At 37.8% G+C, this 72089-nt stretch overlaps 4 protein-coding genes across 4 annotated transcripts; 1 reads left to right on the top strand and 3 right to left on the bottom strand.

The window, feature by feature from the left end:
* The first annotated feature begins 1212 nt into the window (after positions 1 to 1212).
* On the top strand, positions 1213 to 1782 carry LOC141602305 (uncharacterized). The gene has a single exon (XM_074422608.1). It carries the CDS (start codon positions 1213 to 1215, stop codon positions 1780 to 1782), a length of 570 nt encoding a protein of 189 aa, XP_074278709.1.
* Positions 1783 to 30497: 28715 nt separating this feature from the next.
* On the bottom strand, positions 30498 to 36886 carry LOC141600476 (aspartic proteinase PCS1-like). Its single transcript, XM_074420712.1, has 2 exons — positions 35983 to 36886; positions 30498 to 31160 (listed from the first exon to the last, which is right to left on the bottom strand). Exons 1-2 carry the CDS (start codon positions 36781 to 36783, stop codon positions 30639 to 30641), a joined length of 1323 nt encoding a protein of 440 aa, XP_074276813.1. The 5' UTR covers positions 36784 to 36886; the 3' UTR covers positions 30498 to 30638.
* A 1707-nt stretch (positions 36887 to 38593) lies between these two features.
* On the bottom strand, positions 38594 to 39597 carry LOC141598537 (thaumatin-like protein). The gene is made up of 2 exons (XM_074418205.1): positions 39451 to 39597; positions 38594 to 39346 (listed from the first exon to the last, which is right to left on the bottom strand). Exons 1-2 carry the CDS (start codon positions 39509 to 39511, stop codon positions 38673 to 38675), a joined length of 735 nt encoding a protein of 244 aa, XP_074274306.1. The 5' UTR covers positions 39512 to 39597; the 3' UTR covers positions 38594 to 38672.
* Positions 39598 to 48512: 8915 nt separating this feature from the next.
* On the bottom strand, positions 48513 to 50988 carry LOC141600474 (L-type lectin-domain containing receptor kinase S.4-like). The gene has a single exon (XM_074420711.1). The coding sequence runs from the start codon at positions 50891 to 50893 to the stop codon at positions 48830 to 48832; it is 2064 nt and encodes a 687-aa protein (XP_074276812.1). The 5' UTR covers positions 50894 to 50988; the 3' UTR covers positions 48513 to 48829.
* Between the last annotated feature and the right edge of the window lie 21101 nt (positions 50989 to 72089).

Genomic DNA, 72089 nt, shown 5'->3' with positions numbered 1-72089 from the left:
TTATTGTGCGACCATTAAGTCCTGATGTTGAGTTAGTTAAAGAGGAAGTTAAAGAGGTGCCAGTATGGGTTAGGATTGAACATTTACCACTAAAATTTTGGGGTAAGTGTCTTCCTCAGATTGTTGGTTTGTTAGGAAAGTTTATTCAATGTGATGCTGCTACAAAGGACAAGACTAGACTTGGGTTTGCTCGGGTCATGGTGGAAGTTCCTTTTGGTAGACCTATCCCTGAAAAGGTTAAGTTTTTGGATGAAGATGGTCTTGTGGTCTCTGTCAAGGTTGAGTTTGAATGGAAACCTGTGCTTTGTAAGCATTGTCATGGAATTGGTCATGAATCTTCAAAGTGTAGGAAAACTAAGAATCCACAAGGTCAGAAGGAGATGGGGTCCAAGGAAGGGAAAAAACAGTGGAGACCAAAAGCTCAGCAAGGGAAGAAGGGTCCTGCTGCTCCTGTAGTGGTACCAATCCCTAAGCCTGTGTCTCCAACTGCTGATATTGTTACCCCTGTAGAAAAGCCTAACTAGTTCCAAGTGTCTTGGACAAGGAATAGAAAATATCATGTTGTGAACACACCTTCCAGGAAGATTATAAGATTTAGCAGGCAGGAGTTGCTGGATAAAGGACAAAGCTCAAATAAGTTTGGTAATACCACTTTCCTTGAGTCCCTTAATACCGCAACTCCCACTGTTGGCATTGGTGTAATTGGTAGTGTATTACCTCTTCCTGGGGGTAATGCATAACTTCGGATTCTGGAATATCAGGGGATTGAACAGCCAGACTAAGCAAAATAACATTAAGTGGTTTCTTCATCATCATCAAGTTGGGCTGTTTGGTCTCCTTGAGACAAAGGTAAAACCTTTGTCTCTAAATAGTGTAATAAATAACCTTTGTTCTAATTGGTGCTTATCTACTAATACTAGTTATCACAAGGGTGGTAGAATTTGGGTTTTGTGGCAACCTTCTATGTTTAGTGTTCAGTTTTTGGATTATTGTTCTCAAGCTATTTATTTGGAGGTTAAAGACTTAAGCACTGCGTATAAATTTTATGTTACCATGGTCTATGCCTTCAATGGTGTTGTTGAAAGGAAGGACTTATGGGCAAAACTGTGTGCGTATAATAACAATATTAAGGGGCCCTAGGTGGTTTATGGGGATTTCAATACTGTTTTGGCTCCCTCTGAAAGGTTAGGTGGTAATACTACTTTTGAGAAAATGGATGATTTTCAACAATGTGTTTCTGAATGTGGGCTCACTGATTGTGTTGCAATTGGGTCTTCGTATACTTGGAATAACAAGCAGGAGCCTTCCTCAAGGGTATTCAGTAGGCTTGATAGAATGTTGGTTAATGCTGAGTGGTTGAAAGATAATAGTACTGCCTATGCTCACTTCTATACTGAAGGTGTGTTTGATCATACACCTTGTGTAGTTCAGGAACATAGCAATCTAACTAAACCAAGAAGGTGTTTTAAGTACTACAACATGTGGAGCCATGCTGAGGAGTTTACTGAGTGTGTGAGGCAGGTCTGGAGTAAGAAGTGGTCTGGCACACTTATGTTTAACCTTGTTAAGAGACTTAAGTCCTTAAAATGGCCCCTGAAACATTTAAATAAGGAGAACTTCAATGATATTGTGAATAATATTGCTAGAGCTAAGATGAACCTTGAATTCATTCAAGATAAGCTTAGGGAGGATCCTCTTAACCCTGAGCTCATCAATCAGGAAATTGAAGCTGCTAGTAGTGTTAGATTTTTAGAGACTGCTTGCTCTGAGTTCCTCCTGTAGAAATCTAAAGCTACCTGGGTGGATAAGGGGGATGATAACACTAGATATTTTCATTCCATTATTAAAGGTAGACAAATGAGTAACAAAGTGATAAGAATAGAGGATACCAATGGGCATTTGTGTGATGAGCCTACTCTTATTCAGGGTGCTTTCCTAGATTTCTATACTCAACTTTTTGGTACCTCTGAAGATGTTAATCCTGTTAGTCAATCTATTGTTAGGCTGGGGAAGAGGTGTACCAATGAGCATAAAATCATTCTCTTGGCCCCAACGACTGATGCTGAGATTAAAAAGGCCTTATTCTCCATTCCTAGTCATAAGGCTGCTGGGCCTGATGGCTATTCTATTGCCTTTTTTAAGGATGCTTGGGATATAGTGGGAGAGTCTGTTTGTAGTGCCATCAAGGATTTCTTTATTTCTGGTAAGCTTTTGAAGCAGGTTAATCACACTCTCATTACTTTGATCCCTAAGTGTGCAATGCCTCAGAATGTGACCCAATTTAGGCCTATTTCTTGTTGTAACATTATCTATAAGGTCATTTCTAGGCTGCTTTGTAATAGAATGTCTGAAGTATTGCCTGATGTCATAAGTGATCATCAAGGGGGTTTTGTTAAGAAAAGGAGCATTGTTGAGAACATTCTGGTATGCCAGGATATTGTTAGATTGTATAATAGGAAGTCTGTGTCTCCTAGGTTTCTACTTAAGGTTGACTTGAAGAAGGCCTATGACTCTGTTAGTTGGAGTTTCCTGGAGCAGATGTTGACTGCCTTAGATTTTCCTGCATCTTTTATTGCCCTACTAATGGAGTGTGTAACAACTGCCAGTTACTCCCTAGTCTTGAATGGGGATATGTTTGGGTTTTTTAAGGGGAAGAAAGGTCTCAGACAAGGGGACCCACTCTCTCCTTTGCTCTTCACTATTGCTATGGAGTACTTGAGTAGAGTGCTGGCTTATGTTACTGATAATCTCAGGTTCAAATATCACCCCATGTGTGGTAAGGTTAAATTAACCTATCTAATGTTTGCTGACGATTTATTATTGTTTAGTAAAGGGGATGTGGGGTCAATAATAGTGTTGCTGAGAGCTTTTGCTACCTTTTCTAGAGCTTCTGGACTTCATATGAGCCCATCCAAGACCAGTGCTTATTTTAATGGAGTTCCTGGGTGGGTTAAAGAGGATATTTTGTTAGTCTCAGGGTTTCAGGAGGGTCAGCTTCCCTTCAAGTATCTAGGTGTGCCTATTACTGCTGGGAGGCTATCTAAGCAACACTGCCAAATTCTTGTGGAGAAATTAATTGGTAAGATTACTGGTTTTGGAAATAGACATTTGTCCTACTCTGGGAGGTTAGTGCTTGTCAATGCTGTGCTAACTTCATTATATTCTTATTGGATGAATATTTTTGTTATCCCTAAAGGAGTTCTGAATAGGTTGAATAACATTTGTAGAAATTTCCTATGGGATGGAAAGGTGGAGCACATGAGGGTTCCTCTAGTTAGTTGGGATAAATTGTGCTCACCTAAAGATGAAGGTGGTTTGGGTATTAAGAATAGTCTGGTGTGGAATACTGCTGCAGTGGGGAAGCTTGTTTGGTGGAGTTTCTTTAATCCTGATAAACTTTGGGTTAAGTGGGTCAATCAGATTTATTTAAAGGGCCAAACTTGGACTGATTATGTTCCCAGTGGTGATGTTAGCTGGGGATGGAAGAACATCTGCAAGGTTAGAGATCAGCTGAGTTCAGGTTATGGTCATGGGCAGTGGCTACTGGATCCTAACGGTTATACTGTTAGGAGTGGATATGAGTTGCTAAGACCTAAATTTCAGCAGGTTGTTTGGCACAAGTTCATTTGGTGTTCTTGGTCTGTGCCCAAGCACAGGTTTATAGGATGGTTATTGTTTAGAGAAGCTTTACAGGTGAAAGCTAAACTGTTTAATTTAGGCATTTGTCCTGATGATCTGTCTTCTGTGTGGCAAAGAAGCAGAAACACATGCTCACCTGTTCCAGGCTTGTGATTACAGTAGATACATTCTGGGAGGGATGGCGTCTATCCTTAAAGTTACTTTACCTAATGCAAACATACTGCAATGGGCGTGGAGTCAGAATTGGTCCAAGGTAAAGAAAAGTATCTTCACTTGTGCTCTCTTGGCTTGTTTCTATCAAATATGGATGCAGAGGAATAGAGTTCGAGTGGAACATAGTTTGATGATGCCTGATTTGGTTCTTCATCAGATCAGGCAGGTGGTCAAGATGCGCATTTGTGCTTCCCGTGCCAGGATTAGCAATAGTAAGGATATACAGTGGCTAGGTAGCATTGATATTTGTAAGTAGAACTTTTGTTCTACAAATTTGGTTGTATTAAAACTGAGTAGGCTGTAATAGTCTTGTTTCGAGCTTAATGAAAATCTTACATTTCACCCAAAAAAAAAAACATAGAGAGAATTAGCTACTTATACTATTAGTGAATTAACAACAACGATATATGAATAAGCAAGAGACATAATATGACAAAGATGAAATAACATAAACTAATAAGAACAATAACAATAAGACAGAAATTAAGAGCAAAGATTAAGAGAAGGCAAAGAGGAATTAAATTAAGAGTAAGAGTAAAGAGAGATTACAAGCTTGAGATTCGGAATTAAGAGCAAAGTAACGTGAAAGGAGAAGATAAATAGTTTCATTAGTAATTAAAGCCTAAAAACAGAATGATTAAGAGTAATCGAGTTCGTTTAAAACCTAATTACGTCTTCCCTTATATAGGGAAGATATTTATTAAATAAACTAAAATACTAATTAAGATAATCACGGAATAGAAATACCGTGTTAAGTAGCAATTCACTCGATCAAGGGATTTGAGACTCCTTGATCGAGCACTATCCCAGCAATTCCTCTCGATCGAATGAACAAGTATGGCCTTCGATCGAGTAAACTCCAAAAGCATCATTTTGATCGAGCACTGCAGGGGCTCGATCAAGCTTCCTTGACCACCAGAACCTCTTGATCGAACAGAAAACCATTCGATCGAGGACTTAGCCACTGAACCAGCATGATTTCTTCGTTTGGTTAGCTTCCGAATACTCCTTCATGCTTCCCGAGGCACGATATTTCTACTCAAAACCTTCGATCTTCATAAATGCATGCTAAGAGAACCCGAAAAAGGTACGATTCCACTACTTTCAGGTTTATTCCTGCAATTAGGACAAACTAAACCAAAGTAGCCTATTCGAGGCATTTTGCAATATAAAACTATGAGAATGACATGGGAATGTGTGCAATAAGAGGCCAAAAGGACTATATAAATTGCACGTATCATGTCTCATATGCCATTGCAAGCCAATTTTATTCTTTCATAAAGGGAGTAAAGAGACCACTCTTACAAAGTGTAAGCAAAGAACCTCCTAATGAATTCAATCGTTTAGACATCCTATAATCTCATCTTCATAAGATGAATGAGTTACATGTAATAACCTTACACTTACTAATATTGAACTCGTTTTGTAATATAATCCACATCATGCTCAACATCATTAAAATTCTAATGTTCCGTTCTTCCCATATTCTAGAAACCAACGCATTAAGGCAGCTTGAGACCCATAGAGCCTTCCACTGACCGTGACATTCATTTTTATGTACTGCCTTCACATGTATTGAATACCATCCTTATGTTATTTGGTTATCTTGTATATGCTTTAATATCTTTTTGCTTATGCGTGTCTTGATTTAATATGGTTGGAAGAACCCTGATTTACTCCCCACTGACTGTGATATTCATTTTTAACGAATGAGCAAGTTGCAGCCTGGTGCTTATATGAGGTTTTGACGAGTGAGCTAGCGAGCGTTGTACTTACAACCATTGAACTTATTCGTTGTACTTTAGTTTAGTAGTTAATATATAACTAGTTTTTATTCCCGTGAAAATCACGGGTACGTTTAAGATTGATTATATAAGTTCATGTATAAACGTGACCTCATGACACTATGTTTTAAACTCTTTCCATGTATACAACTCATTTAAATTGGAGAATATATTGGAAAAGAAAAGATAACATTTATACATAACACAAAAATAAGAGTGATGTAATATGGTTTTTATTTGTCCTATAACTTATTGTAACAATAAAACCTACAATTTAAAAAAAAATTATATTTTCTAATAATATACTCCGTAGTATATAAAAGATTAGATTTGAGAGAAAGAGTATGAGAGGAACACAAGGAGTAGAACTCGATCTAGAGGTGGACTTGACAATTATTAGTAGTAGAAAATTAGCAAAACTAACAACACGATATTCGGAATGACAAAATGAATAGAGATTTAAGCATATATGATTCAAACATACTTCGTAAGATCTAAGCATAGATTTTTCCTCTCCATTAATCCAACATTACATTCAAAACAATACTATTATACTTTGTAAGAATTAATAGCTTTCCTAATTCATGAGAAAATAATTATATATACAATTCATTAAAATAACGTTTCTCGAAGAAATATTGTGAGTATTAGAAGAAACTATTTGATGGAAAACAAAAAATGATTTAAAGGCTTGAAAGCATTTAAAGTTGGAACAACGAATTGGAGAATGAGCATCGGGTTCTAACCAATAACCATGCAAAATAGTTACTCTGCATATGACAATATTGAATGGTCAAGTTGACTTCCTTGCTGCCTACTTCAACATTTCGACTAAAACATTTGATTTATAACCTTTTCTTGACAAAATACAAATAGAAGAAACCTGTTACACGGGAAATTAAAGTGCATGAAAGAGTGAAAGACAATCTAGTACAATTTACAAAAATTTACCAATCAATATTCCAAGGGTTATTAGTATATATAAAATGTAACATCTCACCATTTATTAGAGATTCATACTACCATTTGGTATTCCACACACCATAATAATAATAAAAAAAAACCCGATAAAATTGAAATAGTATTCAAGCCAAAAGAAGATCCACAACCATTATTTTACAATTCCATGCAATGTTATTGATGATGACATGATGTGAGTTTGTCATTCTCCTACAATGTAAACACAAACACAAAAATAATAACTAAATAAAAGTGTAACTATTAATTCAAAACACAATAAAGATAAAAAAGTGAAATAATTAATTTAGTTCTCTATGTATACTTTACCTACCAACTTTTTGAATAAAAATGAAAATCAGGATTATTATAATATTTATATAAGAACATTTTTTAATTAATTTTCGCATTAATTTCAATAATTTATTCTAGGAAAGAAGGATTTTGTTAATGAAGAGGAAGATAAAAAAATTATGGTAACATAAATAGAAAATATAATAATAATGTTAGAGGGAAAACAAAAAGTCATCCCATTAAATAAAAGAAATAAAGGTTAAATAAATAAGGCAGATTGATAACCAAAATTATGAGAAAAATTAAAAGTTTGTATTAATTTAGTTTTTTTGTGTTTGCAACTAATATTTTTTTTTTAAAAAAATATGTACTTATTTGTATAAATTTTAAATAAATAAATGAATGTGTAATTTTTAAGTAGTACAATATTTGAAAAATTAAGTTTAACAATTACCAAAGGAAAAATATATAAATTTTTCAACCAACATTTTATCATGTGAAATCGGTTTAAAAAAATTAGTATGAAAAACCTTAATCGGTTCATTAACATGTTCGATTAAGAAAACTTTAATTAAAATGTCAATTTGAATTATAAAATATGAAACTTAGATGTGATTTTCATAGTTTACACCCCTTTTGGAATGTTTGAATCATGAAATATCTATAAATAATATAAAAAAGGCAAACTTAAACATGTGACATGGCATCTCTAAAGCAATATTAAATCCTATGTGGCATCTCTTAACCAAATTTCACTTACTTCACCAAATTTATCTAACTTCGCTACCATGGGTCGCATGCACTAACTCAAAATAAATTGTGAAATGAAGAAAATTGAATGTTGACCTTAAAAACATTGAATAGAAACGTTTCATCTTACTCTCAAAACTCAACTCTCTTTAATCTTCCCACCCTTATATGAGAGTGGCATTAAATGAAACCGAAAGGGAAAAAACGGAAAAGAGAAAAGAGGTGATTACTAAATTGATTCATTGAATGCAAATATTCCCTCTTACTCTCATAATATAATATGGAAAAGCATACGGTAACCTTTCTAAAACCAGTTCCAACTTTAACTTGCCCAAAAAAATGGTAGCAAGGAACCATTATACATAGTATAGACAAGTAACACCACGCGATTAATTGTTTTCAATATCTTTTCACTATTACAAGTGTAATTATCTTTTAAATAAACCCAAAAAAACAATTGTCTTTTAAGTTATTCTTACTTAGGCATAATTTGTGTGTGTTTGTATTGAATATGCAGGATGAAGATACGTAGATTACTAACGTTGTGAGGAATCAAAAAATAACTAGCATGAAGTATGTAATTAGTAACTCAGTGTTTTCTTTATTTTGTCTGTTTTTATATATTTTTTCCACGCCGTTACTGGATCTCCCTTTTATTTGCATAGCATGGAAGATGTACCAATTCAAATGGGAACTGTGGGGATTTTTGGTATGAGTCATTCACACAATAATAAAGATAATATGAATCGGAAAAATAACAAAGACACAATATTTACGAAGTTCACCAACTTGGCTACGTCCTCACTATAGTCGTACTAGGAATTTTATTGATCACTCAAATAAATATACAATGAGGATATGAGGATAAAAATTACATAGTTTTCTCCTTTTATAGTTAAATATCAAGCTATAACTTCCATGTAACTTTACTATATTCATTGCCTTGATCAATGCAGAAGTAATTTTTAGTGAGTTAGGAACTCCTCCTCATTATCTCTCAATTAGAAACATCTAACTTCATAATCGAGAGACTTAATTTTAACAATCTCCCACCTCCCGACAATTATGGAGGTAACGCCAACTTTACTCTTCATCTAATACGACCATGTCTTTGCTCATGTTAAATGCAAGAGCCCAGCCAAGGTACTACCCATCCTTGACCATTTACCATTCAACTTTGTTCCCAAAGGCAACCATACTTGTCGGGCTTCACTCATCGTTTTCCAGGACGTGCACTCCCACCTAAACGAAACACCCTTTCTTGCCTTATTAGAACTTCTTGAATTTTCACACACATTTAAACGTGCTAGTTTCACCTTGTGCGTTCTCGGACCACCTTCTGCCTTCAAGCCACCGACTTTACTCCCACGGTGCTTAATGTAAGGCCCACTATGCATAGTTATCGGATCCCACAACAAGTCTCGTGAAACAACTTCATTCTTCATCCCTCCCGCAGTTACACTACACATGTCACTACACCCTGCAGTGGTGTACAAAATTCCTCTCTTAGTCCCACGAGCTACCACTATAGCTTCCTTGACTATTTTCTAGGAACTTTGCTCAAAGAGAACCTTGTAGCCTGCTTCATCGAGCTTTCCAACATATATTAATTTCTTTTTCAAGTTCGAGATGAACATGACACCGAAAAATTGGCCTTGGGTAGCATGCCCAATGCCTTTTATTGTTGCTCTTCACAAGAGACTAGCATGCAACCCTAGTTTTAGGTTTGTTCTTCTCAAGATGTTTAGCCTTGCATGCCTACACCCTAGGGTTATGATTGTGTTTTTAGAATAAAATAATTCAAACAAAACAACCCTAAAACCCCTCCAATTTCGGTCACCCATATAACATGGTGGTCCATTTTATTTTTGTCATTTGTCAATTGTGACATAGTGACATGTTACTTGACATGTTACATTATAATGTATTTTTAACATATTAAAAATCATCATATAATTTAAATATGTCACATACAAAAATAATTAGTAATTCATAATTACTTGTACCAAAATGGGTCATGTAATTATAAACTACAATAACTTGTATTTATAATAAATTATTCATTCTATTTTTAATTGTTTCATAAACAATAAATTAATCTAAGTAATAAAACAATTCGATTACTTAGACCGAATCTTATTTAATCAAATTACAATAAGACACGTAATTTTACTCACAAAATCACTTGTCAATTTTAAGAAATTTAATTAACCCGTATCGGCATACGATTAATTAAATAATCAATTAAGAGTATTTCCCTATAGGTATGACCTAAGGGGATCAACTGATCACCACCGACGTACGACAGTAATGTCAAACTCTAGTCAGCCAATCATTACCGATATGTGTGGACCAGTTGACTGTAAAATATTACATCCCACATGTATTCTTAAAATGAGATTTAAACATGTGATCATTATGATCGACAGTTGTGATCGCATTATTGCCGGAGGACACTTATTCCAACAATCTCCCACTTGTCCTCGACAAGTGTGCGTCACCAATTCTCTTGTCCTATTACTATCTCCCACTCAATGCAAGGTGTCTTTCAAGTCGTACTTACAAGTGATCATATCGAGAGTGGTTTCCTCGATCTGGAGAATAACTGATTGACCAGAATTATCTACCATAGATACCTTTCGAGCGTGGCCACGCATTTCCAGTTCATTACTCCTCGAGTGGCCCTGAGATATTGTTTTAACCCTGACAAGGAGTGGACAATTCCTATCGCACTATTCCCTTTGATTAGCCACAGCCATCATAACCCAAAATATGCCCATTTGACCCCATTTACGAAGGTCGTAGTAACATAAATCAAAGTTAATCTGAAACTGTGCCACCTTAGGCGAACAGTCTTTAGTCAAAGAATTGACTCATTAGAATACTATAGTAGCTCTCGCTACGACCAGGCTATATAAATTTGCCAGAACTCTATAAGCGGTCATAAGGCCCGATAAAGTGTTCCTAACAGTCTGCCTATGTGATCGACTAGTCATCTCACATGACTCTATGGCACTTGAACTTGCCATCAATCGCATCACACTCTAGTCACTTCGAGACGTCACCTCATACAAGTTACTATGGGCAAATACCATGTTAATCCGAGTTCACTTTAACGGGGTTCAATATTGTCTCTACAACCCGTTTGGATGTAACAAAGTATAAAAGGAGTTTTTAGATTTAAAAACTCGAACGACAAATGTGATTATCACATATGAATAGTCAATACCTGATTACTACTTCATATTTTAATAATCCATTTTCATCTGTAGTTGTTCATCTCAATGCAATTGAAATGACATATGACATGACTCATCATGTTAAGCCTATGAGAAGGCTTTGGTTAGTAGGTTTTATCAACTTCTTGTACCTTACTCAACCTTACTACATACTCGTTTTTCTTTGTAATGTATACATTTGCATCACAAAACTTTCTGAGTACGTGTCTAGATCCAATCTAGACATAAGCTCTCTAGCCTTAGAATAGCTCCCACTGTTTTCACAGTGTGCGGGATCCATCCTCTTGCACATCTCATGATTGCAAGTGTACTCAATTTCCGTTGTAAGCATTTCTCATTGTTCTTTATTGCCTAGAACGATTCTAGCAAATCTATTTTATAATAACATAGCCACAATGGTTCCTTAACCATCTTCATGTGTTTTGAATATGGTTTTGTCTGAAACCTTTCGCAATCTCAACTGTCATTTGTGTAACACCCTTACACAAATTAGTTAATTGCATCAAAAACACTTAACTTTCCATCCTTAATGCTTCCTCAAGCACTTAAGAATAATCTATATGGCTACTTGGTAACTATTACTTAAATTCGATTTTGAAACAATTCAACATACTCAAAGTATATGAAGTGTTATACATCATTACTTATTTAATTGATCCGGCAGCGGAAGCAAATGGAATCAATCAAATATGTTCAAGTCAATTGAATTAGTCATGAATCTTATCAACATAAGACTTCTTATTTGACGCTAATATCATGTGGATTGATCTCCATAAATCCGGATATTGAAGATGTATTATAATACTCCAAAAGTCTTAAATCATTCTCAATGATCAATATGTCATCCACATATAAGACTAATTAAAATTTCCGTAACTCCCACTAAACTTCATGTATAAACACGACTTCTCGACCTTATCGAGAAAAGTTTTATAACATGATCAAAACATTGATTCCAACTCATTGATGTCCTACTTAAGACCCTCTCTTAAGTTTCACATTATCTTAGGATTGCAAGAATCTACAAAACACATCACATGTATCGAATACATTCCTTCTTTAATTGAAGAAATGAGTTTTAGATTCACTCGCTATATATATATCATCATAATGAAACACAATCCCTAAGAAGATCCAAATAGACTTAAGCATTTCAACTAGTGCAAAACCCTTTGCTACCAATCAAGCTTTGATATCTAATAATTCACTTGGAATTTATTTCGGATTTTCATGGCTCTAAGCCTTGTATTGAGTTGTGACTTAACCACTCTCATGTAAGTCATATGTTCGTTACTTTCCAGAAGTAACTTGAATCAAACAATTTCTTTGTAAGTTGTTAGCTCTTTACTTTCTTAAAAGTAACATAAATTCATCATCTTCAACAAGTGATGAATTTATCCTCCTAGGTTTCGAAGAAACAACGTCATGTAGCCAAGAAAATATAGTTTCTTGCGACATACAATTTCATACAATTTTTGACACAATTCTTTTGTGGCTCTTGAATATTTTCTCCCACTCTGTCTTCTAGAAATAAACTTGTATTCTAGAAAGACAGCTTCACGAGCCACAAACCCGTTGTACTCGTGATTGTTGTAAGAAAAATGAGCATTTGTTTCTTGTGAAAACTTACAAGCATGGTACCTTACTTTTTCATATCTCATATGAATTGATTTAGATTTAGTGGAAAAATAATTTAGACAAAATGATAAAATTCCCAAAAGGATCAAGTAACTCAAAGTAACTTGATTAAAGTCCAAACCATATCGAATAGCGTTTGATTTCTTTATCCAACCACACATTATCCCATAATGCGTGCTAAGAGAGATTAATTTGTGATACTATATCACATTTCCTTTGGCTTATATCAAAGTCTTTACTTTGATAATCCCATCACGACTAAATCATGATTCTTTGAACTCTTTGAACTTCTTCAAAGATTTCTCTTTTTACCTTATGAAGTGAACACATTAGTGTCAACTTAAATCGTTGGTAAAAGAAAATGATCAACCTATTCTGGATCAATGGTTTACATCCTCGATCTCCTTTTCAACCAAAAAGCACGAGACATCTTGCTTTGAATACAAGATAAGCATATACCATAAGATTAACAATTTAATGGTTCTAAGAGTACTCAATAACTCTTTACGTTCATCATTCCAGAATTTAAAGTTTAATCTTGCGTTACCAATTTGAGTCTTGCATCATCTACATGATATATCATTCTAGTTTGGTTTAGAATATAATCACCTTGATAATGGGATAGCCATACATCAAATCGTTGTGTATAGGGTCACAAAAGTGAAACCTCCTTTGTATCTTAACAAGTTTATATTCTTGTTTAGAGTTTATGCACTTCATAGTCACAATTAAGTACAACTTTAAACCCAAAAACTAGATTGAGTACACAATGACTCTATCTCTCAACATCATTGTTACTAGTCGTCATATTCTAATCATCCTATGTATCAAATACAATGATGAAAACCACCACCGGTTTCTAATATTGACGAAGTAGTATTAGCAAAATTTATGTCAATCAAATAAACATTTAAAGAAGAAGGTCTCATTAGATGTCCCACAACTAATTTGTTGATTCTTCAATAATTTGGGGTAGTTTCCTTTCTAGCGTCCAACAATTAAGACAATGGAAACTTTATCGGTCGGGATTGATAGGTTTAGTATCGTTATTCTCAATAACTTAACTTTTACCATTACCTTGTATCAATTCCATTCTAATTTTACTTCTTTAAACCTTATCCTTTTCTTAACAGTTTAAGAGAATGCTCCCACTCATTTCAATGAGTTTTTGCTAAGAGAAGCAAAATTGAAATTCATGAAGACTACTCTTCATTCGTTTGTTTAATCTTAAAACTTTCATTGAAGTGGTTGCGGTATTTTGGTCAATTACGATTTCTAACAAATCTAGTAACCAAAAAGATTTAACGTTTCAAAGTACTTAACTCAATTAAGCATATGAGAAACTATTTATTGTAAGTAGATATGTTAGTCAAGAATCAAAAACCCTTTTGATCACGAATAACTTTTATCTATACTCTTCACAAGAGATCCTTTCAATGGATAATACGAGGTTTTTAGAAGAAAATTCAAATTTTGTCTTTCGTTACGATGTTTTAATGGAGATTTGAACTAAAATCGAAATGATATCGTATAATTTGAGGTAAAGAAATAGAACAATACGATAACGGAATAATGAAAACAAAAACATTTATCGTTATAATAATACTTGTAAATATAATAACAAGTAAAGCATTTACATAGTGACCTCTACCCAACTATGATAAATGATTCCAAGATCCAAATTCATATTAACTTGGGCACGGTGTAGCCGATTCATCCCTTATTAATATAACTCGGTGGATTAACTCTTTAATCGATTCTACTTTTAGAACTCTTGGTCGATAAAATTACATTAATATTTATCTTTAGCCCAAAACACATCCGGCTATGGTCGAGAATACTTTTGTTGAGTTCAACCCAAATTTCGAATAAATGTTCCATGATCCAAATTCACATTAACTTGGGCACGGTGTAGCCGATTCATCCCTTATCAACATGAATTCGGTGGATAGACATTTATCACCCACTTCCCCTACGTAACAACGTTTGTACCCCGGTGTGGCCGAGCGCACTCCCTCACGAAATAGGTTTTCATGGTTTCTACTTTTTGGTAAGGCTAATTCTCAATTGTTTATTTTAGCGAGAGGTCATGTCAATTTATTATCTATCACGTTTTAAGTGAACTAAAGCGGTGAACTACGATAATTGTAATTGACACGGACGATAAACTCGATTTAAAATGCATGTTTAGTTATGGCGATTTAGCGATGCATGCAACATATAAATAAAATGCAAAGCATAAAAATAAAATCCTAGTATGGCCTTCCTAAAATAGTAAATCTAATAAACTATTACAAATTCGGAAACCAATTCCTTTGGTCCCTTGAACTTCGGTCTTGGCACGCACTTCAAGGCAACACTTTATTTGATGGACCGTCTTCTCGAATGGCACCGTCTTCAAGGAACTCCAGAATTATTAAATTACAAAATGAATTACATAACTTCCTATTATTCATTTGTAATTAAAATAAAAATAAATCTATTAAATTACAAAACGGTGATACGAGATCACAATAATTACAACCGAATCGATATTCCCATACATTTCGGGTAATACCAATTAAAACTAAGGCCATACTAAGTAAAATTACATAATTCAAAAATTACATAAAATTAAAATATGACAATCATAAATAAAATGCAGCATTATAATATTTATGAACATACTAGATTTTATGCTAAATCGCCTTTTTAAGAGCCAATATCATATAGTAATCGGTTTTTACGGATTTGCGTGATTTAACTTATTAAAATCACAATAATTACATAAATTCATATTTATGTACAAGTTAATTACCCTAACCATCTTAGGACTCAAAAATTAGTCTCCACTAATATTTTGACGATAATTAAACTTGATTTCTTAATATTGTTCATAAATGAACCCAAAAATACAAAATTATACTATAAACTTCAAATTAAATTATAAAAATTTCAAATAATTTCAAAATTTGAAATTTAAACTCATAAACATTCTGGAAAAATACCATGACACTCATAATGTTCAAAACTTAGGTTAAAAATTTCGAAAATTTATCGAGAAAAATAATGTTGCGGTTTATCGGTTTTAACAAATATGACCATAAAAACATGAGAAAAATTATTTTCATCAACTTTTCACTTTTAGATCTGAAATATATGATAAAATGCAACATGAGACGTTTTTTCTTTAGTCATGAAGTATGTTTTAGCATTATTACTAATTATAGTCACTATTTATGTGATTTTTCATCAAAAATTCATAAATCATACAAAAAGACTTCATTATAGCCAAATATTTTACACACATCTTGTAAAATTGCATGTGACAACATAATAAATTTCCATGACTAGATTCGAAATATAACTCATATTAACCTATTTACCCATTTAAATACGATTTTAATTTATAAAACTCATATTTCGAGCAAAACAACTTATTTTAACATGAAACTTTACAGGCCATCAGTAGATAATATATGTGAAAACATATACAAAAACCACTGAAAAATTCGAAGTTTAGCTATTTTTCGTCCAAAAATGACATTTTTATCATAAAAATCACATTTTAATGCCAATAATATATAAAATGAACAATAAAATCCATAAATAAACCAAAATGTACTAAAAATCACTTAGGACCAGAAACTTTTAACATTCAAAGTTATTTTTAGGTTTATCTTCATAAATCCAAATTAATTAGTTTTGTATGTTAATCTTATAACTCGGAAAAACCATAAACCGATTTGCATGCAAACAACCTAAGGCTCATGATACCGCTTGTTAGATTCATTAATCTCATAAGTTTATATATTCATATATGAATTGATTTATTTGGTCATAAAATAAATACATGATCTTATGCATGCAAACTTAATAAAAGGAGATGGAAAAATCGATTTCTCACCATCTTATTTTCGGCCATTTGGGCACCAACAAGATCTCCTTCTTGTTAGATCTTGAGCTTTCCAACAATGGATGAATAAGGTTCAAATTAGAACCTCTCCCAAAAGCATATACCAAGGAATACCCTTAATAGATTTTATTAACATAAGACTAGTATTAATAAAATCCTTCCTTAAAATGACACAAACAAATTGTTATTTTGCTCTTGAAATTTCGGTTCAAGAGGGAGTAATGTGTGAGTTTTATTTTGCTCTTAAGCTTCTTCTCAAAAACTAGAGAGAATAATAAAAATAGACTAGAATGAATAATAAAAATTAAAAAGAAAACTCTTTCTTTTTTTCTCTCATGGATGGCCGGAAAATTGGCCTTGGGTAGCATGCCCAATGCCTTTTATTTTTGCTCTTCACAAGAGACTAGCATGCAACCCTAGTTTTAGGTTTGTTCTTTTCAAGATGTTTAGCCTTGCATGCCTACACCCTAGGGTTATGATTGTGTTTGTAGAATAAAATAATTCAAACAAAACAACCCTAAAACCCCTCCAATTTCGGTCACCCATATAACATGGTGGTCCATTTTATTTTTGTCATTTGTCAATTGTGACATAGTGACATGTTACTTGACATGTTACATTATAATGTATTTTTAACATATTAAAAATTATCATATAATTTAAATATGTCACATACAAAAATAATTAGTAATTCATAATTACTTGTACCAAATGGGTCATATAATTATAAACTACAACAACTTGTATTTATAATAAATTATTCATTCTATTTTTAATTGTTTCATAAACAATAAATTAATCTAAGTAATAAAACAATTCGATTACTTAGACCGGATCTTATTTAATCAAATTACAAAAGACACGTAATTTTACTCACAAAATCACTCGTCAATTTTAAGGAATTTAATTAACCCGTATCGGCATACGATTAATTAAATAATCAATTAAGAGTATTTCCCTATAGGTATGACCTAAGGGGATCGACTGATCATCACCGTCGCACGACAGTAATGTCAAACTCTAGTCAGCCAATTATTACCGATATGTGTGGACCAGTTGACTGTAAAATATTACATCCCACATGTATTCTTAAAATGAGATTTAAACATGTGATCATTATGATCGACAGTTGTGATCGCATTATTGTCGGAGGACACTTATTCCAACACATTCATATAACCCATACTTAGTCTTGAAAGCCGTTTTCCACTCATCTCCCTCCTTGATTCTCACTTGATGGTACCCTTGCCTCAAATCTATTTTTGGGAACACTTGAGCTCCACTTAGTTCATCTAGAATGTCATCAAGTCTAGGTATAGGAAACCTATATTTAATAGTGATGTTGTTAATGGCCCTACTATCGGTACACATTCTCCAAGACCCATCTTTTTTTTTTGGCACAAGCGAGGCCGGGACGGAACAAGGACTAAGACTGTCTCTCACAAAACCCTTGCTCATAAGTTCCCCAATTTGTTGTTGTAACTCTTGAGAAGCTTTTGGATCACTCTCATATGCGGCTTTGTTGGGAAGTGTAGCACCCGGAATTAAATCAATTTGACATTCAATGTCCCTAAGGAGAGACAAGCCACTTGGGAGCTCACTAGGAAACACATCTTCATAGCCATCAAGGAGCTCTCGTATTTCTAATGTGAGGGTCATTTTGTTTCCTCTAAACATGTCCTTGGCCACTAAGACATAGATATCATCTTCCCCTCTCAACTCTTGTAACATCTCGGCCTCATTGACTAGCAAGACCTCTCTTGACGGTTCAACCATGAAAGGTGGTGTTGTTGGTTTGATAGGTGGTGGTAATGGTGAAAGGATAATCTTTTTTGAGCCAAATTTGAAGGTGTAAGTGTTATCCCTCCCATGATGTACCGAATCTCTATCAAACTCCCAAGGTCTACCAAGTAAGAGATGACAAGCATCCATAGGTAAAACATCACAAAGAGCCTCATCTACATAGTTTTTACCAATGGAAAAGGGTACTAAACATTGCTTATCAACCCTCACCTCGACCCCTTTTTTGAGCCATCTCAATTTATAAGGACATGGGTGGTCTTGTGTGGGTAAGTAAAGCTTTTCAACAAGGGTACTAGATGCTACATTGGTACAACTCCCTCCATCAATGATTAAATTACAAAGCTTCCCCTTTATGGTGCACCTAGACCGAAATATTTGTTGTCTTTGGTCCTTTTCTAAGGGTTGGGGTTGTGTATGCATCATCCTCCATGTTACTAAGTTAAGACCCACATCCGGATTTAAGCTATCATGAAGGTTAGGACTTTGTACCTTTAAGTTTTTGTTGAGGACTCTTGAATCCGAGTATGGCTCTTGCATTCCATGAGCTTGCTCTCTTTCTATGCGGCTATGGCTTCTTTCCCTACCACGGAGTGGTCTTCCTTCCTTTGTTGTTGTTGGAATGTTGGTCATGATATATTGAGAGTATCCAACACATGGTCACATTTCTCCGAGAGTTTGGTCACTTACTCACTTGGTTCCCAATACCGAGTAGTCTTTCCTCACTCATGGTTGTTTGTGTGTTTTTGGATGTAGTTAGGGTAGTATGAACTCACTAGAAAGGCTTCTTCCCAAGACTAACACAACAATGGAATTGTGTTAAACCTTGCTCTGATAACCAATTTGAAGTGAAACACTCAAGACTCGAATTTTGGACAATTAAGACTCAATTTGTACAGTGAAACAGAATGTTTAATTGTGCTAAAAAGGACTAAAATTTGGACAGAAACTTTGGGACTCGTTTTGAACACTCGGGTGAACTGTTTGAAACCACGAATTAACACGATGGAATTGAGATTGCAAGTAATTATTAGAATTGAGTGACTTGGGATGTGACTTAATCTAAGCACTAAGCCACTAGATTAAGCCTAAGAGGAATCCAAGCACTAAGCAATGGAATCACTCAACTCTAAGCACTAAGCAATATAGGGTTTTCTAGCACTAAGCAAAGAAGATTAGTAGAAAGCAAAGCTTCTAACTTGTGTTTAACATTCATAAAATCTGAATTTTACATGAGGAAAAGCCTTGCTTTTATAGACCAAGCTAAGCAATCCTCACCATTCACCCATCCTAGCATCTAACGGTCCAAAAGACCCTAGAAAAACCGGTACAAAAGTGGCCCCAAGGCCTTACATAAATTCTTACACAAGTTGAAATTCAAATAGAAAAAACAAGAAGGTAAACTAATGGGACAATGCTTATTAATCAAGCTTGGAAGCTTCACATGGGCTGGCCAAAAGAGTGTAAAAGAGCTAGAGCATGTAAGGAGGAGGCAAGAAGTTGTCTTGGACAAATTAGGAAGCTTGAAAGCGACCCTTGTACTTGACATTGCAAACCGTGTAGCCTTGGCCCACCCGGTTTTACTTCCCTTGTTTGAACATGATTCAAATACTTTCAAGACAAAAGATCATAGGCAAAAGTGCTCCAAACTCTTCATAGGAGGATCCTAGGCCAAAAAGTACCACATGTTCTTAGACGATTTTTGTTTTGGACCTCAAATTGTTTGAAGGTCCAAAACCGGGCTCAATGGGATTATATGTGGTTTGTTTTGCTTTAAGAGCGGGGAAGAACTCTGGAATTTCTTGGACTACATGAGTAGTGGGAGTGCCAATTCAATATATGGCGCATCCAAGAGGAGCTCAAAGTGGTTCAGGCGGCTCGTTTACAACAACTACTTCAAAAGAAAGCGAGACGACGTGAGCCTATTATCTCTCCTTTTTTCCCTTCCCCTTCCCAATTTGAGTCTATTGCCCTTTAACAATACATCATCTTTGAATGTCCTTACAAGAAATGGTATGTTACTATGAATACTATTGCATTCAATGGCGGAGCCAGGATTTGAACTTGGTGGGGGTGGGGGCTAAAAATTTTAGGGGGGCGAACGACTAATTTCATAAGATATACTCGAAAACATTTCGAGAAATTTAACTAAAAACTTCGAAAATTTCATCCCCAGGGGGGCACCACTAGTTGCATCTTACTATAACTACTATTATTTGAGTAAGCATCTTCACCATTGGAACTATTATCTGACTAAGCAATACCTGTCACGGTTGTTAGGGTAACAAAAAGATTGAATATAAGAACAGTTGTGACACCCCCATACTCAAAGTGCCTTACCAGGACCACTCAGGTATAGAAATATCACCATCTCGGTTTCCCGAGGCAATGATAATCAAATGACAATAACGAAACATAATTTAAATAGTAATAAGTTTAAAGCGATTACAATCCAAATCCAAACTGATAAAAGTATAATACATGTCCTCAAAACCAAATGTCTAAAACTACTCAAGTACGATAAAAAGACTCTAATCAGCTCGTGGTGACACATCCCAGCTAGCCCATATGCCTCTAATCATACCTGCTTAACAACTGCTCACCATCCCCGAATGGATCACCACAGTTTTACAAAACAACGACGGGGTAAGTACTAATCACACAATTATATAATCACAATAAGACAGAAACCAACACAGCTCAATCGTCACATCAACCCGAACTCCATCACCAACTCCTGAAAACTGACTACACACTACAGTGTGTAGCCCTGCCAGAGTACCCATCGCAACAGGTTACTCCTCGCCGCCAGTGGGGGACCGCAGCCGTTCCCATCTAAGCCCCGCTCATCTCCGTCGAGCGATAAACCCAAATCCATTAATGTGCACATCCCTTCTGTGGCGGGTTCCACAGAAGGCGAATAATGGGCATGAAACCACTCCCGCAAGTGACTCCACTCAGCCAGGGACGCACCCCGAAGAACACAGACAGATACAATCACAACAATCAACAATAACCAAATCCAACAACCGTCACAATATGAATATGATACTTTAAAACAATCACAATCAACAACAAACCACATTATGTGACTAATACTGAGTAGGGAAACCCTACCTGGAATGCAAACACAAGTAGACGATCTCAACAGCTATATCAAAACCTCTCCTCTATGAATCCTCCTCCTATCACATGATCACATAATTACTACTAGCACAACTAACCATAAAAACCCTCAATCCCCCAAATTAGGGTTTAAACAAAGTTAATTAAATGCTATAAAATTGGTATGTAGATCTTACCCTTGACGCAAGGATCACAAGGACACAAAGAACGATGAAATCCGACCTCTCAAGCTCCGGGATTTGCCAATAACACGGATGACGCGAACAACGTAGTTTCAATCTCCTTTTTAAGATTATTAGGTTTGTAAAAGTGTTTAGGGAAGAAGACGATATGAATTATATACTAATCTGTGTTATTAACAAAACCCGTCAAAATAATACCCGTTAACCGACCTACTCGATCGAGTAACTAACGTACTCGATCGAGTGCCACTTACTCGATCGAGTGCCCAGGCTACTCGATCGAGTACCCTACAAGCAAAATACTTTTTTCTAAAATCAAAACACCCTTACTCGACAGAGTAAGGCCCACTCGATAGAGTACCCGGAGACTCATAAAACCGTAGTATTACAGTCTTCCCTCCTTAAAAAGAACTTCGTCCCCAAATTTCAAACCACAACCAAATAAAACATACTACCACACTCCCGACACAACAAACAACACAAAACGCGACACAAAACTCCAACACATACTACCAACCAAACTCAACCCGACTCAAACCACTACTAACTATACCAAAAACAACATAAAAAGATGCAAAAACTCTTCGCGATCATCTCCTACCCCCCTAAAAGAAATAAGGTTACGTCCCCGTAACCATACATACCTGATCAAAAAGGAACCGATAGCGCTCTCTCATGGACTCCTCTGCCTCCCATGTAGCTTCCTCAACCTCATGATTAGACAAAAGAATCTTAAGCAAGACTGCCTCACCATTTCTAGTCTTCCTAACCTTCTGGTCAAGGATCTGCTTAGGCACCTCAAGGTAAGACAAGGACTCATCTAGCTCTATGTTCTCTGCCTCTAACACATGTGACGGATCACTCACATACTTCCGCAGCTGAGATACATGAAACACATTGTGCACTCTCTCCAAAGCAGACGGTAAGGCCAAACGGTAAGCAACCTCTCCAACCCGGTCTAAGATCTCATACGGTCCTATGAACTTCTGACTCAGCTTGCCTTTCTTCCCAAATCTCATGACCCCACGCATAGGAGACAACTTCAGAAGAACCTTGTCCCCAACCTGAAACTCTATATCCCGGCGATGTAGATCTACATAACTCTTTTGCCTATCCTGAGCCGCTCTCATCCTTTCCCTGATCATCTTAATCTGCTCAACCATCTCATGTACCATCTCTGGTCCTAAAACCACTGTCTCAGCACTGTCGTCCCAACAAATCGGACTCCTATATCTCCTCTCATATAAGGCCTCAAATGGCGCCATGCGAATACTAGTGTGATAGCTATTGTTGTAGGAAAACTCAATCAAATCTAACCTATGTTCCCAGCTACCACCAAAATCCATCACACAAGCTCGCAACATATCCTCAAGAGTCTTGATTGTTCTCTCTGTCTGACCGTCTGTAGCAGGATGAAATGTTGTACTCATCTTCAATGTCGTTCCCAAAGACTCCTGCAACTCTTTCCAAAATCTTGAGATAAACCTCGAATCTCTGTCAGATACTATATCTTTAGGCACCCCATGTAACCTTAGCACATTCTTCCGATAAGCCATAGCTAATTGTGCTTTAGTCGATGTATCTTTCATTTGCTCAAAATGAGTTGACTTGGTCAGTCGATCCACTATAACCCATACCATGTTGTTACCCTACTGACTCTTTGGCAAACCCACGATAAAATCCATGGAGATGGACTCCCACTTCCACTCAGGTACCTCTAAAGACTGAATCTTACCTTGTGGTCGTCGATGTTCCCCTTTAACTCTCTGACATGTCAAACAATGGGCCACAAACTCAGCTGTTTCTTTCTTCATCCCAGGCCATCAGAAAGTCTTCTTTAAATCCTTGTACAGCTTGTCACCACCTGGATATACCGAATATGGTGTACAATGTGCCTCTGTCATGATTGTCTTTTGTAGCTCCTCATCATTAGGGACACACCACCTCCCATCTAACCTTAAACTACCGTCTGTATGAGTAGAGAATCTAGACACTGTCCCTTTCTCTACTCCAGCTCTCCACTCCACCGTCTTAGGATCCAACACCTGTTTTCCTCGAATATCATCGTATAGATCAGGCTGCACTGTCAAATCCCCCATGGCATCCCATTTCTGCATCATATGTATCCTAAACTTCCCAACCTCATCCCTAAACCTCATCAAGGATATAGTTGTGCACAAAGAATGTACACTCTTCCTGCTCAAAGCATCGGCGACTACATTGGCTTTCCCTTCATGGTAGATAATATCCATGTCATAATCGCCAATCAACTCCATCCACCTCCTCTGTCTCATGTTCAACTCCTTTTGAGTGAAGATGTACTTGAGACACTTGTGATCTAAAAATACCTTAAAGGTCGCCCCATAAAGGTAATGTCTCCAAATCTTGAGAGCAAACACAACTGCACCCAACTCCAGATCGTATGTAGGATAATTATCCTCGTAAGGTTTCAATTGCCTAGAAGCACAGGCAATCACTTTACCGTTCTGCATCAACACACATCCCAACTCATTCTTTGAGGCATCTGCATAAACCTCAAAATTCTCACTCCCTTCAGGCAATGCTAAGATTGGAGCTGTGGTCAAACGCTCCTTTAGTGTTTGGAACGCCGTCTCACAACTCTCATCCCAACGAAACCTGTTCTCTTTCCTCATCAAAGTTGTCATAGGTCTAGCAATCTTAGAGAAATCTTTCACGAACCGTCTGTAATATCCAGCTAAACCCAAGAAACTTCTGATCTCAGCTACATTCTTTGGTGCTTCCCACTTGGTAACTGCCTCAATCTTTGTCGGGTCCACAGCTACCCCATCCTTCGAAATCACATGCCCCAGAAAAGCAACTTTCTCCAACCAGAACTCACACTTGGACAACTTTGCATACAACTCATGCTCCCTCAAGGTCTGCAACACAATCCTCAGATGCTCCTCATGTTCCTCCTTAGTCTTGGAATAGAATAAGATGTCATCAATGAAAAATACCATAAACGTGTCCAAAAACTGACTGAAGACTCTGTTCATCAAATCCATAAACACAGTCGGCGCATTAGATAACCCAAAAGGCATCACCACATACTCATAATGGCCATACCTCGACGTGAAAGTTGTCTTTGTTATGTCCTCCTCTCTAATCTTCACCTGATGGTACCCCGGCCTCAAATCAATCTTGGAAAAGACTGATGCACCACTCAACTAATCAAACAGGTCATCTATCCTTGGCAAAGGATACTTGTTCTTCACCGTCACTCGGTTCAGCTCCCTGTAATCTATGCACAACCTCAAGCTCCCATCTTTCTTTTTCACAAACAGAATAGGTGCTCCCCACGGTGATACACTAGGTCTAATGTATCCCCTCTCTATCAGATCATCTAGCTGCTTCCTGAGCTCCTCCAACTCCTTAGGACCCATCCGGTACGGTGCCTTAGAGATTGGCCCTGTCCCCGGTTTCAACTCAACACTGAAATCTATCTCCCTCTTCGGTGGCAACCCCTAATCTCCTCCGGAAAGACATCTCAAAACTCCCCACAACTGGTATCTAATCAATCGTCGGACTCTCCATCCTGTCATATCTCACATGGCACAAGATCATCGGGCACCCCTTCCTCGGATAGGACTTCAAGGTCACAACAAATCAACTTAACTTTGGGTTTGACAACAAACCCACGATAAGACACACTAATGCCCTTATGACCTCTTAGAGACACTTTCTTTTGATGACAGTCTATCTTAGCTTTGTACTTTCCTAACCAATCCATCCCGACTATCATCTCAAAACCGTCTAAAGGAAACTCTAGCAAGTCTACAGGTAGATCAACTTACCCAACTATCATAGATACATCCCTATACAACCTCCCACATGATACAGACTCACCCGAAGGTATAAAGACTTTCTCACTTACAGACTCATATTCCCTCAGACCCAACTGTTAAACATGACTCGAAGATACAAACGAATGTGACGCCCCCGAATCAAACAAAACAAAGGTATGAACACCATTAACAAGAAAAGTACCAGTGATAACATGTGCGTCGTCCTCAGCTGCTTTCTTCTCCATCATAAACAGCTTTTCACTGGTCTTATGCCCACCTCCCTGGACAGTACTGGTAGAGGTAGTCGGCTTAGCACCCGACCCTTGATTGTTGTTGGTGTTCGTAGCTGGCTTCTGATAAGATTTACCGCCATTGCGGTTACCTCCACCGTTGTTGCTCTGACCTCCCCGGTTGTTCCATGACCCAGCCAGTTTGTTGCTCGCATAACTCTGTGTCGGCCCCTGAGAAAAACTTCCTTGTCCCAGCCTCTAGTAACCCCCGCTCACCGCACTGGTGCACTTATGTCTCTTGTGGCCTACACCGCCACAGTTAAAACAGGTCATTCCCCAGCTACTGCTACTATTCCCATGGCCACGCCCATAGGAGGCCCTAGCACTAAACCCCGAACCAGATAAATACGCTCTAGCCTGAGTGTGGTTGCCCTTCTTGTAATTGGATTGGCCACCACCCTCGCTCTCAGCCTTTCTTTTCTCAGCTCCTCTCTCTCGGGTCATCTCTGCCAGCCTCTCAGCCCTCTCATAAGCTTCCTTAACATCTGTAAGGATTCCCACGGGTAGCTTCTCCATTATCTTGGGGGTCAACCCCTTCTCAAACCTCAGAGCTAGGTTCTCATCACTCAATCCCATATCCTCAGCATACCTAGCTTTCTCATTAAACTGTCGGTAGTACTCAGCTACCGTCATATCAGATGTCATCTTAAACCCATCAAACTCCTCTCTTAGCTTACTCCTCACATGCTCCGGTACGAACTCTCTCTTCATAGCCTTTCTAAACTCTTCCCAAGGAATAGCAGGCAGCCCCTGCTTCGCATACATATCCCTAGCATTCACCTTTACCTTGTCCCACCACTCACCTGCCGCTTCTCTCAAGTAGAACGCAGCTTGTTCTACCTTCAACTCATCAGGACAATGTACCAAATCTAGAATCTTCTCCATCTCCCTGTGCCAATTATCTAGAAGAATTGGCTCCCCGGTCCCCTTGTACTCTTTCGGGTTAAACCTCACTATGTAGAGACTGATCTTTGAGTGATCAACCTCCTTATCTTTCCCCACTCTCTTTAAAGCTTCCGTAAGGGCATCTTGATGCTCCAGCATCTTAACTATGTCATCGGTGGTCATGCTCTCAGCTCTAGCGTATAGGGCGTTTCTCTTAGGCGACATCTTGAAACTATATAAGAAAAGGTAGATATAAACATACATACTATAACCCAAAACACGTATGTAGCCTGCACAGACCCCACTCGATCGAGTGCCAGAACCCACTCGATCGAGTTGAGGCCACTCAATCGAGTGCCTCGACTCCAGAACCTAATCAGACCTCCTGATCATAAACTTACTCGACCGAGCTGACATGCCACTCGATCGAGTGACCCCTACTCGATCGAGTGCCCCTATATACTCGATTGAGTACTCAAAAACACGGTTCTGACCATAAAAACATCAATCTATCCACTCTATCGAGTCAGACCCACTTGATCGAGAACCTCACCTACTCGATCGAGTGCCCCTCACTCGATCGAGTCATGCTGACTCTTATACACTACCCGCATGTTATCTCACTCTCCCATCTTATATACATTACTATTCTTTCAAAAAAATATAATAAATACTCATGCATTTCTAGTAACTCTTTATGCAATCAACAAACAATTTATTCATGTTATCAAAATGCCACATTATAAACACCCAACATACTTTTCACTCAATTCAACATATGAAACACATTTCTTCAACTTTTTAACCATACTTTCAATTCTCCACATCCAACTTCCAACAATTCACAACATATGCCGTTATGCACACATACAAACCAAAAGACAACACACACGACCCTGACACATACCCCCCATGTGACCGGTTCAAAATTGCAGGGCTAGTCCGCGACTTTAGGACGTCTCCCAAGCCTTTGCATTAGCTCCTACAACTTTTACCCCGGGTTCATTTTTATTGACTCCCTATGTTCATTAGATTCATTAGTTACAGGTTTCAAGATCGTCCCTCTGATACCACTTTGTGACACCTCCATACTCCAAGTGCCTTACCAGGACCACTCAGGCGTAGAAATGTCACCATCTCGGTTTCTCGAGGCAATGATAATCAAATGACAATAACGAAACATAATTTAAATAGTAATAAGTTTAAAGTGATTACAATCCAAATCCAAACTGATAAAAGTATAATACATGTCCTCAAAACCAAGTGTCTAAAACTACTCAATTACGACAGCGGAAGACTCTAATCAGCTCGTGGTGACACATCCCAGCTAGCCTATATGCCTCTAATCATACCTGCTCAACAACTGCTCACCATCCCCGAATGGATCACCACGCTTTTACAAAACAAAGACGGTCGATTAATCACACAATTATATAATCACAATAAGACAGAAACTAACACAGCTCAATTGTCACATCAACCCGAACTCCATCACCAACTCCTCAAAACTGACTACACACTAAAGTGCGTAGCCCTGCCAGAGTACCCATCGCAACAGGTTACTCCTCGCCGCCAGTGGGGGACCGTAGCCGTTCCCACCTAAGCCCCGCTCATCTCCGTCGAGCGATAAACCCAAATCCATTAATGTGCACATCCCTTCTGTGGCGGGTTCCACAGAAGGCGAATAATGGGCGTGAAGCCACTCCCGCAAGTGACTCCACTCAGCTAGGGACGCAGCCCGAAGAACACAGACAGATACAATCACAACAATCAACAACAACCAAATCCAACAACCGTCACAATATGAATATGATACTTTACAACAATCACAATCAACAACAAACCACATTATGTGACTAATACTAAGTAGGGAAACCCTACCTGGAATGAGAACACAAGCAGACGATCTCAACAGCTGTATCAAAACCTCTCCTCTACGAATCCTCCTCCTATCACATGATCACATAATTACTACTAGCACAACTAACCATAAAAACCCCAAATCCCCCAAATTAGGGTTTAAACAAAGTTAATTAAATGCTATAAAATTGGTATGAAGATCTTACCCTTGACGCAAGGATCACAAGGACACAAAGAACGATGAAATCTGACCTCTCAAGCTCCGGAATTTGCCAATAACACGGATGACGCGAACAACGTAGTTTCAATCTCCTTTTTAAGATTATTAGGTTTGTAAAAGTGTTTAGGGAAGAAGACGATATGAATTATATACTAATCCGTGTTAATTAACAAAACACGTCAAAATAATACCCGTTAACCGACCTACTCGATCGAGTAACTAACGTACTCGATCGAGTGCCACTTACTCGATCGAGTGCCCAGGCTACTCGATCGAGTACCCTACAAGCAAAATACTTTTTCTAAAATCAAAACACCCTTACTCGACAGAGTAAGGCCCACTCGATAGAGTACCCGAAGACTCATAAAACCGTAGTATTACAACAGTAACATGATATATGGTTACATATTAACAAGTTACAAACAACATCTTTTGTCAAATTTCAATATGTCACCATTTTTGCTTTATAGTTTACCATTCATTCAAGCACAAGAGTAATGTCCCTATTTTATTTTAACATAGTAGTTTAATATGTATTCACTTCAATCTAATCTGTTCACGTCTTACTACTATATGTTACCACATAAATACATTTTTGTCAAAAAAAAAACATATATAATACCATTCAGTTTAATTATTTTAGCATTGTAGTAAAATATGTGATCACATCAGTGTATCATGTTACCACCTGAGTACAATATTGTAGAAATCAACATGTTTTATACTTTTTAACATCTAAACCACTTCGATTCACTATGTCATCATTTTAGTATATGATGACGCCATTCTAATCGTATATATTACTAAATATCATTTTTCAATTACTAATCATCAACCTAAAATAATGTAATAAATATGTACCCATTCAGTCAAAACACTGTTGACATTCAAAAAACAAATAAAAAATCAGATTTGTTGCAATGAAGACCACCACAAAAACGGATCTTTTTCTACTTTCAACAAGAGTAATATTTGTATGACCACAAATCCTAAATAAACAAAACAAAAAACCAGAACAATAATTCAAAAAAAAAAAAACAGAACAATCAAATAAAAAAAATAAGAACCAAAAACTGGGATGTGTCGTTCTTGCGTCTTCTTAGGTGATATAATTTCCTTACCATATATATAAATTATAATAAAAGCGATATAGTTTCAGGTTTTTCTAAAGTTGTAAGGGAGAAGATGAAGACATAGTGTAAAAATGGGGTTTGACTAGAAAGTGTTTTTTTTTTTGTTCTTGGTTTTTCGCAATATCTTTTGTTAATTGGGATTTTAATGTGGGTTTGTTTTGTATCAGTGTAAAAAAGATGGTAGGAGGAGGAAGATGAAGAGAGATAATAATAAAAAAAAAATAAAGAAATGAAATGAAATGAAAATGGGAAAGGAGGAAGTGATGAGTACGGGAGTAGCTTTTGTCAGAATGATGTGAATCCTTTTATTATAAAAAAAATATAGAGGTGGATCAGAGCATTAATTGCAGCAATCTCAGAGAGCCTCACAAACCCACATGTGCATCATCCGCTCCATTTCACTAAATTTGGTACATATCTGACCCGTTATAAGCTTACGATGGATACTGACCGTCACAAGGGAGAATTTGTGTTCGTTTGGAGGCTATAGTTATGGACTGGGATAGTTAATATCCCTCACCGTGACTCCACATGCCAACACCAACCTTTTTTTTTTTATAATCCATACTGCCATACATAACCTTACCCACCTACCTCACATGTTCTAGCAAACAAATCATGTTATAAAAAGATAGGCACCAGTGACCAGTGATACTAGTACTACCCTCGTATAACTGTTTTCACCCAATTTCTTTAATATATGTGAAATATATTTTATTGAAATGGAGTGAAAACAATTGTATGAAGGGAATATATTATGATCAGTAGAAAAGAGATTTAAATATGTGCATGATGATGGTACTAAAATTTACTATCACCCCATTGCCGTTGTCTTATTTTCCTCCTACCAAAAGATATATACCTTTACAAAATTACATAAAATCTTCAAAAACATGTGGTCCGGTCGCCCACAAAATCGTGTCAGTTTTAATATACCAAGCCCAATTTTTGGACAGCCAAATCACAGTTCAATGGAGCAAGGCCCATCCTTGATTTCTCAAGATCAAATTCCATCCACACATTTTGTTGATGATGGTGTCCAATTATGTAGGCTTCAACCCCAAGTAAATCCGAGTTACCAAATGTAAAACAATAAACTGCGTCATTGTCCCTTGTTTCCCCGGGTACTCGATAAACTAACCGGTCGGTGCCCGATACCTGCATATCGGCGCCTTCAAAGAGTAATGTCACGGTCGGCAGGTCGGGTAGAACTGTCTGGTTACATGGAACTCGGTAACAAAGGTCCATTACCCCGGCAAATGTGTAATCGGGTTCTCCCAAATCACCAAGGATGTGCTTTGTTTGATCATAGTATTCGGACCGTAAAGCAGTATAGGCTGGACCTAGGAGGATGCTGAATTGGGTGCCAGAATCGACCATGGTTTGACCCGCACCCGTATGGTCCGGTTGGAGTAAGGATTCTGGTAAATCTAAGATTTTGTCACCAACCTGATAATAAAGTCACAATTATTAATAATTGTCCAAATTAAAGTTATAAATGTTCACAAAATCTCATGGAAGACGGTACGTATCCGTCACTTTGGAGTGACGGATACCATTTCCTCTCACAAATGACCTAAATAGAGAAGAGAGAGAAGCACATGGGGGTGCCCCACCTTGTCCCCCCTATCTATTTCTTGTGCGGTAATTTTTTAACAAGTTCCTAGATAACATGCTTAAAGGTACGTATGCCCTCATCATCTAGTTGTTCATGGCATCTCTTTTTCAAGGAGGCAACGAGGATTCGATGTTCCGGGCTAGTCATGTTGTCGGTTAGGTCTAATGTACATTGCTCACTTTGAGAGTTCCAAGGACAAATTATTTAAGCATACTAAAGATTAATTAAAAAACAAGTTATAAATGAAAGTATATAGTGTAAGACGGAAATTGCAGTAACAATGAAAAGATTAGAGATAATCCGATTCGTAGTGACGTGGTATAAGAGCCACTACCTTGAAAATTATTTCGGTACGACCGTGGTAGCGATAAGGAAATTACCGGTAGTTCCTCAAGGATTTACACTACAATACCCTGACGCGCCCACTCGTGACTGAGAGCTTTTGGAATGATCAGAAAGTATTACTTTAACCCATAAAGTTTATAAAGAAGAGAAGAGGAGAGGAGATTGTCATGTTTCTAATTGATGTGTATAAAATGATGAGCAAAGGCTCTTATTTATACAAAGAACGAGAGGAGTTAGTGGAAGCAAAACTGCTCCTTAAAAACTCAGATGACAAAACCGGGCACAGCCCGCCGCAAGCGATTGCCAAATCCCAAATCAAATATTCGGATCCGGGTCGAACTCAGGTACGAGCTGAATTAAGTACCTCGCAAAGTCTCTACAAAAGACTCCCTTTACCCACTAATAATATAGTAAGGAGGAGTTGGTTATATAAACCAAAAAACCAACACTATTCTACCAATTTGGGACAAATCGGAAAAAACCATCATAGCTCAAGGAGCCCCTATTTCCAACATATAGTAGGGAGTATAAAAGATTAATTAGAAAACAAGTCAATAGATGAAAGTATATACTCCCTCCTATTCTAAATAAACTTTCTTATTTCCTTTTTCATCTATTCACAATACCTTCTCTATTTCCTTATTTAATAAAGTTTTATACTTATTTTAATCAACTTACCCCACAACAATACTTATTTAATCACCTCACCCACAATAATACCCCACAATATTTTCCCTTTCTCCAATTATCAAACCCAACTACAATATTTTACCTTATTTTAATCGGTCTCCTTAATTCTAGTGACCCCTATAAATAGGAAGGTTTATCTAGAATAGGAGGAAGTATAAAAGAAGAGTTTTTCTATTAGGTGCCCATTAAGAACATGTTAAGAACAAATGCAATCTTCCTATGTCGTCAATTTTTATCAATTACTAGATTTAAGAACTTTTTAACACAATGGAAGAACTTTTTGTTGGTTCTTAATTGGGACCCAATTCCTGTTATTTTATATATATTAACTATTTTCTTTTTTTTGAAAACTATCAAAGAACTTGGTTCTTAAACAAGAACCTAGTTCTTTATTTGACAAACTCAATGTTACCCACAATGGGAAGAACTTTATTTAAAGTTCTTATTAACAAACTCGAGACAAAAACTCACCATTGCACTTGCTCTAAGAAATCCAAAATAGAAATAATTATGGCTATTTTTATTGGTAAAAAGGTAAAGGTGGTTATCTATTTCAATTTCCCATGAAAATAACTTTAATTATTTTCATTTTTGGGTACACAAAAATTCCGGAGAGACAGCATCTCAATAGCGTTATTGAAAGACCTCTCACATAATAGAGTGAGCGACCCACTGAATTTTTTTCCTCTATTATGTCTCCCACTAATTAGTAGGAGACGGTCTCTCATGAGACCTACTGTTTAGATTTCTTAACATGTGCCTAATGGGCACATAATAGAAAACCCATAAAAGATTAATTAAAAACAAATTAGTCATAACATTCATCACTAAATTAAGGAAAATTGTAATCACCCTTAATCAAATAACCAATTTATCCTTAGACAATCAATTTAATTGGAAATTAAAAATTTTCATGTGTAATAATATGGTTGTTGGTGTATAAAAAAGATATGCACTTAGGTTTGTTTGGTTGACACTTGAAAACACAGGAATTGGAAAATCTCATGAATTGCAAAACTATGGGTTGTTTGTTTGCCATATTTTATGAAAAATGGGAGAATTAGAAGTTCCCAGGAACTTCCAATGCCTACATGATGTAAGAATTGACTTACCTACTCTCCCCTTGGTCATTGGAAATTTCCATGGAATTTAATTTCTACATGAGCAACCAAACACTTTTGTCAAATTCACCTAAATTGGATATAGGAACTTAATTCCCATGAAATTGAAATTCCTAGGAAAATTAAGTTCCTTAATCAATCAAACGATTCCTTACTGTAAGTGTAGTTTTTCAAAAAAAAAAGTGTAGTTTTTTTGGGAAGTAAATAAACTAACCGTTGCAAAGTGGTCACAGATGATGTAAAGATGGGTTACAAAGTAAAAAAGACTCGTCGATATTAAAAGATTCATATACTGAATTTAATAATTTATTTATTTTTGATTTTGCGCCCATTTTCCGCCAACCCTCCCCCTTAATGTAACCAACTTTCTCCTAATTTTTTTGTGTGTAAAACGGGGTGTTCACCGTCGACAATAGTGTATAATCCCCTCGTCACGCGTGCTCTCACGAAGAGGTAAACGGTTGGTCAAAGAGTTTACTCCATTCTCATGGGCAGGGATCGAACCCCTGACCTCATGATTAAAGGATGAAGTGAGCAACCACCACACTAAACATATTTGGTTAATTTCTCCTAATTTATGATATTGGCATTTCTTGCCAAAAAAATATTAAAAGGTTCATTACATGTACGAGTGATTAACTATTATAGGAGAGATATTATGTGCATATATGAGATAACTAGCATGTAATTTTAGGCTTTCAACATAATATTATAAAGATTATAAATGGCGGTTTGTTAATATATTATTTTAATTAGCAGAATTATTCAAAGTGTTTGATATTTTATTAATCAGTAGATTAAATTAATAATTGTTACTCCCTTCAATTTCATTTATTATTCTCTTTTCTTTTTAACATAAGAAATAAAGAAATTAATCTGGACCACATAATACATATGACCCCACATTAAATTGATTTTGGACCACACAAAGTTGTCCAAAAAAGGAAAGAGAGAACAATAAGAAAAATGGATGGAAAGGAAAAGAGGAACAATAAATGAAATTAGAGGGAGTATTTTTCTTTGTAAAATGTAATAAATTTTTCTGTTTTAGAATATGTCAACCTTGCCGGGATAGACCAGGCAAACGGGTCAATTAGATTGGCTCAATTCGTGTTTGGGGTTGCAAGAATTCCGGTAAGGTTGGGGACATTTTCGGGTGGGTTATTATCAAGTTATTTGGGGATAACAATCAGTATGCGATAATAAACATTCGAATCGGGTTTTATAGGGTCAGATCAATTTGGGTTTCGGGAGAGATTTGGCTCCTTAATTAGGATGGCTGGGCCGGATTATTGGGGCCGGGTCATTCGAGTCGAGACAGTTATTAACCCCAAATATGATGTCAACCAAACACTAAAATCCCCTATTTACTAAAAGAATAGGTGATTTCTATCATTTTCCCGCCAAAATGGATATTCTCAAAAAAGGAAACTAATGATAATTATGTCCATTCACTAAATAAGGAAACTAATAATTACAATTTAAATCATCTATTATATTTTCATTAAAATTAATCTTTTCATCAAATTAATTATTTACACTAAACTCTTAAAGTATAATATTTTTAAAAAATAAAATAGAATTGATATAAAATTATAAATTATTAAATCTTTTACTGATTCTATTATTAGATGATCAGTTGACTCACATTCCATATAAAAACAAAACTGTAAATCGTTGTTATTAGTTTCGTGACAAAAAAAAAATTGAAAAAAAATATACATTAAAACTCATTAGCTTTATGCTATAAAAATATTTTCGCTAAAATATATTTCAATTCATTACTCAATTTTCTTAACTAATTTTCAGTTCTGGCTTTTATTTATCAAAGCAAAATACAATGATAAGAAATGTAAACAATTATAAGGTACCAATATTATATAAGTTATTTTATAAAAATATTAAACTTTAAGCATCGTGCATTTATTGCACGGGACATAAACTAGTTGGTTTACTAATTGATCAAACATGTTACAAATTTTAAGTAAGCTCAAAATCTTCAAAGATGCCGTTTACTAAACCCTCGATAATGAAGGGTTTAATATGAAAATTGTTGCAGAACAAATTTTATGTTATATTTTTACTCTTCCATTTACATTGGGAAATTGCCATGTGTTATATCTTGTTTTTAGTGAATGTTCAAACCTTCCCGAAAAATAAAAAAGAATTTGTGGCAATCAATAAATTTCGCTGTTGGTCAGTTTATAGATGGTTGTTTGCTAATCTCTCGTTAAATCCGATCAATATTACTTTAAATGCAAAGTACGAAGTACGATCTTGCTAACATTTGTAAAAGAGTTGTGCATTGGTGTTAACTAACTAACATAATCAAATTTGTGTATGTTATAGTTTGAGAAAAGATAAACTGTGATCGACATTTTGAATCTGGTAGTAGTGTTGCAACTTGCTTGCAAGTAGATGAAAACAGATAGGAAAATCAGAGAACGAACAATAATACTTGTAGCTACTAGATAGTATGTAGTAATAAATTACTAACCTTGATTCCTTTAAACTGGACGGTGTATGCAACCCGATTGTAATACGGCAAAGGGTCTGAAATCCGAACCAAAGGCGTATAATTCAACGTAACATCGTACCCTAAACCCAACCACTCTGTAACATTTTGATCATCTCCAAGCAATAAAACCCCGGGTTCATCTAACCCGGAAGATATACAATAAGAGAATTTCCTCAAATCCATTTGTGAAATGAATGACAATGACCCTCTATTCATCCCTAATAAACCCGTTGTTTTCGCGTCCTCCACCGGATTTGAGCTTGACTCGGTTACCATACATCCGAAAACCGTGTCAGATATGTCGAGGTTCCCGACATGGAATGTGTCAGAGGCAAGGTCGCCTTCGGCTGAGGACATGTCCGCGTAGGACAATGTGGCATGGCAAACTTGGCGGGTGGGGTCACAGGAAGCCGGAATTGATAAGTCAGAGGTGCGGTTTGTGCAGGTGGGTGAGGTGCAGGGGATGGTGGTGTAGGTGGTGGACTGGGTTGGGTCGAATGGAGGTTGGGTTTGGTTATTAAGGGTGGTGGGTTGGGTGAGGTTGCAGTTGAGGTAGGAGAGCTCGCTACCAGTGTCGAGGACCATGGTGATGTTTTGGGGTGGTGTACCGACTCGAAGGGAGACGGTGAGGGTGATGTTGTGGTGGAAATGGAGTTTGTTTGGTGGGTGGAGGAGGGAGGTTGATGGGATTTTGGAAGTTGTTAATGGAAGGATATGTGATTGTGATATTATCAAGAGTAGTGATATTTGCAAAGATATCATAACTTGTGCATATTCCATTGATTTAATAATAAGTGTGTTAGTGTTAGTGTTTGCAAGGTTGTGGTGTTTGTATATTGGTGGAATGAATATAGGGAATGTTTTGGGTGTGGTGATTAATTTTGTGAAGAAATGGTCGTGGACCAGTGGGTAATAAAGGAGAGTATGATCAAAGAAAATAAATGAGTTACTCCCTCCATTCAACAATTATCACCCCATTTCTCTAATTTATGTGAGGGGTATTATATTGAAATGTGGTGATAAAAGTTGAATGGAGGGAGTATATATTAGAGATTCTATAATTAATCTTATTTTGCGTTTCATCTTGTATCTCAAATATCTTTTTTCTTTTGACATATTATTGTTAAAGTATCAAAATAATTATTTTATATTCAAGTTAATGATGTGTTAAAAGAAGTGATATGTGTGATAGTAGATAAGATACTAAATGAGATTGAGGATTAGCTCTCAGAGTGACGGGGTAGAGTGAGTAATGAGACAGTTGGTATAGCTAAGATTATTGTTGGATTTGATCATGTGAGGCTCTGTATTATTAATAAATGTCATTAATGGTGAGTAGTATAGTTGATTTTGTGTTTGGAGTTAATGTACCTTGTTCATTTTCCTTTCCCACAAAATTCAGCTAACTCAAGCAACATAAGTGCTAGTGGTTGAATGTGCATGCGTAGCTATGTTTTTTTTTTTTTTTTTTAAAAAGGAGACAATTAATTTAGAATTAATTTTGTAAAAAAGAGGATAATTAAAGTGGAATGAATTGAATTATTGACTAAGATAACCCAATAACCTCAGGACCGTCAATAACTAAGCTATAAACTAGTTTCGCTACTTTTACCGCTATGGAGTATGGACAGTAGTCGGCCATTTATAAACAAGCAAGTTCAAAAGGGAGAAGAAAGACAATGGTCACATTTACCCCTAGACGACAGTAGAGGTGGAAATCAAAATTGGTGTGACTGCCCTAAACTATTAGTCCGTTTTTATTAAGACCATTGTTTTGATGCGAAATAAGACGGAGTATCATCATTTTGATAAAAAACGTTGTTATTTTTGATAACGTATTTACCATTATTGTTCACATCATTTTCAGGGTAAAAAATGACACCTCTAGTCATAACATTTTGTGAATTAATTGGTTACATTTTCTTAAAAAATGGCAACATTTTATCCGTCTGACAAATAAGACCAATAGTGTCGGTCTGAAACAAGAATTTGTGTTAAACTATAAAGGTGAATCGAGGTCCTAAGGCACATGCCATGTCGAAGAAGATGGCACATAAATAAATTCATTAGCTTTGTTGGCACCTATTGCCTTGCGACACTGATGGGTAGGTACTATATAGTACTCCCTCTGTCCCGGTCATTTGTTGTCTTTTGGTTTTGGCACAAAGACCAAGGAAAGATGAGAGGGCCAATAGCTAAATAACAAGTGGAATAAATTGAGTGTGAATGATCAAATTGCTCATCAAGTTCATTCTTAAAATAGAAAGAATGACAAACGATAGGTAGACACCTAAAATGGAAAAGAATGAAAAAATACCAATTGACAGAGAGGAGCAGTTGTTTCTGTTGGACTCTAAAAATATCTCTTTACTGTGTATAGTTATAACCTGCACAACGTACACTTGAATGTGGTCCACTTACCTCAAATTGACTGTGTGCATCAGTGTAACTGTCGTTCTCATGTCCTTAAGACCATGCCCAACTTTGCATCCTTATACGATTTGCTGCCCGGCCGCCCAGGTTTCATGTCTATATTGCTAATCGGATTTGAGATGTGACCATTCAACATATGTATAAACTTCCATCAGAATTCAAAATTATCTTAATGCTCAATGATCTGTTAAATCTAATTAATGATAGTAGCAATGGAGCAAACATTTGTGTTGTGACTAGTTAGGAGGGCAGAAAGTAACAACATATCTAGGAGCTCTACATCTATTAAGACTAGATACATCATCATAGGCATAAGTATAAGCCTTAGGACAAATAGCCTTAAACAACTTAGCAAACACTGTTGGCTTACAAGTTTTAGGGTCAGAATAGCTTCCAGTGCAACAATACTTATCAGACTGCATAGCCAAACAAGCACTCTTACACCCAACAACTTGGTTCCCCTTCTTCACTTCCAATGCTGAAGGGCAGCACACATTTAAATCAGCATCACAACTCGCCACACCGCATCCAACCCCGCCTCCAACCGGCTTCATTGAGACTGGCAGGTTGAACCCGTCCACCAGGCTGACATCATAGTAATGCAGAGGGGAAGCAGGGGCTCCGAATGTCATTTCAACTACTGTCGCTGGTGGGGATCCACTTGTTCCCCGACACTTGAGTTGTCCGGCACAGTCACCGGTTTGGCATTCGCCTTTTCCTTCATTGTCGAAGTTGCAGCCTTGTCTTCCCCATAGCCTACCCGACCATTTGTCCGGAAGGTCGAGGACTACCTCCTCACCACTGTTTAGAAGGAACCCCCCATCTTTCGGGTTTTCTTTACCCGGGTTTCCTAGTATTGCAGGCCACAGTTCACCGTTACAGTTGTTAACTACTATCAGTTGAACTGCACCTGCAAAGTTAAAGAGTACAAATTGTTTTCTTAGTTTCAGTTTTATGAATTATGATGCAGGATAATTAACATTTTAGTGAAAGAATGCATGTAAAATTAAATACCTGTTAAAGTGATGGAAACCAGTAGAAAAATGAAACTAGCAAAAACCCGTAAACTTGCCATGGATTTTATTGCTGAGTGATTTGGTTAGTCTGAATTCTGGATTCAAGTGCTGCAGTCACTCAGTTTTTATAGAGGATCTTACCTCCTCGAACTTAATGGTTAAGCCAAGACATCTTTGGAACCTCATACTTTATGATAGTTAATCCTCAGAGGGCAATGCTAGAAAGTAGAAAGAGATTTTGTTGGATAGAAAGAATGCTTTGTTACATAAAGGGAATATATACATTGCTTGTATAACAGGTTTCTGAATAAATCATCAGCCTTTTCATCCTAAGAAAATAATACGGAGTAGTACTGAAGAAAAGAGAGACATTTCTTAAACCTGATGTTGTATGCTTAGGTAAAGTGAAATAAAATGATTAGCAATAATATATCCAGTTTGTCTGTAAACAAGCACAATGGAGATAAAGGAGTCAAGTGGTTAAGGTTGCTTCTTAGACGAGTTATACCATTCATGTGACTGACTATTAATTAACAGTAGGTCTCCCTTGCGACGGGTCGGATATTGCGACATGTATTATGTGAGTGGAAATGGGTAGAGGGGACAAGGTGGGCACCCACCCCATGTGCTCTCTCTCTCTCACCCCCATGGGTTTTGTGTGAGACAAAATGGTACCCGTCGCAAGTTTGCGACGGGTATCTCCGTCATAAGGGAGAATTTGTGATTAATTAATTAAGTACCTATAGGCTATAGTCTATAGTCTATAGATTAGCCCTCCATCCCTTTTAAAGTTCATAGATGCTGAGGGGACATGTTATAAACTGCTAATACGTTTCTCTAATCACTTCATCAACATGTTAATATTCTTGCTAGCAAATTAATACGACCTAATCTGCTTGACATGTCTAATTCAGGGATATTTGAAACAAGCTAACTTTTTTTTTTTGGATAACAATAAACTTAGATATCAATATATCTATCTATCTATATTATTAAAGGAAGCTTTTTCCGAACGATTTTAGAGTCTCCAAAATTACCGAAACACTTAAATTAATAAATAATGCTAAGTAACTTTAAGATAAACTTTTAAGATAGTAAGTATTTGAGTCTACCTATATATCTTACAAATAATAAATAAATAATTAAATTAATATAACAATAATACATCGACCCACCAAAAATTCTACTGCATGTAGAAGATTAACAGTAGTCAACCTTTTGCCAACATCACACCTATATAAATCCTTATAGGTGGCAACATCTAAACATCAAACTTTAATGTTTACATAGTATATACTTGATATAATTATATATAGCTTTCGTCAATTTTAGTATGTGGTTGTGTACTTCTGTTGTGTTATTAGTAACCTTCAAATTTGAAGAAATAACTGATTATTTTATTTTATTTGCAGGGTTCTTTTTATTGAATGAATGAAGTCATGGATTTAACATTGTACAGTACGTTGTTTTGATGACTGATCTGCCCTATTTCATGTATTCTCCATTTATAGGTATCACATTGTATTTAATTTTATCGTTCTATTATTTACGAGAAGTCGAGAACCGGATTATAATTGTTGTATCACAAAATAACTGAGAAACAAGTAGTTAGCATAGTGAGGTTATTATGTATAAGTGTGAAACTAATAACCATAGTATTTCATTTAATTTGAAGGATGCATTCAATTTGATCCGTTCACGTTGCAAATACGGAGTATCACGTAAAGTGGGTAACAAAGTTATCGATGCAACAGAATATTGCGTTCCGATAATTGTTCATCAAGTAGGATATTACTGCTAATTTCATGATAATGTGTAAGCAATTTTCTCCCTATATATTAATTAGAAAACATATTGTTTGTTGAGTAGGTGTCTTGAAAGCTAGACCGTCTCACATTACACATTGTAATTTTATGGCTTTTTTGCCTTTTGTTTCTTAAGTTGGTTTTGCATCTAATTTACAGTTTTGGATAGATTTGGGTATCTTTTTTTTTAGTCTCTACTATCTGTGCATGGAAAAGTTAAAAAAAAAGGGGTGAATCTATACGTTCCATTATGTGAACCTTCCCCCTCTAATTTAGATGGTGTTGGGTTTTTTAGTTTCTCTAATGTTCTATTTGTCTTATCCATGTAAAAGTTTAAATATTACTCCGTATTATCATGGTTACTACCATAAAGATAAAGATCAATCTTAACAAATGAGTGTTTAACTAAAAAATAAATGGTTGATCTTATAATATAAGACGATGATATTCTATAATTTGTGATGTATCAAGTATATCTTATTATGTCAATTTGTTCAAACAATAAAAAAAAATAGGACTAATGGTAAGTCTTACTTAGGACCGTCTTAAGTTAAGATCTCTAAAAACTCTAATTCCTTTTGAACGTTATTTAAATTGATATAAAAACCAAGTGCGAGTGATACTGTGTGATAGTGGTCAAAGAATGCTTGAGTCAATTCCAACTATACTACACGGACTCTCTCTAATCTTTTTTTGGCAGCCGAAACCTCTCTAATCAAACGCAACATTACTTGTATAAAGTATTAGGATAGAATTTTAGGTGACGTGAAGAGGATAACATGTACGGAGTAATACTTTTATGTGAATAATAAAGAGTGGTCAATATGTTCTATTTACTACTCTCCATTAATTTAAAACATTTGGTTTTAGTAGGTATTGTATTAGTTTATAATGGTACAGTATCATACAAAACTGAGTTTTAAGTAAGAGAGATGGTGACCTAAATTACGGATGGCCGAACGACCAAAATGTTCGTTTGTAGCTTCAATTCGTTAGTGGGCTTTCTTTAGCAGTTTGTGAGCATCTAAATCTACCACACTTGATATAACGAATTGATCACGAATTTTTCTAATATGTACCCTAAAAAAATTTAAATTTTAAACAACCTTAAAATAAATAAATCTAATTTTGAACATCGATTATACGTCTCCGTGAAAACACTGTACAAAAGAGCAATGTACATACATGCATGAAACAAATAGAAGTGTAACAAAGGTTCTTAATGAACAATGACTAACTTTTTTAGTATAGTGAGGGTCCTTAATGTATAACTTGGCAATGGACTTAGCAAACGGATAACCGGATCGGGTTTAGGTTGAGTTGTTTCGGGTCAAGTATTTAGGGTTTGCAAATCGTCTGGTCGGATTATTTGAGGATTACGGTCAGCTATAAATCTATAATAAACATTCGGGACGAGTTAAATATGGCCAGGTCAATTCGGGTTTTGAGGTCCTTTCCTAGGCTTTTTCCGAGCAATATTAAAATCCCCAACATTAATAAAATACTTAAAAATAATAAATAATTAAATAAATATTACAATGACAAATCAAAAAAAGTTCTATTCCATGTAGAAGATTAGTGGTTGTACGTAGAATAATGCTTATTTTTCAACAATTTTATATTGTGTGGTCGTGTTGTTGTTAACCTCCAATTATTTAAGAACTAATCTATTATTATTTTGTTTTATTTTATTTGCATGGTTTGAGATATGCATTGATAAAAGGGCAATAATTGAACTTTTACAAACATCAAATAAGTTTTTAAAAATAAAATTTAATAAAATTTTAAAAATAAAGAAGTTATACAATAGAGTTGGAGATATGTACAAAATGGGGAAATAGTATCGAAATATCACCATATATAAAGTGGTATAATTATCCTACCCAACATATTTTATTTACGTTCATTCTTTCTTTCTTACGCTCGCTCCTCACTTGACGAGTTAGATATGATCAGGTCGATTCGGGTTTCAGATCAGGTTATGGGTAAAGTTTTCCGGGTTAGGTCATTCATAGAATTAGCCTTAACTAATTACATAATGAGTGGACTAAAGTTTGCAGTGGTATTCTAAAACATTTTAAATATGAGATTACAAGTGGCCCGTGTATCGCACGGGCATTAAATCTAGTCTATATTAATAAAGGAAGCTTTTTTCGAGCGATTATAGAGACTCCAAGTTTTACGAACTACTTAGAAAGTCCAACTATTAGAGAGTACCTATTTTACTTTTAATTAATAATACTCCGTATGATATCCTAATTTTAGTTAAATTTAGTGATTTGCCTCAAATAACTTACACGGAGTACTATTATGTTTTCAGAGCATACACCTCAGTTCAAATATAATTATAATAAAATTACTTTAGATTCCTAGAACTACACTACTACCCTAAGCTATATGAGATTATGAGTTATAATTACTGTATATAATTATACGAATTTTGTTGAGAGATTATTATCATAAGGAATCTAAAACATTACTATAACATGTTCACATTTCATACGTCACATAGGTGAAGTAAGAGCCCTATAATTGACAAATTGTATAGAAGCCAAACCACTAAATTCCACAGCTTTAGTGTTTATATAAGCTCAAAACTCAGCGAATTAATCTTTAATCCTAGATTAAGTTGAAGACAATTCCAATACAATTAGAACACTATACGTTTTATATAAATATCGCCTTTTGATCTTAGATGTCAATAATAATTCCCTCATGAAATAATCTATTTTTAGTTGATTATGTTTGTGCTTTGTTCGTTTTGATCAAAAATGATTATAGTTATTTTCACTGATATAGATTATTTGTATATGATGCAGGTTGATGATAAATTGTTCTAGGTTATACGTTCGTAATGGCCAAAGTTGCAAGAGAATTTGGAGACTTTGTTATCGTAACACAAATAAGGTAATTAAGATAAAAGACTTATACTTTGAATTTGCCTCTACTTTCTAATATTATGCGCTACCACTTCATATCGTGCTTCCAAATATTAGTTCGACATTCATCTTAATACTCCGTAATAATTAGTTCACATAATAGTTTATAAAGTTTTTGTTGACTTAAATTCATTTTTTATTGCTTTTTACTGACTCATATTATAAAGGTCGGGCGAGCAATAACTCAATTTTACTTACAAAATTACTAATGACAAAATTACATGCAATTGAATTTGTGATACTCTAAATAGATGTGCATATTCGTTACCTTCAAAAGTTAGATTATCTATTACCATGCATATTCATGTTTGTACACAAGTTTAGTACAATGATACAAATCTACGCACACAATTACACAAGTTCAGTTTTATCACATGAAATTGGCATAAAGCTTGGTGTTATTAGCGAGCTGTAATTACATACATTATTAACATACATGGAAAATTTTGAGCTTTTTTTTCTTTTCTTAAAATCTACTCCTAATTAAAGACTAATATTTACATGCGTAATCACGTAGAATTCTTTTTTTTTTTTATATTAAAAACCTTCAACGGATCGTTCGGCAAATAACGGCACTTTGCATACTATTTTCTTCTTCTACCTAAGCTGAGCCGATAAGAAAATATTCTCTTTGGATAATATAACTGTGTAAGTAATTGACTTTTATATGTTTCGATCGAGGTATCCGGATACTCTTATAATTGCATGACCAGAGAGCACCAAATACGTGTTAGTAATCCTTTTGAAAATATAGGTTTGTAGTAGCTTCGGATTGATAAATACGGAATACTTGGGTTTATTATTTAAAAGTTGATTAAGTTGATTTAAATCTAATTTATACGGAGTATTTAATAAGAAAAGCTGGTACAAGAGTTCAACACTCATACAAAATTTGACATCTCAAAGGGGTTAGAGAAGTAAGAAAAATTAGACATTTGAAATATTCTTTTTAAATGCTTAGTCTGGAGGTTTTACTTTAAAAAGTGGGATTAAATCTATTTTATATTTTGCTTTTCGTTTCAGGGATGCGAGACTAACAATGTCAAAATAACTTACAAATGGTGCCATGCGGTTGAGTTATAACGGTTGAGTAGTGTATGGGGCATATGGTTTTTAGATTTTGGTTAGGATTTATGTAAATTTACAAATAGTGCCATGGGGTTGAGTTATAACGGTTGAGTAGTGTACATGTATGGGGCATATAGTTTTTAGATTTTGGTTAGGAATTATGTAAATTTAAGGATAAAATCATATTGGCATTACTTTATTAGAAGTGTGTTAGGATGAAAAACACAATGTTTATTGTATTAGAAGTGTGTTGAGAACCATTATTCAAAAATTTGAGTTAAGGGTAATAATTATAATTTGTAAAGCTATAGAATTGTAATCTACTATGTAATTTTGGAGGTTTTACTCATTTGTTTTAGAAGGAATTTTGAGTTAAGTTGGTTTCTTAAGCAGAAACAAAAGAAGTAATAGAGCTATCTAACTTGATTCGATGAATTTAGCTAAGCCTGATTAAATATAGTCGTACATGTATCTATAAATTTATCGTGTTAGTTTTTCATATGTAAGGAACTAGACGTAGCTGGATGATTATTTTCCTCTCTATTGTTTGCTTGAATTATCTTTGTTATCTAAATCAACTAATAAGAATTATACAAATGAGAATTTGTGGTTAAAGAATATCTGCAACTGAGCAAAGTGTATTTACTTGCTATCACAAGTTAGATTTGAATTAGTGGCAAATTAGTGGTTAGGTCATGTTCTTTTGAAAATAAGGTCAATCCCTTTAAATTTAGTATGTTCAGTTGATAAAAGTTAAGCTCCTATTCGTAAAAGTAATATTATCACATTATAATAACAGGATATTACAAAAGGGCCCGGGCATCGCCCGGGCATTAAATCTAGTATATATATAAAAAAAAGGTTTTTTTCAGGCAATTCTAGAGACTCCAAGTTTTTTGAAACGCTCTAATTAAAATAATAATATTAGTCAAAAACAGAATTTTAATCTTAATCTTAAAAGATAAAATAAAAGATAATATATCAAACATAAACAAAGTAATAAAAAATAATCCTCCGTAAACAATTGAGATCAAACCAAACACTAAAATATACGTATATAGCAAGCACATGAAAAAATATACAATAATTATAGGGGAGGCCATTTGAATTTATTTGGCCATTCTTTGTGAAAAGCGACTGAATAATGATATACTATAACTATTCATGGAGCCGCTGATATGGTGTACGTTGGGGTGAGTAATACATGTTTTCTTATGTGCTATTCGATTTCCACCATACATTGGGGTGAGTAATACATGTTTTCTTACGTGCTTTCTGTTTTCTATTTCGTATTTTTCTTTTAGGATTTACATGGTATTTATTAGTTCATTCAATTGTTAGGATTTACAAGAAGCATGAGATAATAATGAAGTAGCATGAAGAGAGGAGAGAAGACATAATATTGAAGAGTCAGATGATTGTATAAGTTTTTCACTAATTGTATTTTTTTTACACGGGTGAAGTTTGACATATAGGAATCCTTATCATATTATAATTCACATATTCTCATTTATAACGGGTATATCCCTCACAAACTTGCAACAGGTCAACTACTACTCATGTGTTTAGTTAAGACAAAACATCGTCACAATTGAATCCACATATTCTCATTTATAACAGGTATATCCGTCACAAACTTGCAACAGGTCAACTACTACTCATGTGTTTAGTTAAGACAAAACATCGTCACAATTGAATTCACATATTCTCATTTATAACGGGTATATCCGTCACAAACTTGCAACATGTCAACTACTACTCATGTGTTTAGTTAAGACAAAACATCGTCACAATTGAGACTTGCTGATTATAATTAGGGCACATACTGACAAACACGATCATACATATCTAAGATGACAATAAAGATTTCATAATATGTCAATGAAGACCGTATAATACGGAGCAGTATATAACACAACCGTACAAAAGATTAATTGAAATTAATTAAAGAGACTAACTTAAATTAATTCACAACATCAACTACACTTATTTTCAAAGTCGTTAGTTACTTTACGATAGCAAATTTACCGTTCTCACATTCAAGAACTTACATATTCTACCATTTCAGTTAAAAATAAAACATTATTTAGAAACCGGGCAACGCACTGGCACAAAATCTAGTATTAAATAAAAGAAACAAACTACTGAATGCAAGAGTAAGAAAGAAAGTTGGTGGGAAAAACCTAGTAACGGTTTCATAAAGCTAAATTTTGACGGATCGAGGATAGAAGGTAATAAAGCTGCTCTAGGATATTCGATAAGAGATAACAATGGTAAAGTCGTTTTGTTGGGAGCAAAAAAATGCGGATCCAATAGTATCCTTGTTGCGCGAGCTCTCGCTTTAAAAGAAGATATTTTAGCAGCTAAATACTTAGGAATCTCAAAGCTAATTGTGGAGGGTGATAATTTATGTGTTATTAACTCGATTCGAGGTACTTGGCAAATTCCTTGGAAAATTTCTAGTATTATCAAGGATGTGAAATTAGACCTTCAGTTTTTCGATGAAGTGATAATTAAACATTGCTTTCGTGAAGTCAACAAGGTTGCTGATTTCATGCCTTCTATTGGACATTCATGTCCAACTCTCTCGAGGTGGTTTGATAGCCGGTGGCTTCAACTTACCTCCCTCATTCGAAAGGATGTGATAATTAAGCATTCTGCGAATTTCTCTCAGAGGGCATTTGTTTCATGCACGGGTATGAGTTTGGAATCAGGAATCATACCCGGGTGGTATTGGTTTGGAACTTGATTCCTCATACCTTGTGTCTGTTTCATTTTTGAGTGGTATGGGTTTGAACCTCAATTAAGGTTAAAATGCGTAAACTAAAATATTGTAAATAATAATTTTCAAAATTATAAAATCATGAAAATGATTATTTAATTAAATAAGTATATAAAAATTGGATTTACAATATGCTATAATTTGTTTTTTTTTTCATATTTTTGTTCATTTTAGTTTGATACCAAGGGTATGCATCTCATACCCACCCCCCTCCTTGGGTATGAGAAACTCATATTTCATGGGTTTGAGGTATGGGTATGAAACCCTTGCATTTGCCAAACAAACATTTGGTATGGGTTTGGCTCATTCCAAACTCATACCTCATATTTTTTTTGTGTGAACCAAACACCCCTCAATGAGTTCTGGTAGTAGCAGAAAAAGTAGAGGACACCCAAATTGAGTTCAAAACAGTGTTGCCAGTGAGCGAATCTGAATATTAAGTGATCAAATGGCAAACAAATAACTAGTATGGAGAGTATTTTGAGTCGAATTACATGAGATTTTCAGTCAAATTACAATAGTCTAGAACAGTAGAAATCAAATGGCAAACAAACACTTATTTTAGTCACATTACAAAGACACTGTATGCAAGAACAGCAAGATAAAAGGAGAAACTACAATCACTCGTATGAAAGAGTAAAAATATATACAGCTCTTCCACCTTTGTCCTCGTAAAAGAAGTAAGTAAGAAAGAAAGAATAAGAAAGAGAAGACACCCCAGTATTGTCAAGGTGAAAAAGTTGACCATTTTTCATGTTAGAGCAAACAAAGTGTATGTAGTTTTCACATAGTACTTGGACTAACACTAGCATAACCAGCAATTCCTCTGAGTCCCTCTTTAGTAGTGTACGAGTGTAAGCTCACCCCTGACGAAGACGTAGCATATGAATACACATAATTCTCTAGAGGCGGTTCCCCGTAACCTCGATCATCACTTAAACTCGGTGCTCTCAAAACTTCCGGCAATGCCATTTCCCCTTCCAAGTATCTCACGACCACCCTCATACTCGGCCTAGCCTTTGGGTCGTCACTCGAACACATCAATCCCAATTTTATGGCGGTAATCACCTCCCTTTCATTAAATTGGCCCTTCAATTTTGGGTCTAAAACATCCATGACCTTACCCTCACTAAATTTTTGCCAAACCCAATCAACAAGGATCAATTCCTCGGGCGTAGACGCCTTATGTTCAATGGGCTTCCTTCCACATACCACCTCCAACAATAATGCCCCGAATGCAAACACGTCCGAACTAGTTGTTACATGACCCGTACGTGACATTTCGGGAGCTAGGTATCCTAACGTACCCACGACCCTAGTGGTGCCTAAGGCCGTCCCATGATCGTGTAACCGAGCTAGTCCAAAATCACCAAGACGACCATTAAAATCAACATCTAGTAACACATTACTCGCCTTTATATCTCTATGAATCACAACTTTCTCCCATCCTTCATGTAAATAAAGTAGTCCTGAGGCAACACCCTTAATTATCCTAAACCTTTGTTCCCAACTAAGTACCATACCTTGATTACTCTTATTAAACAAGTACTTATCTAAACTACCATAAGGCATATAATCATAAACAAGCAACAAATCACCTCTTCTACGACACCACCCCAACAATTGAACCAAATTCCTATGTCTAAGCCGACCAATACTCGCGATTTCAGCCACAAACTCCGGCAACCCCTGCTTCGATTCATGATTAATCCTCTTAACCGCGATTTGAGTATTTGATTTGGGCAAAACCCCATGATAAACTCTACCAAATCCACCCCTCCCAAGAAGCTCCTTTTCCCGAAAACCCTTGGTAGCTTTCCTAAGATCATGGTAAGGATACCTATGAGGTCCAACCGTAAGCTCCCATTCTTCGATTATATCGCGGTCCTTAATCCGAAAGATAACATAAATACCAATAAAGACGACAAGGACAACGAAAATAGCTAGTGACGTGGACAAGGATATAGCCAAAGTTACCTTACGTTTAATATTAGCATTTGATGGAATTGGTAAAGGAGGCATCGGGAGAGACATTGAAGGTCCGCTCATATTAAAACTCCAACCAAGTACATAATGTGAACTTGCTAATAACCCTGTTGATCCGGAAAAACCAACGTACATAGTTTCATTCAGAATTTGGGACAAATCATATTTATATGAAATCAGCGGCTTTGTTGGCTTTACTCTTGAAACCGAAATTGTGACATTAATAAGACTAGTAACAGGATCATATTCAACCCAACATTGTATTGTCTGACCATCTTTCATTGTCACGTTAACCGTGGTCGAATTTTCCATCGTATATGCAGCAGTAACTGAAGCATTCGAAACCAAGCTATTTAAATCAATCCCAATATGATTATCATTTATATCACCAAACTCGAAATCCTGAACTGTATCAAACTCCACAGCAAACACATGGTTGGTTAAATTTCCGATATCGGCTGCACTAAAAAGGCCTAAGTATTGACTAGGCAAGGCTTTTTTGGAGAGGTCTAGTGTAGGAGAAATGACAAATGCCATGCCATGTCCTCCTAGTTTTTGAAATTCGGGAACGGTGCCGAAAGTGAAGGATGTAGAAAACGGGAGAACAGAGGCGGCATTTGGGGAGTTTTTGAATTTGATTGGGGTGGAGTAAAAGGCATGTCCCATTTCACGTTGAGTTGTGTTGGTTAATTGTATGAATTTGTTATGGTTTAGTAGTTTTGCTGAATCTTTCAAGGTTATTGTGTTACCTGCTGTACTAAAATCATTGTAGATGAATTGAGTTAGTTGTGCATGCGTACTAAAAAAGTTTAGTACAAGGTAGAATAATGGAGATAAGATGATTTTGAGGAAATTAGACATGATGATGATCTGATTTGGGTTGTAAAATTATTGGGCAGTTATTAAAGAAATTGAGTACTCCAGCTATAAATAAATATAAGAATATAATAATGTGGCTTATTAAGTAAGTCTAGTGAGAGCACTGAGCACACAAAGTTTGAAGTCTAGTCGTCTAGATGAGAAGAATGTAATTGGGTGGCCTAATGTCCTTGTATTCTAATTGTCGTTATCAAAAGAGTCTAGTCAACTATATCTTTTCAATTTTATAATGACTTCTAGACGAAGTGGAGACTGGGGTTGGTCAATATATTCCGCATGAAGTTGGCTTCTCGTCATAGCAGGCTAGTGGCTGCCCACATGTAAACATGGATATGGACATCACATTGGAGTTTATGTGTACTCTCACACATTTGTGTCGTACTCCCTAGGGGTGAGCAAAAATATACGAAACGGTTTTAATATACGGATACGATACGGTATACAGTTTCAGTTAAACGAATTTCCGTATATACAATACGGATTTCCGTATATACGATACGGTTTTCAAATAACCGTATCGTATCCGGGTCGGGCAAAAACAAAACCGGGTATACGGTTTTTGAAAAGAAATAAAAAAAACCAAAAATATCTTACAAAACCTAAATAATTTAACCAAAATCACTTTAACTTGTCCACTTTTTTTTTCCCTAATGCATTTGTATAATGAATATTGAAATTTTGATTATTTTAGTATGTAACCTATTATTAAATTTAAGTTAGGGCGTACCGGTTTTATCGCGTATTCAATAAATTGAACAACAAACAGCTGAAATCCGTATCCGGGTACACGAAAACCGGATATACGGAAAAACCGGGTATACGAAAACCGGGTATACGGTTAAACCGGGTCGGATACGTATCGACAAAATTGTGAATTTAAAAACCGTATACCCGATACGGTTTTAAAAACCGTATACCCGATACGGTTTTCAAAACCGTATCGGGTATACGGTTTTGCTCAGCCCTAGTACTCCCTCTCATCCAAATTAAAGGTAACACTTGCTTTTTGATATTAGTTATGATCGTTGGGAATCTTTAATATTATTCTTAATCAATAAGACAAAATATAGTCATGTAAGATCTTGTTTGATTTATCGTCATGAATGCTATAAGAATATCAAATTTTTATAATTTTTAATAATGTGTAACTAAAAATATTCACATTGCAAAATGTGTCTCGACAAGTGTGATAAAGCAACCGTTACCTTTGGTTTTGATGAGAGAGAGTATGTCTTTAATTCGTCGTATATTTTATTATTTTTGAAAATCGGTTTAGAAAAATACTCTTCTCATAATCACCTGATTTAATCGACCAATTTAAACAACTAGCTAAACTATATCAGCTAGTCTCACTTGTGACGGACTGAGTGACGGGTCACCTCCCTCTCACAGAAATGCAAGTGGAAGGCAAGTGGGACGCTCCATTTTCGCCCCGCTTGCCCTCCCACTTGCATTTGTGTGAGAGGGAAGTGAGCCGTCACTCACTTGTGACGGATAGTGTCCGTCACAAGTGAGAATTTGTGAAACTATATATACATCCCTTATCCATTACCTTACTAAAAGAGAGTAAGCATGAGTATCTTTCACTCATGAATAGTGTTCTCATATGATGAATAGTTAGAACTCATTTGGGCGGGTTTGGTTGTTGGGTTAACGGATCTGTTTGTTGGGCACAAATTCAGTCCACTACTCACTCACTCCTTTTGGGCGAGAATAAATCTCCTCTAAATACGAGATTATTACGCGTACACCAAATGCACCAGATTGTAGCGAGCAAGTTAATAACCAAAATCTCCCCATTATTAGCCTCCGAAAGGTAATTAATCCAATTAATAACCCACTCTCCAATAGACATATGGAAATCGTTACCAGTTCGAATGCCTAAATTAGAGGAAGCCCAAATCCTAGCTACAATATCGCAATCTCGGAAAAGAGGATTCAAAGTCTCAAGATTATCCATACCATAGCAAAATCTACATGAATGGTCCACACCTATTCCCATTTTTTGGAACTCCGGCCCATTAAAGACTGAATTAGTAAGGATTCTCACTTTTCATTTCTGAGGCCCAAGGAGTCTCCAAAGCCTCTTTTTACATAATGCAACAGAATGCAACACATGATCTATTTGTTGTGGACGGTTGCAAGGCATTAAGCTTAGCCGGTCCTCTCCACCCCTTTCGCATTTATTTTTTGCTAACGAATCTATCTTCTTTCTAACGGATATAAAGGATGCTTTTTGTGAGCTTGGCGGAATCCTTAGCCGGTCAGGCTATCAATTATAATAAATCTGGTATTATTTTTAGCCCGAGTACTCCAATTCGTTACTTCTGCAGGACTTAAAACTCTTAACATCCGGAATAATAAGGGTATTGGTAAGTATTTGGATATATCCATGGATTTTGAAAGCTCAAAAGCGGATATTTTCTCTGCGCTTGTTGACAATGTTAAAAAGTGGATCTTCTTGTGAAATGAGATTTTTTTGTCACCAGTCGGGCGACTTACTCTGATCTCTTCTGTTTTGTCCACTATTTCTAATTACTTAATATCGGTGTTTAAAATACCGGTAAGTGTGGTTAAGAGAATTAATTCTCTTCTGTCACATTTTTGGTGGGCGGGCTTGAGATCGTCAAAGACGGTGCACTAGTGTAGTATTAATTTCCTGAGTATTCCGAAAAGTAGAGGCGGTCTTGGGATTAGGAACGTTTCTTGTCTTAATCAAGCTCTCCTGGCCAAACAAGCCTTGAAGTTGGTCAAGGGGGAGGATACGCTTTTTGGGAAAGTTTTCGAGGCAAAGCCCCCCCCCCCTCCCTCTCTTGTTTTGACCAGGCTACATGTATGTAAAACATACCTCGAATCTGTCGTGGGATTGTAGAAGTCTTCCAAATTGCGCCTGAAAAGTGGGATATTTCTCCGACATTGATATTTGGAGAACTAACTGGGTTAATGGTGTAACAACCCGGATTATAAAATAAAGGGAAAATGTATATTAAATGTATTATCAGAGTATAACACTAAAAGGGTAAAAGGTGGCAGAAACACCTGACTAATCCGGTTCACTACTAAAACCAAAAACAACTAATACATTATTAAGTGTATCTAAGTGAAAACAAACTCCTAATTTATTATTCATCTCGCCGCACAGTACTTTCCCAGGAAGATATCATCCAAACAGCAAATCATCTGAACAACCTGAGAAAGGGGGGTCGACAATCAGTCGGGAGTAACTAAATGCTCTCCCAGTCATGTTTACAACAATTGAATATAACCAACAATCCATAACAATTGAAATGCAAAACCAGTAAACATGTGAGACCATCTATACTCATAAAAGCTTAACATAACTCATCAAACTTTACTAACCTTAGACGGATGTAAACATGCAAACCTAGACCATATGCAACCAGTAGACCATGTACACTTACAACCAAAGTAGCACACGACCCATAACAACTTAAGGCACGATGCTAGCATTAAAGCATAGCGAACATGGTGACACACGATACACAACAACAGAAGGCACAAAGCTAGCAACAAAGCATAACAAATAGAGCGAACACCTGTTTGAGCGTATAACCACTGCCTCTAACTTGCCAGAGCATATAACCACTGCCTCTAGCTGACGGAGCGTATAACCACTGCCTCCATCGGTGTAGAGCGTATAACCACTGCCTCCAGGGTACTATGTATAATGTATAACCACTGCCTATATGTCTAAGACCTGGCCAGACTCTCAGTGCAATAACTGTACACTGAATGACACTCGGGACCCAGAGCGTATAACCACTGTCTCTGGCAACCCCCGAACACAGACCAAAATAAATCCCGCATCAACGGCTGGCGTTGGTTCATTCTGATAGTATATAACTGATACTACCGTTATCTATTCAAACTAGCAAACAAACCAATGCACAGTATAACCGACTGTACCAACATGCGTGAACAACATCAGGACTCAACTCAAAGGATAGTATAACCGACCATCCCACTTATCACATGAACAAGAGTAACCAGTGACTCATGCACACATATTGTCATACATTATAACTGAACACCACATAACATGTGAAACAAGTATTAACGACCAATGTTATAGTAACCTTAACCATAACATCAACTCTGGATGCGAGGTTATAGTAACTTCGACTATAACTTCAACATATATAACTAGAAGTTATACTTCCCTCAACTATAACCTTGACACAAAACTCAAAGTTATACTAGTTCCAACCATAAACTTGAGCCATAATCTCATGGTTACGTTAGTTTCAGCTATAACCTTAACTCGTACTTGAATGTTATAGTAGACTCAGCTATAACCTTGATTCTTATATCCAAGGTTATACCTGTTTCAGCCATAACTAGAGTAGCGACCAAAGTTGTACTAACTTCAGCTATAACACTCGAATCATCATCAAGGTTATACTAGCTTTAGCTATAACTTTGGAGAGCACTCTTGGCCGCCTATCATGCCGCCACTAGGGTTTATTCGTAAACCCTAATTGCGTTCATGACACCCATAATAAACATATAAACGACATACGACATATAATTAAGGCATTAAAACATGTACAAACATGCGAAAACAAAATTAAACATGATAATAAACAATCAAACATGTACCAATCATACAAATCAATCATTAAATCATATTAATTACATCAATTGGCATAAACACAATTAAAAGAGAAACACCTAGTTATCTTTTTACGCAAATAATCCTAAAGATCGTCTTCAACGATATAAACGTCTTCTCCAGGAGCAACTTCTACGCCTTCATTGTCGTTTCACACGTGCCAAAGAAGAACGAATCTAATAAATATACTAATTATATATATATAAACAATAAAAGCTATAAAAGCTACGCGAAAAACATAAAACTTACGAAGAAGATAAATAGATCCAAGGAGTAGGATCGATCTAGGCACGAAGAACGATGAAGAACAAACGAACGAAAGGGCGGCACGAAACCCTAGGCGCCAGAAAACGAGCGGCACAAGGGAGGAAGAGAGGAGAGAATTTAGGTTTAGGGTTTTGTGAAAATAGGAGGAAAAAGAATGTAAGGGTCTATGTTGAGGGCTATAAAACATCGTCGACGTTTTATAACAAATCGTCGACGCTTTTCATAAAAAAGACGCCTCCTACCCTTCCTTTTCCTCTCTCTACCCAATTCTCTCCCAAGCAAACAACACTAAAAAAAAGATGTTCTAACTCGGTTGAAGAACTACACGAGTAATCCACATCAACAAAACAACGATTCAATGTCAAATAACGAGCAATCCACATCAAATGCTAACAACGAATCTGAGGTACGTAATTACAAAATCTATTTTTATTTCAATCGAATTAGTATGATTATTGAATTAGATGTTAAGTTGATATATTGAATTACATGTTAAGTCTTCATAGAATTAGGATGAATGGAACAAACACGCCCAAACCCGTCGAAAATATTTGTAGTCGTCATTTAGGACGTAGAAACTCAAAGTCCCTCATGGAGAGGGACGTGCATAATCAAAGTCCCCCATGGATGGGGACGTGCATAATCAAAGTCCCTCATGGATGGGGACGTGAATATTCAATGTCCCTCATGGACAGGGACTTTGAATTTCAAAGTCCACCATGGACAGACTTTGAATATCAAAGTCCATCATGGGGAGGGACGTGTACTATTCACGTCCATACTTGGTTGGGACGTTGAATGTTCACGTCTGTCATGGTGATGGACGTGAATATTCAATGTCCGCTCCTGGTTCAGACTATTAAATTGGTTTTTGTTCATTTTATTTAGTTTTTTTTCGTAAGTTTAGGTATTTTTACATATTTTAGCATCTAATCATTATTAATTTTGTGTTTTAACAGGATTCATTTGAGGAGTTTGGTGGAAACGATGTTAATTACAACCACCTATTTGAGACGGTTACATGTTTTGCGAGTCGGGATGAGGCGTTTGAGTGGGCTCAAAAAATAGCTTTTGATAACGGGTTTGCCTTAGTAAAAGCATCAAATGGGACCAAAAATCGTAAACAACCCGAGTTGCTAGGCTCTTACTTTCGTTGTTCAAGGTACGGCCGAACTAGAAAGAAGATCGATCCCGATATTCCCGAGAAGCCTAAGAAGAAAGGGACAACTAAGTGTGAGTGTTTGTTTCGGGTTCGAGCCGTTCAGAACCGGGCTAATGATGTAAATGGGAAGGAGTTGATTTTTTGGAACATTTTAACCTCGGAGAAAGGTGGATATCACAACCACAAAGTAAAAAAGTACAAAGACGGTCATAGGCATTTTGCTGGTTTGAATGCCGAAGAGAAAGAGTTCGTGAGGCAACAAGTCTGGGCGTCGATTCCCCCGAGAGATATTAAAAATGGTCTTCATCAAAGAACTCCCGATAAACCCCAACCTACAAGCGCCCAAATTTATAGTGCGGCTAACAAGTTTCGGCGTGAAATTAGAGGAACACGGAATACCGCTCAACAAATGTTGGCTGTAGCCGTTGCTGCTAATTATGTGGAATGGCACAAAACAGATTCCGAGACAAAGGAGCTCAGTCATGTTTTTATGGCTCATCCGGAAGCGGTTAAACTCTTCCGTGCTTATCCACGTGTGGTTCTTATTGACTCGACGTACAAGACAAATGTTTACAAAATTGCTCTTGTTGAGGTTGTTGGTGTAACACCGTGTGGGTCTTCCTTCTTAATTGCTGCGGTGCTTCTTCCGTCAGAGTCGGAAGACGATTATGGGTGGATGTTGATGAGATTAGGGGAGCTACTAAGTTGTACGGGTTCATCTATTTCTGCCTTTGTCACTGATCGGGAGATGGGTTTGATCGCCGCTCTTGAGTCCCTTCATCCGAGCACTCCTCACCTTTTGTGTCGTTGGCACATTAACCGTGCTGTGGAGAAACAAGCACTCTCAAAGGAGAATTTGATGTGTGTAGACACCTCGTTTCTGCACCCCTCGCAAACCACCCGGTGATGATTGGGCCGCGTGTTTGATTCGCGGAACGATTAGTGACAGTTCGTAAGATTATCGTCAAGTGATTGCTCAAATATAAATGTCAACCTCTTAGTTGTCATCTACGTACCGATACGGTCGTTTTGGCAGTAATTAGAGTACATTCGGTCCGGGTCAAAAACCGTCTCCATTTTCTCGATAGTTTGTTAAATCCCGAGTCGGAATGTTCTGGAATGTTCCGGATATTTCTATTCCATATTCATCAAATTTTATCTTTTGGCAAATAATATCCCGTAATATTCAAAAGATAATCAAATTAAATCCGTCCTACCATAACTAAAACGCGGAAATCTTTCTTAGCGGAGGAAACCTCACGGGAACAGACGCAGTCTTCTGCGCCTCTTCCAAGAGACGCAAGTGGGCTGCTGCGCCTCTTCCCAAGCCCTTCTTTGCATGATTTACGTATCTTTTTTATATCTTTCCGAGATTCACTTCCAAAGAGTCTCCGAAACCCTATTCCTTCACGTGATTAGTATAAATAGGAGCTTTCGTTCCTCATATTTCTCACGCGAGTGTCCGCCCTTCTCTTCTCCCTTTGCATTCTAGACTTCGTTCTTACTAATTGGCGCCTACGTGCTTGAACCTTCGACCACGTAAGCTCGGATCTTTCCGGGTACCAGCCTCTCCGTTGCATGACCGACCAATTTGACCACTACACTCAATCAATCTAATTAATCAATCTTGTTAAATCGTTTTCCTCTCACGAGGGCACTCTTTCCTTGCATTCGCGTCGAGCATCACTAATCGATCTTCTTTAGTTCTTCTCGTTCCGTCAACATGTAAGTCTGAGGGTGTAATCTCTCTTTTATTTATTGTATTTTAATTATTGTATCATTATTGTAAGGTTTATGTCGAAAGTATCTCATTAAAACCGATTTCTAAAAACCGCCTTTAAAACCTGTTTTTGCGGATTTCCAGTAGACAGACAGTCGAGAAAAGACGCAGCAACTGCTGCGCCTCTTCAAAGGAGCGCAGCACCTGCTGCGCCTCTTTGTGAGGCTGCCGCAGTTCCTGCTTCTTTTCTTCTTCCTCCGTCCTCTGCAATTCGTATCAAATTTATTTGTTTTGTTTGTTAAATCTGTTAATTCCCGTCATAAAATCATAATAATTAGCATGTATATTGTATCATATATTTCATCATTCATTCACATGTTTAATTCATCTAATCCGACTTAAATCCCAAGTAATTCATATTTGCGGGTTTTCGTCACTAATAATATTCAATTCGAGTTTTAGGGATTCAATTCGTTCATGTTGAGTTTAAGGATTCATTGTTGATATATTTTTCACCATGTTCATTGTTAATCCGCCATCAATTCATCATGTTTAAGTTAATTATTCGCTTGATTGATTCGTTCATTAACATCGACCCTTCACATAATTAATCTGTCTTTAATTCCGTCTTCATCCATGTTTTGCTGTTTTATGACCTCAATCACATGTAAATAATCTGTAAATCACTTTCATCCGAGTACATAATCTAAATCAATCCCTTAAATTCACCAATTAACGTTAACAATTGCGCTTTTGGCTTCACGACCCAGAGTTAGTCCCCTTGAACAGACGCAAAGAATCGCTGCGCCTCTTCCAAAGGGCGCAGTGTCTGCTGCGCCTGTTCCAGGACGACTTCTGTCCCTGAACTCCTTTTCTGCCTTGACCTATATTAATTAGTCTACGTATCAATTAACTAATATTCGTAATTCCTGTTCGCTAATTTGTTGTTTTATTCTTTTTTTATCAAATCATCCGTTTTAAAGGTACTTTCGACATGAATCGCCTAATCCGTTGTAATTAATGTAATTCTTTTTATCCTAGTTATTATTTATTGTATTCCTTTCATTGTTTTGTATGCTTCACATGTAAACGAGCATTAAAATCCTACTTTGACCCAATTGTTTGCCTAATTAATTGTTCACCGACTTAGCTAATTTCACATGTTAGATTTAATCTATTGGATGTTGCATGGCATGCATATAGCCGACGATATATCAAGTACGAATAACTTCCCTAATCATTAGTAGAGGCCGCTATCGAGGCGGGCGGGATTAGGTGTTCGATCAAAAGAGCTTCCTAATACGTACCCTCACCCCTTACTCCAGATCTCCGTGAGCACCCGTGTTCATTGGCATCCGCGAGAGTCATTCTAGACATAGAATGCTAAGGGTAACGATTGCTTAGTGTTCATGTCACTACTTTGTGTCCTGACATGACACGAGGTATTCGAACGGTTCCAATTTCCCATAAAAATTGGTGGCGACTCCATACAAAATGCAAACGCTTGTTTTCGAGCCCCTTCACTCCCAAGCGCCCCCGTGGGCGGCCCGTCCCACGTTTGGCGACTCCACTGGGGATTATACACTTACGTGTAGCTAGGGTGAAACTTGAACAAGGTTAGGGAATAAGTTTGTGCAAGACAATTGTCGGTTTTCATAACTCGGTCTTCCTAGACCGTTTAATTCGGCCTTCCTAGGCCCAACCCAACCTATTCGACCAATCGTCCCGTCTAAACGGTCCTAATTCTTATTTGGGCCTAAGGATGGATAGCGGTTGACGTCATCCATACCATGATGCTTACTCTTGTTTGTATCAAGGGCCTTCACTACTTGAGGAAATGGACTAGGAATCGGCCTTACTCTTGTTTGGCACGAGCCTCTCCACAGACTTCGGGTTTGATGGTTCGGTATGGCAACCCACCCTTTAAAACCAAAACCCTCCTAAAAGCACTCAGCATCCCGTTATAATGCTTGTATAAATGTGTAAAACTCTACATGATCACCATTTCTAGACAAAACCATGACAAATTTTCAAAAATCAAAACCCAATTTCAAATCAAGAATTTTGAAATAAAGGCCTTCGATTAGCGCAAAATCCGGTCAAAACTCTGTCCGTTTGTCGTGTCAAAATTCGGGCCACAAGCCCATTTCAAAACCTCACTTCGAGTCCACTCCTACAACTACACTACAGTTGGCTAGGACACACATTTTCAAAGACCTTGTCTTTCTTCAAAACTCACTCAACACAAGTGGCACACACCCACTTCACGAGTCAAAACTTTTCCTCTTTTAGCAAGTGTGATAGAATGGTCGGTTGTGTTTTGATTCGTCGCCAATCTCTTACTCGCCAAGATGCCTGGGTCAAGTGATGATACGAACCTCCAAAGAAATTCAGGAAAGTAATGATCGAATCCTAGCCGCGCTAGCCCAAATGCAAGTTACCCAAAACCAAACCTATGACCGCCTCGAGCTCATCGAGGGCCGTATCTTTGACGTAGAGGGAAGGTTGCCTCCCATTAAAGGTGAAGTACTACAATTTTCCGATGACGAGTCTAAGGATGAGAATCCTCTCATGGGGACGACCGCAATGAGAAAAGGCTCCAATACCTAGAGGAGCAATTGATGTACCTTAAAGGAGATGACATTTACGGGAGAACAATCGTAAGTATGAAGCCGTCAATTCCAAATTGCCCACTAACTTTAGCATGACAGATATCCCTAAGTTCAAGGGACATGAGAACCCTTTGAACCATATCCGTGCCTTCAAGGATTACATGTCTATCAAAGGCATCAAACCCGAGATGTTCTTAAGGATCTTTCCTTCATCTCTCGACACCATCCCAAAGCAATGGTTCTACACTTTAGATCACAAAAAGGTCGCTACTTGGGAGGACGCCGCGATCGAATTCTCAAAACAATACGCGGATAATGCCGAGATCCAAGTCAATATGCGCACTCTAGAGGTTCTTACCCAGAATGACAAAGAAGGATTCACCGACTTTCTAAGTAGGTGGAGGAAGACTAGTACTCAACTAGTAGAACGCCCGGATGAGGCCACTCTTGTGGAGAAATTCGTAGACAATCTCAAGCCCATATATGCCAACCATTTGAGATATCAAAACATCAAGACTTTCAAAGACTTAACCGTGTTAGGGACACGAATTGAAGATGACATCCGCAAAGGACTCTTGTCCAAAACGGTAGGTCGAGGATATCAAGGGTCCACGAGTCGTTCATACGGCTCTACTAGCAAGACCGACGAGGTTAACCTTCTCGAGCCATCCAAGAAAACTAGCCCACCAAGGAAGTTCACAAACCTTGGGGATACATACTCCAATGCTCTAAAAAGGCTAGTGAAGCAAGGCAAACTCCAACCCATTGGACCTACTCCCGAGCCCGAAAGGAAGTCCAAATTCTGGGACGAAAATTCCTACTGTGAATACCATAGGGGTAAGGGGCACGACACCGAAAAATGCTACAAGTTGAAACACGTGCTTCAAGATATGATCGAAGATGGTCGACTTCCAATTCCACCAGGAGGTAAGCCCAATAACACTCGGAATCCTCTTGGAGTTCTAGTGATTACAAGTGATGAATCTACCTTAGATTGCTCACATCTCATTTCTCCCGCCGAGGATGAAATTCAGCAATTGAGAAAGAAAGACTCTACTCTACCATCTCCCCTACCATTTCCGACTTCATCGCCTGGGCAAGGAGTGTAGATAGACAAGTGTGGGAATTAGAAAGCATGGTAATGATCTTGCGCGATCCCAATGCAACACCTAAAGAACGCGTACCATTGATCTTCTCTCAAAATACTACTATGCAAGAAGTCATCACCGCGGTCGATAAACTAGTCGATCAAATCATACAACTAGAAAGTGACATCATGAGGATGAGGGAACTAGCCGCAATCAATGGAGTTTGGGCCGATGACGATGAAGACGAATATCTCATTGAAAACTCTTTAGTCAAAGAAATAGTCCAAAATGGCGAAGACCAAGATGTGGATCACCTAACTCGCTCGGGTCGTCCGTACCAAAGCACTACTCAAAACGGTCCCACCAATGTCATCACACCAAATGACAACGAAGACGACCCCACTGATCATTTGCTCAAGCAATTACAAAAAACCAAGGCTGATCTTTCGGTCTGGCAACTAGTGGCGAGCTCATTCCCACACCGCCAAGCTTTACTGCAAGCCTTGGCCAAATTGAATGTGGCACATAACTCTACTCCTGAAGATGTAGTTAACTTGGTCTTCCAAGAATCCCCGAAACTAAGTAACCCTGTTACTTTCTCGGATGAAGACTTGCCACCTTTTGGCGCCAGTCACAACCTTGCTCTATACATCACCGTCATCTGTCTAAAGAAGAATGTGCCAATGACCTTGGTAGATGATGGCTCCGCGGTCAACGTCATACCCCTCAAAACGGCACACAAACTAGGCATGAGAGAGTCGGACTGGACTCCTACAAATCAAGGTGTACGTGCATATGACGGTATACGACGAAAAGTGGTAGGACTTGCTAACCTAACCATAGCAACGGGACCAATCGAACGAAAGGTTAACTTCCAAATAGTGGACATCGAAGCTTCGTTCAACATACTTCTGGGAAGGCCTTGGATTCATGCTTCTAAAGCAAGAACATCCACCCTTCATCAAAAGATCAAGATCCCACTAAATGGCAAAGTTGTGACAATCACTTCGTCACCCATTAAGGCCACAATCGAGAAGCAATCGAATAATCAAGTCCTTGCGGATCCCATATACGAACTTGGGGGCTTCCAAAGTGTAAATGTCATAGAAAGTGAGTTGGCACCCTTATACTATAATCCCTACTCCAACTTGGTGGTCAACCACATTCTCAAAAACCAAGGATACTTCCCTGGAATGCCTTTGAACCCAGTTCGGAAAAACACCTTCGCGCCATACAAGAAAGGCAACTCATCGAGAATACCACTTGGACTAGGGTACAAACCCACAACAGAAGAAGTTCTCGAAATGCTCGCCCAAGTCCAAAACCGCAAGTATGTAGGAGTCCAAATGAGGCCATATCTTCCTACCCTCAATGGATACTTCGTTCAAGAAGGAAGTTCGGAACTCTTTCATGGATTTCCCGAACCTTGGCATTACCTCGAAAAGAAGTTAGCCGGAATTGAGATCTTTCACGATTGCTACTTCATCCCTCCGTAAAACGGTTCCTGCCGTCAAAACCCGTCAAGCACCTTGCTTAGACGAACAAGCCGTTAGCCTCCTGTTTGGAGAGGACCGATTTGTTAGGGCCGCGCAAGATGAGATCATTACTACGATACTTCAAGACGATCGCTTCAACCCCACCGCTTTGATCACGAAATTGACACCAAGCGGCGAAAGGGTGGAGAAAATCAATCAAATGGACCAACAGTCAAGGAAGACTCTTCAAGCTCACCACTGGAGAAGGAGAGATGTTCAAAGAAGAACCAGAAGACGACGAATTCGAATCAGAGTCGGAGTCGGAGTCAGAGTCAGAATCTAGAAGAGTCATTAGAGAGTCTACTCCTGTCGTCATCCCCACTCCCCTCGTTTCTCCTAGCTTATTTTCGAGTAGTCACGGTAGTTCGGAAATGCCCCACCATTATCGTCCCTTTGCCGCCACTATCCTTGGATCAGTTGGCTTCTTTGTTTCAACTTTACTCAAATCTTAATATGAATAAATCGGTTACGCTTACTCTTTGCGTTATCTTGAGTGCAATTCTGTTTATGATGATACTGAGGATGACCAAGACCCAGACTTGACCGAAATACCTCCCTACGTAGCCAAAGAAATACTACAGGAAGGGGAAGGGGGACCTGTAATTGAGGACACCGAACCCATCAATGTTGGAACCGAACTAGAACCCAAAGAACTTAGGATAGGGACTACCTTGAGCTCAACCGAAAGAACCGATTTCATAGACCTCCTAAATGAATTCAAAGACGTTTTCGCTTGGTCCTACAAAGACATGCCAGGGATCGACAGGGATATTGCCGAACATAGAATTCCGATTAAGCCAGGTTTCAAACCTGTGAAACAGAAGCTTCGACGAATGAGAACAGAGTGGGCTCTAAAGATTAAGGAAGAAGTCGACAAACAATTCAAAGCCGGGTTCATCAAAGTTTCCGAGTATTCTGACTGGGTAGCTAACATAGTACCCGTGCCCAAAAAGGATGGGAGAATCCGAGTTTGTGTTGACTTTAGGGATTTGAACAAAGCAAGCCCAAAAGACGACTTCCCTCTACCTCACATCGACATATTGGTAGACAATCTTTGCACCATGCATTACTATCCTTCATGGATGGGTATGCGGGTTACAACCAAATCAAAATGGCCATGGAAGACATGCATAAGACCGCGTTCGTCACCCAATGGGGAACCTATTGCTATACAGTAATGCCGTTCGGATTGATCAACGCCGGAGCTACATACCAACGCACCGCGACTACACTTCTACATGACATGATGCATAAGGAAGTCGAGGTATATGTAGACGACATGATTGTCAAATCCAAGGAAAGAGAGGGACATATTGCGAACCTTCGCAAGTTCTTCGCAAGGCTACGGAAGTACAATATGAGACTCAACCCTCAAAAATGCACATTCGGGGTGACATCTGGCAAACTCCTAGGGTACGTCGTTAGCCAACGAGGCATAGAAATAGATCCTTCCAAAATCAAAGCTCGATCGAAATGCCACAACCTCAAACGAAAAAAGAAGTCGAGGATTCCCAGGGAAAAGTGCAATACATAAGTCGATTCATATCGAAACTTACGATGATTTGCGAGCCTATCTTCAAGAAGCTCAAGAAAACAGACCACACCATGTGGGACGATGATTGTCAAAAGGCATTCGACCTAATCAAGGAGATATTGGCTAAACCACCGGTGCTCATGCCACCACAACGAGATCAACCTCTTGGTTTATATCTCACAGTAACTGAAACTGCCATGGGTGCTATGCTAGCTCAAACCGTAGGAAGTGAAGAAAGAGCTATTTACTATCTAAGTAAGAAGTTCTTGGAATACGAGTGCAAATATTCACAACTCGAAAAGACATGCCTCGCTCTTGTGTGGGCAACAAAGAAGCTACGCCATTACATGCTTAGCTACTCTCACAAGATATTCTCCAAAATGGATCCAGTCAAATACCTCTTCGAGAAACCCGTTCTCAACGGACGTCTAGCGAGATGGACCATGATGCTCTCCGAATTTGACCTCAAATATGTGCCACTGAAAGTAATAAAGGGTCGCGCCGTCGCCGAATTCTTCGCAGAAAATCCCATCAACGACGCACAAACCATAGATACTTGGTCATTTCCCGACGAGGATATACTTCGATCGATGTAGAATCTTGGGATCTATACTTTGATGGAGCATCAAACCTAAGAGGATTTGGGATAGGAGTGTTGCTCATTTCTCCCGAAGGTGAGCATACACCGATTGTCTTTGTCAAACTCGACTTCGAGGTGACAAACAACGCTAGAGTATGAAGCTTGTCTCATTGGACTACAAGCGGCGCTTAGCTTAGGTATCAAAAACCTACGAGTGCATGGGGATTCGTCACGATCATCAACCAAGTTACGGGATCCTGGAAAATCCGAAGTGAAAGCCTTGCACCCTATCAGGCCAGGATAGACCAAGTGGCTCAATTCTTTGATCATGTAACCTACTTACACCTACCTCGAGAGGAAAATCAATTTGCAGACGCTCTTGCGAAACTTGCATCTTTGATAAACATGCCAGATTACATGATGGAAATGCCTTTGTGTATCGAACGACGGTCGGAACCAGCGTATGTCCATCAAATTACCGATGAAGAAGAAATCGCACAAGAACCCCGGTTCCAAGCAATCCTAAACTTCAAGCTTAACGGTACCTATCCACCGGAAATGGACAAAAGGGGACAACGAGCTATACGCCTACTAGCTTCCCAATACATCCTGATGCAAGGAGAATTGTACAAAAGAACACCTCTTGGTGTAGTCCTACGTTGCCTTGATCATTCACAGGCACGGAAAGTAATGGAAGAAGTCCACGACGGAGAATGCGGTCCTCACATGAGTGGGCCTATGATGGCAAAGAAAATCACACGTCTAGGGTACTATTGGACCACAATGGAATCCGATTGCATCAAATATGTGAGGCATTGCCACAACTGTCAAATCTTCGGGAACGTACAACACGTCCCTCCTTCGTTGCTCTATACAATGACATCTCCTTGGCCATTCTCCGCATGGGGAATTGATATAATTGGGAAAATAACCCCAGTAGAACAGGGGGTCACTGTTTCATCCTAGTAGCGATTGACTACTTCACCAAGTGGGTAGAAGCGGCTTCCTACACCGCTCTTACAGCTAAAAATGTGGCAAAGTTCATACAAAACAACATCATCTGTCGATATGGTTGCCCGCATGAGATCATTAGCGATAATGGGTCCCACTTCCAAGCCGAAACCGAACAATTGCTAGCCAAGTACAAGATCAAGCATCATCACTCCTCGCCCTATCGACCACGTACTAACGGCGCGGTAGAGGCGGCTAACAAAAATGTCGTCACGATCCTCAAGAAAATGACCGACAATTATAGAGATTGGCCAAGCAAAATACCCTTCGCTTTGTGGGGTATCGTACATCGATCGGGACGCCCACTGGGGCTACTCCTTTCTATTTGACCTACGGCATGGAAGCCGTACAACCAGTTGAGCTAGAGATACCATCCTTGCGTATTCTACTAGAAAGTCAAATCCCGGAAGCCGATTGGAAAAGGGATAGATACGAAGAACTCATCCTCTTGGATGAACGTAGGCTACGTGCCTTACATAATGTCCAAACATATCAAGCACGTATCAAACGAGCTTTCAACAAGAGGGTTAGGCCAAGAAACATCAAAGAAGGAGATTTAGTTCTCAAATCGGTTAGAGCTCTTTTACCTGTCGACCCAAGAGGGAAATTCAAACCTAATTGGGCCGGACCATATCTAGTCAAATCCATACTCCCAGGGGGTGCGGTTAGAATCACAGACCTGGATGGAAATGAGTTTTCAAACCCCACAAATCTCGACCAACTGAAACGGTACTATGCCTAGGATAGAACAAAAACGCGCCTCGCGTAAGCCTAAGTGTCGCTCTTGTGGCACTAAATAAGCGGCCCCTGGCCCATTTGAATGTCACTATGCTCTTGCATCTTGGCAAACTTGTCATCCTCATATCATCAAACAAACTAAAATTCGCACCTCCAGAGTAAGTAAAGCTCATGCTTATTTTCTATGTTCATTACAAGCTCTTGCTTCAAACAATTATTCTTTTACATTTACTCGAACTACGCGCAAGGGTTTGATTTCGCTTTCTTTAAGTGAATACGTAGGCAATCCTTCACCGGATTCAACCCGCCATCATATATAAAATAAATGTAAATAGAAGGACATTTGCATCGCATCTGAAATTCGACAAGAATAATTAAAGAAAATGCCAACAGTTTCATAACCATTTAACCTCTTTTATTTCATTCAATTTCTAATAATAATAGTACGACAAATAATAAAAATAGATAGGCTAGGATTCTAAAAATCCCTCCTTTTTATTACAACAATAATAATAATAATCAAATAAAAATAAGTAAGACTTGGGCTATTCCTCCATCTTTCCCTTGCCCTTGTCGTTCTTGTCATATTTCTTGTCACGACCTCGAGCCGGGCGCTCTTGCACCACTTCAGACCTAATCACCAACGGTCTTTCTCGAGGCCTGACTCTCCCGTTCTTGTCAACCACCATCTCTGCGGCAGGAGTAGTCTTTGATTTCTTCGAAGGATGAATGACTTGAAAGCCGGCTTCTTCTTCTCCTTCGGTCAGATGCTTCTCTTTCTCTTTCTCTCCCTCGCGCACCTTGTAATCAACGGGCTCGCGCTTCCTCAGTCTTTCGCGCTCTTCCGAAGTTGCAGCCTTCCTCCACCTCAGATAAGAGTCCGACACCCACAAGGCATTGGAGGAGAAGCTCAGGAACCACATGTTTCTCTGGGCCCATTTCATAGCCCACTCTCTTCGGCTCTCGGTAGTCAACGCCATAGCAATCTGGGACGGTGTCAAGCCTAGGGATCATCTGCTTCAACCCAACTTGCCTCATCAACCTCTCGGAAAGATGCACACCATAAACTCCAATCCAGGAATGCGCACGGACCTAGTGAGATCTAAAGAAGACACCCCAGTGATGTGACTTGAGGTGCCACCACGGTACAACCCACCCGATCAAAGGGCCGTCATCGAGTCTTCACTTGTTCTTCCAATAGTCACAGACCCGGGTGAAGTCCACCCTGTACAGCCGTGTCCTCATCGAAATCATACGGGCATGATAGGAAAGTGCATGAACCGGGGCTCAAGCAATCGGAGCCGTTCCATGAGCCAAACCTACCAAGACAAGTATTAGACACCAAAAAAAAAAAAAAAAAAAAAAAAAAAAAACGAAAAAGAAAAAGAAAAAAGAAGGTGTCTTTTACCCGTAGGATAACGGACTTCCCAAGAACGGCAGATCGCGGTTGGATTTCCTATTATCCAAACCCAAAATGATCTCCCTAAGCACAGACATAAGCCGGGCTCTGCGCGACTCCATTTGCTCAATAAGGCTCAAAAGGCGAGGATCACCTCTCAAGTCCTCATCAATATGTCCCTGAAAGACATACACATGCAACAAACAAAAGCCAAATGCTCTCCTCCTAGCAACATAAGAGACAGTAGGGTCGGCCCCGTTGATGAATCGGTCTATAAAATCCAACATCCGCACGCCTTTTGGGGTAACAAGACGATCTACCTCGAGTCTAGTCAGTCCAAGCAAATCTCTAAACTTACTCTTATACCCTTGAGCAGTAGAAGGGATGGCAGGTAAGTGTTCGGGGTCCCAACCGCCAATAGCAGCAATTTCCTCCGGAAAAGGACAAATATCACCTCCTGGAAAGGCGAATACATGATAATTTGGATCCCAATAATCAAGGCAAGCATCTAAGAACGGTTTCACCACCTTGATGAGTTTCAAACTCAATAAAGACCCAAGATTATAAGCACCCATGTCGTGTTTTTCCGTGTTCGAAAACTCATTAGTCCATTCCTTCAAGCGAACCTCTAAAGTATTCATGATGATAATTTTCTCTTGAAAATTTATTATAGGAGTTTTAGGAGAAGCGACGAAGAAAAAGACGGAAGAATTATATGATTCAAAGCTTCGGCGTAGCGCTTTCTATTTATACTAATTTATCTGTTTCCAAAATCCGTCGAACAAACCCCTCTCGGGAACAGGGCGCGGCACCTGCTGCGCCTCTTCAAAGGGACGCAGCTCATGCTGCGCCTCTTCCCCAAGCTCACTCCTGTGATTTCCGCGTTTGGATCTTTCCTAATTCTATAACACGCGTGATTTCCTATTCCTATCGGATTTTATTTTGGTAAGCTACGGAAGTTTACCATGTTTTGGGATTTCCTAATTTCGCGGGCACGCATTTCGAGGCAACATTGACATTTTCGCCATTTTATCACATTTGTGTATTTAATTGTCCATTTAATTTCTTTTTATTATTCAAACTTTCATATATTTATTTCATTTTCTTAATTTCTTTTGCTACATTTTCTAACTTATGAATTTCTATTTTTCTTTTTTTTTCGGGGGTAACCCTCCCTACCGTCCGGTCATTTCATTTCCGGCAAAATTTTTGCATTTTTGCGTTTCTTTTGAGTCTCATTGTGCGCTAATTAAAGGCCTTATATGTATATAAAATGTGTGAATCGCGTGATTTTCCATGTAAATTTCGGCAGCAGAATAACTGGCGTAAACCGTTATCTACCAAACTCCGTTCAAGAACTAACTGCAGGTACAAACAAACAACCCAAAGAAAAAAGGCACTCGGGCCATCATATATACAAAAAGCAAATATACAAGCAAATCGGGGCTCGCGCCGAACAAGTCCAGATGTACAAGCAACCGGGGCTTGCGCCCACCAAATCAAATCCAAGAAAATCGGGGCTTGCGCCCAAACCATGTCCAAAAATGTTTCAAAATCAAAATGTACAAATCTACAAAACTACACAAGCTCTGCTGGGCACCCTCCAACTCAAGAACTCTCGCCATCAGAGCGGCGATCTCGGCATCCCGAAACTCGAGCTCCCTCGACAAGCGAGCCGTCTCCTCCCGAGCCTGGGCCAACTCTCGTCCCGACTCGCGGTCACCCTGCAAACAGCAACGAATTGGCTCACGTCAATCAACTCAATTGGAAAACCAAAAATCAAAAAAAAAAAAAAGATCGAAAAATGGGTATAAAGGTTCATACCTGACGACCTCGACCGCCGACGAGTGCCTCAATGGCCGTAGCTCGTAGCCGGTTGGCCACCCTCCATAGTGCCACGAACCGAGATGGCGCGACCGCATTTCAAAAGGAAATTCTCGACAAATTAAACAAATTCGATCAAACGTGTTCTTACACGAAAACCATGCAAAATGGGAGCTCACCCTCCGAATCGATCTTGCCATCATCCAGGCCAAGATCCGTCACGGCTACGTCAAAGTCACGTAACTCGAGATCGTCGTCCTCCCGATAACGTCGGTGTACTCGAGGTCTCGGGGTACTCTGGGGGCTCGATGCCCGCCGCCTCAACCTCCTACAAGGACAAAACAACTCTCGTTAATCGATGATCCTTCGTCGTAATTTTCAAAATCAAATCAACAAGAAAACAAAGGATACTCACCACTACCGCCAATAGGCCAACCTCCCGTAAAGGAACGCGAGTAATCCTCCCCGGGGAGAAGAAGGTCGTCGCCACCGGCACCGGCCAGGTCCGCCTCCTCTCGGCCTCGAAGGCTCCTAAACATCGTCCTAGGAGGATCGACGGAACCGTCAACGCGCCCGAAAGCACCGACGAGCTAACCGCTCGCCCGGATACCATACGGACCCATCGACGTCCACAACAAAGAAGCCACTCGAACTCCTAGGACGAAGGGTCTCAAGCAGAACAAAGGGAGGCGCTCCAGGCGTACTCCGCCCAAGTCCGGGCACCCACCGTCACAATATGAAGGCAAAGGTCATTCCTATGATCAATTGAAAGCAAAATATGAGAAGATGTGAATGAATGCAAATGGGATACTCACGCTACTCAGCTGAAGGGCGTTCACATCCCGCCGGTAGACGTTGTGAGAAGAACGCTTGCTCTTCGTCCGGCACATGACCCAATCCCTCACCACGGGATAGGCCCTCTCCAACGGCTCCGTCCTCTTGGGCGCGAGGTCCGGAAAGTAAGAGTACACCCACGCCTGTAAAGCGAAATGGTCAATGACGATCTTTGATAAAAGAAAGGAATTTACGTTGATCTAAAGGAAGGTTCATACCTCCAACAAGAAATGTCCGAAAA

This window comes from Silene latifolia, chromosome 9 (genome assembly GCF_048544455.1).
Source record: "Silene latifolia isolate original U9 population chromosome 9, ASM4854445v1, whole genome shotgun sequence".
Classification (NCBI taxonomy): domain Eukaryota; kingdom Viridiplantae; phylum Streptophyta; class Magnoliopsida; order Caryophyllales; family Caryophyllaceae; genus Silene; species Silene latifolia.
This window is presented reverse-complemented; position numbering and strand designations above follow the sequence as displayed.

Coding starts and splice junctions, on each gene's coding strand:
- LOC141602305 (XM_074422608.1), top strand. CDS start 1,213: ATGGATGATTTTCAACAATGTGTTTCTGAATGTGGGCTCACTGATTGT.
- LOC141600476 (XM_074420712.1), bottom strand. CDS start 36,783: ATGGAATATGCACAAGTTATGATATCTTTGCAAATATCACTACTCTTG. Junction 31,161..35,982: donor TCCAGTTTAAAGGAATCAAG/GTTAGTAATTTA, acceptor CTTTATTATCAG/GTTGGTGACAAAATCTTAGA.
- LOC141598537 (XM_074418205.1), bottom strand. CDS start 39,511: ATGGCAAGTTTACGGGTTTTTGCTAGTTTCATTTTTCTACTGGTTTCC. Junction 39,347..39,450: donor GGTTTCCATCACTTTAACAG/GTATTTAATTTT, acceptor TTAACTTTGCAG/GTGCAGTTCAACTGATAGTA.
- LOC141600474 (XM_074420711.1), bottom strand. CDS start 50,893: ATGTCTAATTTCCTCAAAATCATCTTATCTCCATTATTCTACCTTGTA.